Raw genomic sequence first — 72,089 nt, forward strand, 5'->3', positions numbered from 1 at the left:
CTAGATTAATCTTTTATAATCAATATAATAGGATTAAATTGGTTGGTATAAAAGATTAAACTTGTTGTAAACCTATCTATAAGGGACCTTGTGTCTAAGATGGGTTTTGGCTAGGCTAGAGTTCTTAAGTTAACAGAAACATAACACTCCTACCTGGAAACCTACCTGGAAAGGTGAATTAGATAGATTTTCAACAAGCATGCGACGATTTGGTCAAAGACTCCGTTAAAGAGTTTAATGGACGATGATCAAAAGTTGTTTCACTATCCAAGGTAAAAGTTACTCTTGGGCAAACCTTAAAGTCACTTAGTTAAAATTCTTAGCCGTGTTTTTTCTAAGTAAGCTAAACCCTAGGTTATAAAATACTCAGTGGGAGAAAGAGGTGTATCAGATATGTCTATGATTCCACTCACGTTTCTCCCTGTATGTTAACACCGTGAGATTCATGCTTGGCCTTGTGATGCACAGGATGCATCCCCCTTTGGATAATGTTTGCATGAGTCAATATAAAGGTGAACAGAGAGAGTGTTCATAGTAAGTGGGTGAAGGGTGTGTATCAACACGTCCTATGGTCTCTGTCATTGGTTCACACCGTGAGATCATTATGTACTCCCTCATATCGCCTTTATGCATCCCCCTTCGAATGAGTTTTGTGTAGTTGGTCAAGATCAAGGTGAATTCCAGAAATGGATAGGGCCGCTTTAGGTTTTTCCCTAATCATATTTTTTCCCTTCAGATTGGCTTTTTGGGGCGGACCTCTAGGGCTTAAAATGGCAGGTCACACTTACGGGAGATTGTTAAGTAAGTTAATGATCTCTTGGCCAAATCAATGATGGCTAGTCATTATAGGAACAAAAGTTGTTCTGGTATTAATGACTGGTTGAGATATTCTTAATTCAGAGGAGGGACAATTGACCTTCTTTCGGCGGCTTTTGTCCTAAACCTTTGAAGCGTCATTACGAAACTAGATGTCACACGGGGTTCCTGTTATTTTTGCTAAAACCTTATTGGATGTTGTTTTGTTTTACAATGGGTATTTGCTTAAAACCTAAGGTAGGTCAATGTGTTTTTCTTTTCAGCCACTCGTTAGTATTTCCGTTTAAAGTTTTTACTATGACCGACTACTTACAGTGGAAAGAATCATGTGAAACGAATTTCGTGGTAGACGACCTCGATCCCACTACTCTCCAAAAGAGGAGACATGACAGTAAATATGATTTATTGGTCTTGGAGATGTGCCTTATAGAGAATGATGATTCTACCTGGATCCTTGATTTAGGTGCTACCAATCATGTCAGTTCCTCTTACCAAGGATTCAGTTCTTGGCAAATGTTGCCACGGAGAGATGACTCTTCGAATCGACACTGGTGAGGTTGTTTCAGTTGTTGCTGTAGGCAGGCTGAAGTCATTTGTTGACAAGAAACATTATCTGTTATTGGATAATGTTTTTGTAGTTTCTCATATTAAGAGGAACTTAATCTCGGTTTCTTGTCTCATTGAACAAGGTTATAACGTCTCCTTTTCTGAGAATAAATTGTTTATTTTCAAGAATGGAATGGAGATTGATTATGGTTCAATGGAAAATAACTTATATGTACTAAGGCCGTTAGTCATAAAAGCCTTGTTTAACACTAAAATGTTCAGTACGACAACAACAGCTAAAAGACCAAAGGTTTCTCCTAAGGAAAACGCCCAACTTTGGCATCTTAGGTTAGGTCACATCAACCTCAATAGGATTGAGAAGTTGGTGCAAAATGGACTTCTAAAGAGTTTAGAAGAAAACTCCTTGTCGGTATGTGAATCATGCCTCGAAGGCAAGATGACCAAATGACCTTTTACTGGAAAAGGTTACAGAGCCAAGGAAGCCTTGGAACTTGTACATTCAGACCTCTATGGTTCGATGAATGTTAGAGCTCGAGGTGGATATGAATATGTCATCTCTTTCAAAGATGATTATTCAAGGTTTGGGTATCTCTTCTTATTGTAACGTAAGTCTAAAGCCCTTGACAAGTTCAAGGAGAATAAGGCTGAAGTTGAAAACTTGTTAAATAAGAAGATAAAAACACTACAATCTGATCGTGGTAGAGAGTATATGGACATCCAATTCCAGAACTATATGATAGAACATGGGATTGCGTCCCAACTTTCGGCCCCTGGTACACCTCAGCAGAATGGTGTATTAGAAAGGAGAAACAGAACCTTAATGGATATGATTCGGTCTATGATGAGTTATGCTCATCTTTCAGACTCATTTTTGGGCTTATGCAGTACTGACTGCATATTATATCTTGAATAACGTTCCTCGAAAAGTGTTTCTGAAACACCTTTTGAGTTATGAAGAGACCGTAAAGGTAGTTTATGCCACTTCAAGATTTGTGGCTGTCTGACACATGTGCTAGCGACTAACCCAAAGAAATTGGAGTCGTGTTCGAAGGTTTGCCTCTTTGTAAGCTACCTCGAGGAAACGAGAGGTGGATACTTCTATGATCCAAGTAAGAACAAAGTGTTTTTTTCCACTAATACTATCTTCTGGGAAGAAGACCACATGAGGGATCATAAACCACGAAGTAAGCTCGTTTTATGTGAGATCTTTAGTGAGACTGAGACTACTGAGGGTTCAAAAAAAGTTGTTGAACAGGCCAATAGATCAATAAAAGTTATTGAGGTCAGTACATCTAGTCCACTAGCTCAAGAGTTGACTGTTTTGATGTAGTGGGAGGGTTATGAACCCATGGGTTTAACTGAAGCCTAAAACGTCATTACGAATGATGGGGTCGAGGATCCATTGTCTTTTAAGAAAGCAATGGAGGATGTTGACAAAGATGAATGAGTTAAAGCCATGAACCAGGAGATGGAGTCTATGTACTTCAAGAATGTCTGGGAGCTTGTTGATCCACCTGATGGGTTAAGACCTATTGGGTATAAATGGATCTATAAGCGAAAGAGAGGTAGATGGAAAGGTGCAAACCTTTAAGGCTAGACTCGTGGCAAAGGGCTATACCCAGGTTGAGGGAGTTGACTATGAAGAAACTTTCTCACTTGTTGTCATGCTGAAGTCTATCAGGATTCTCCTGTCCATAACCACATTTTATGATTATGAAATATGACGAATGGACATCAAGACTGCCTTTCTTAATGTTAGTCTTGAGGAGACCATCTATATGACTCAACCAGAGGGGTTCATACTTCCAGATCAAGAGCAAAGAGTTTGCAAGCTTAATAGGTCCATTTATGGGCTGAAACAAGCATCTAGATCTTGGAACATTAGATTTGATGGTGGTTGATGCAATATTTTATGTAGTGAAAATATGGATGAAGTGTGTTGATGGATTTGCGTTGTGCACTCAAGTTTCCCCAGCGGAATTCAAGTGTAAATTCCTCTGAGTTTCCTGGTAAGTCCAGGGTCAAATACAGGGACTTGTGAAAATAGATTGCGTTGGTAATTTTGATGAAAACTTTGCAGTAATCGAGTAAATAAATAAAATGTTTGGTTTGTTGATTGCGTTGATTAAAGATAAATAACAAATACGGCGGAGCTTGAAAAGAGTTAGTAGACGGGAAATGCGATGAATATGCGGTAAACGGGTTGAGAAGGGTTTCGGCTAACACTCCCTAGAATGCGTTCATGCTTGCAATAATGCAACATGCATACAATAGTAAACCAACTTTCGGTGCGAATACCATGGCTTCTAAGGCTAGAACGCATGCGATTATGCAATAAGTCTACAGGGCCTACACATAAACCTCTATTTCTATTTATGCGATGACAACATGACATTCACAAAAATATGCGACCACATAATATCATTCCCATTCCTAGGATGCATGCGATTGAAGTTGACAAACATAGCTTATCTCTAAGTCCTTATCTCTTATTTATGAAAGTCTAATCTTGCTCTTTCGAGTCTAGATTCTAACCTAGCTCTCTCGATACATTAGGTTCTTTCTTTAGACTCTCTCTCGAGTAACTCTAAAGGGTATTTTGCACAGCATAAAACAAGACAATTGCAAGTAGTAAACTTCCTAGGTCATGTTAGCTTAGTTCTTCTCAACCCATTTGACTAGTTTAGTTACTCATGTGTATTAAGAGAGTGAGCAGATGTAGAAATAGAACTTCCATTGAATAGATATGAAGATGAAGTACAAAATAACAATGCAAGTATAATAAAGAGCTTGGTAGCAATTTCTTGCTGCCAGGCGTTTACACTGATTCTACTCGTCCTTAAAATATAATCTCGTACTCGCGAGAGTCGGCCCGCTTTCTGCTCTTACGCCCCAAGATTTTCTCTCGAGTTGCCCTGGGAGATCTCCGGCGCCACCACTCTTCTCTTGCTCCGCCTTAAAGTGGAAAGGAAATTATGAACAGAAGCAACTGGTTAACTCGTCAACCCCTTCTCTGAAGAATGCCCTTGGTATTTATAGAGCATCCATGGTGAAAGACGGCTTCTCACTCTTGGTTGTACAGATGGGACAACTTTAATTCCTGACTGATGCGCCGGATAATTGTTACCGATAAAGCTGAATGTTTTTTATGACCGTTATCGGCTGTCAACTTAATTTGGATTCGACTGTCATCAGTTTTCTGTCCCATCGCTCTTAATTATCCTTTCACCCAGATGTGCCCACCATGTTGCGCTGACCAAGTTGCGGCGATTCTTCTTGGGTGAATGTTTGCGAGCACGATCAATGCAAAGTCTTGCGGTAAAGTTGCACTCGAATAGTGGATTCCTATGATCGCAATCTCTGCATTGCGTTAACGCATATTTTGCACAAAAATATAAAGATCAACTGCTCTAATGCGTTGGACGCATACGACCGCAATATTATAGAATTTATGCTTAATGGACGCAATTTAACATATTTCATCAATGCAATCCAATATTGTTTAAGAACTTAGTACTATGATAATATGCATTTCTGCCCGTTTTCATCCACCTCCAATCCATCCCAGGAGACTTCATGTCCCAACACTATACCTTCCTTGACCATGAAATGACATTTTTCCTAGTTGAGCACCAAATTCGTCTCTTCACATCTTTTCAGAAACTTCTTCAAGTTGGCTAAGTAGACTTCATAAGTGTTCCCATAAACGGAGAAGTCATCCATAAATATTTCCACAGAATCTTCGAGATAATCTAAAAAGATCGTCATCATGCACCTTTGGAACGTGCTTGGCGTATTGCAGAGGCCAAACAACATGCGGCGAAAAGCAAACGTCCCATATGAGCAGGTGAATGTGGTCTTATCTTGATCTTCAGGAGCTATAATGATTTGATTGTATCCGGCATACCCATCCAAGAAGCAGTAAAAATCATTCCCTGCTAGTTTATCTAACATTTGATCAATAAAAGGCAGAGGGAAGTGATCTTTCTTTGTGGCCGCATTCAGTTTGCGGTAGTTCATGCATATGCGCCATCTAGTGATGGTTCTTTGCGGTATTAATTCATTGTTCTCATTTGGGACTCCCGTCATTCCGCCCTTCTTCGGCACACATTGCACGGGGCTGACCCACGTGCTATCTGCTATGGGGTAGATAATGCCCGCATCTAGCCATTTGATAATCTTCTTTTTTACGACCTCCTTCATCGCAGGGTTGAGTCTGCATTGATGTTCAATTGTTGCTTTATGGTCATCTTCAAGACGTGTGGTGCATGCAGTACGAGGGGCTAATTCCTCTGATGTCAACGAGCGTCCAGCCAATTGCTCGCACATGTTTCTTGAGAATACTCATCAACACATTCTCCTGCTCTTTATTGGGCGCAGAGGAAATTATCACTGGCAGCTTTTCATTCTGCCCTAGAAATGCGTACTTCAAATGGGTTGGTAGGGTCTTCAATTCAAGTGTTGGTGGTTCTACTAGGGAAGATTGCGTTGTTTTTCGTTCTTCTTTTGGCTCTACTTCTTTGAGATCATTTCTTCTTCTTTGTTTGTTTTTGCTACGATCGCATTACAGGCAGCAACGGGTGCGTTGGCATCCTCTTCTTCACACTCTTCATCAGACTTTTCTTCGTCAATCAAATTCAGGTCATCATCAGAATCTTACAGGTCTTCTTCATCCGGGATTTTCATGGCACAAATTATATTAAATTTGAACTTCTGTCCATTTATATTTAAAGTGATTTCTCCCTTGTACGCATCAATTTGAGCACGACCCGTTGATAGAAAAGGTTGCCCCAAAATGATGGGCACATTTTTGTCGGCCTCATAGTCTAAAATGATGAAGTCAACTGGCAAAATAAATTTATCAATCATGATCAACACATCCTTCACCTTACCTTCTGGATGAACAAGAGATCTGTCAGCCAATTGGAGAGTCACTGATGTGGGCACAAATTACCCCACATTTAACTGTCTAAAAATTGACAGCGACATCAAATTTATGCTGGCTCCCCAAGTCACACAGGGCTTGCCCAATATAGAGTCCTCCTATGGAGCAAGGAATAGTGAAGCTCCCAGGATCGCTCATCTTCGGTGGGATAATTGATTTGAAACTTTGCGTTAATGCTACCAAGGCAAATTTCCCAACAACCCTTTTCTTAGTTACCATGTCCTTCAGAAACTTGACATAGGCAGACATTTCCTCAATTGCTTCACTGAAAGGAATGTTAACATGTAATTTCTTTAACAGAGATAAGAAGTGTTGGTACTGTACCTCTTCATTTTTCTACTTCCTTAGTCTCTGTGGGAAGGGTGGTAACTGGACTTTCACGGTTCCCGTTTCATTTTCTCTTTCTTCTTTTTGCGTTACCGCAATCTCAGGTTCAGTTGCAATGGAAGTTGTTCTACTATGCTCCTTCTTTTCTCCCTCCACAGTCTTCTCACTGCACAATGTCACAACCTGACATTGCTCCTTACCTAATCCCCCCGAGTTGCGTGGAAGTTCGGTTGAACTTGGCAACGCCCCTTGCGGTTGACTTTTCAGCTCACTCGCAATCTGGCTCATTTGCAATTCGAGATTGCGGATGGACGTGGCCTAACTTTAAAGCACTGTCTCGTTTTTCTCTATATATTGCTTCCATAGGCTCTCCAAAGAAGAGGATTGCGGTGATTGTTGTGAGTTACTTCTTTGACTACTCGGTTGACCATTGTTGCGTTGAAAGAATCCTGGTGGCCCTTTTTTTGCCGCCACATGTTGAAAATTTTGTTGTTGATTCCTCCAAGAAAAATTGGGGTGGTTTCTCCACTCAAGGTTGTAAGTGTTTGAAAAGGGATTATTTTTCACAAAGTAGACAGATTGTAGGTTTTGTAGGCAATCTTCCATCGCATGCTCATCACTGCAAGTCGCACACCTTGCGGTGTTCTGACTGATTACGTTGATTTGCCTCCCTTGCGATGTTGGGCTGCTGATCGCCATTCCTTGGATCAAATTCATCATTGCGGTCATTTGGTTTTGTAATGAAGTAATAGCACTGTTGTTTGCATCAGAATCTTTAAGTCTCAATCTCTGGTCACTCTCTCTCCAGTCTTCATGGTTCTTGGAGATGCGATCCAGGATATTCTTCGCCTCATCATAAGTTTTGTCGAGCAGACCACCAGCGATTGCTGCATTGGCAGCAATCTACGAAGCGGGATTCAAACCATGATAGAAAATCTCCATTGAAGGCAGTCTGGTAACCCATTATGCGGACAATCTCGAACTAACCTTTTAAACCTCGTCCAAGCATCACTGAGCGATTCGTCCAAGTCTTGTTCAAAATTAGTAATAAGCTTCCTTCGTCTTGCATTCTCGGTAGGTGGAAAATACTTCTTCATAAATTTCTCCACTACCTGCTCGCAAGAAGTGATCTCTCCTGGTTCGAGCGAATATGTCGATTTCCTGGCCTGATCACAGAGAGAAAATGGAAACAACGTTAGTCGAACTTCTTCAGCAGAGATGTTCGGGAACACAAAAGTATTGCAGATTTCAATAAAACTTCGGAGGTGGGTGATAACGGGCAGAAATGCACGTTATCATAGTGCTAAATTCTTAAACAATGTTGGATTGCATTGATGAAATATTTTAAATTACGTCCATTAAGCAAAATTCGATAATATTACGGTCGCATGCTTCCAACACATTAGAGTAGTTGATCTTTACATTTTTGTGCAAAATATGCGTTAACAAAATGCAGAGATTGTGATCATAGGAATACTTTGATCGAGCGCAACTTCACTGCAAGACTTTGCGTTGATCATGTTCGCAAACATTTGTCCAAGAAGAATCACTGCAACTTGGTCAGCGCAACATGGTGGGCGCATCCGGGTGATAGGATAATTAAAAGCGATGGGATAGAAAGCTAATGACAGTCAGATCTAAATTAAGTTAACAACCGATAACGATCACAAAGTACATTCAGCTTTATCGATAACAATCATCTGACGCGTCAATCAGGAATTAAAGTTGTCCCATCTGTACAACCGAGGAGAGAAGCCGCCTTTCACCTTTGATGCCTATAAATACCAAGTGCAATCTTCAGAAAAAGGGTTGATCAGTTAACAAATTCATCAGTGCTTTGTTCATAGTTTTCTTTTCCATTTTACGGCGGAGCAAGAGAAGAGTGGTGATGCTGGAGATTGCCCAAGGCAGCTCAAGAGAGAACCTTAGGGTGTAAGAGTAGAGAGCAGGCCGACTCTCGCGAGAGCGAGATATCTTTAGAGCACGAGTAGAAATAGTGTAAACGCCTGGCAGCAAGAAATTGCTACCAGGCTCTTTACTATACTTACATTGTTATTTGTACTTCATCTCATATCTATTCAATGGAAGTTCTAGTTCTACATCTGCCCACTCTCTTAATACGCATGAGTACCCAAACTAGTTGAATGGGTTAAGAAGATCTAAGCTAACATGACCTAGGAAGTTCATTGCTTGCGATTGTCCTGTTTTATGACATACCCTTTAGAATTACTCGAGAGAGAATCTAAAGAAAGAACCTAATGTCTCGAGAGAGCTAGGTTAGAAACCCGAAAGATACCATTCAAGTAAATTTATTGGTTTCCCTCCTATATCCATATACTACAGACCATTTTGGTTATCACTTAAGACATGTTCCATTTGTATGTCTCCACATACATGTTTAAGTTATAGATGACAACTAGCGATATTAGTTTATTGGTTTGTAGTAAAGAAATTAAAACATCCAATGTTCCATAGACAAAATTAAAGAAAATATCATATATCGTTACATCACAAGCGTTTGTTCAAAACTGTGTTTACGAACTATAGGATCCAACTAGGGTTTAGGGCATCAACCGCAACATTCTGAAGCTGCCAAGAAGGCTGAATGGCTCAGAAAATTATTAACTGATCTGGAAGTTATTCCAGACATGTCAAAACGCATCACCCTTTATTGTGATAATAACTCTCTACTGTGGTTAATTCTAAAGAGCTCGGGAGCCACAAGCGTGGAAAGAATATTGAGCGCAAGTATCACCTGATATGAGAGATTGTGCATTGCAGGAAGGTGATCGTCACGAAGATCACTTTGGAGTACAATGTTGCTCATCCATTTACAAAGGCCCTCACGACAAAGGTGTTTGAGGGTTACCTGGAGAGTCTCGGTCTAAGAGATAGGCCCTATCTAGTCTAGGGCAAGTGGGAGATTATACTGAGCGCTTATTGTATGCCTTAGTTTCTTGTTTTTGTGTACTGTTATCCTCGTTTGTACTTTTATGATGTACACCCCACTAACTTTAGGACAAGTGGGAGATTGTTGGGTTTGATGCCCTAAATCTCATTGTCTTGTAGTTTGTTATTGTATATGTACAAACAATTTATCTATCTAATAAAATAAGAGGTATTTTATTTGACATTTAGTTGCATTAACCCAAAAACAAATAAACTAAGATCAAAGGTTATCTGGTATAACTTCAACATGTATGTGGAGACATATAGGGGATCATGTTTAAGTGATAACCTAAACGGTCTGTAGTAGATAGATAAGAATGGGTACCTTATCCTAGTGACACTATGAATACGACCCGCTTTATAGTTGTTACATTTTTTGTAAACTGCTATAAATGATCTATTTCTAATCATTCATGTGGAGACATGTGAGCGAGGGTATTTTGTAGAAAGAGTTTGTATAAAACCAGATCACAAAATGAATAGTCTCTCTGTATATAATATCATTGTTAGAAGAGACTTACATTTCACTAGGATGACCATAAGTGACTTGACCTGAATCCTATGTGAGTTGTGAACTCCTACCTACGAAGGTGGTCCTTTGATCTACATGGGTGAGAGTGGCTAGTTTCATTGACTCAATATGCCTACCATTTTGGGGACTCGTCTTATTGGGAGTTGTGGACACAACTACACAAGAAGGAATCCACTCATTCCTTAGTGTTAAGGTAAGTAGAGAGATTTCTCCCTTAAGGCTGATTTTGGGGTTTGAACAATGTGGCGCCATACTCTCTCTTAGCCTGAAAAGCTTTGGTCGTAGTTGGACTATACCTAATTGTTCGTTAGAGGGACCAGTGATACTTACAGAGTTAGATGTAACTATAGAGACAAAATGGTAATTTTGGCCCAGCTATACTTACGAGCAATTTGTGAAGGGCGAATTCGCTGTTGATTGGTTACATTCAATGGACATAGAAACATATCTATACTATGAAGAGTGCGACTATTAGTCTTTAGTGGAGTGACCGGTAGTTAATGAAAGTTGATTAATTTAATTAACGAGTTTAATGGATTAATCAAGTACCATTGGAGCTTCAATCTATAGGCCTATAAGGTCCCATCGTTAGCTTAACTGGGGTTAATGAGAATCTAATTAATTTTGCATTAATTTGAATTGTTCAAATTAATTGAAGGGAACTAATTGATATAATGTATGTGATACATTATAATATAAAATTTATTATATGAGATATAATTAATATAACGTACATGATGTTTGTTTTTTGGCCCTATGTCTCAAATTAATTAATTTTAATTAATTAATCAATTAATATTTTGATGATAAAAAATCTGCTTTTATTAACAATTTGAGTGTTTTGAAGTTTCTATTGCGTAGAGCTCGGAATAACGGTTCCAACACAATTTGAATCGTTCAAATCGAAGTTCAACGAAGAAGATATAGTTAAAACACGCTTCAGGGAAAAATTCCAAGCTGATGACGTGGCATAATTTTTCTCATCAAAGTGGATCAATTGAAATGTGCAACTTGGAGCAATGGAGAAGTGACACAGAGTTGGCTTTTGATTTTTGGATTGATTTTAAAGCAAATAAATGTAATATTATTTTATGCTTGTGTCCAACAACTAGTTTTGGACATATCGTAGACATTTGCTTTTTGATGGGTTTGAAAAGAAATAATTTTAAAAGATATATATTATTATATTATAGTTTGTTTGTGTTTAAGGACTAGTTGAATTTAAATATCTACCATTCAATTAACTTTTTGAACAATTTGCCCAAATTAAAATCCATTTTTTACCCCAATTCCCTCTCTTTTTATACTTCATCTTCTCCAAAATTATTTCAACTTTTTCACATTTTACAATTATCAAAATTAGCAAAAAATCCACCATTGTTACTCTCTACAAGCTTCCAATGTTCTTTCTTTTCATCTTATTCTTAAGAGAAATTTCTATTGTATTGTGAGAACTAAAGTGTATGAGCTCAAACTTGTATACCCACTCTTTTTAGAGAGTTTTCTTGTGTGATTTAAAGCTTAAAGAAAACATTATAATGGTTGGATCCTAGCCGATGGAAAGGATCAGATTTGCTCTTGAACCTGAAAAATGAGCAAGGTAGCGGTTTGACATAATGTCTTCTTCTCTAACTCTTTCCTAATTATTTTTACACTTAATTTTAATTGATTGCTCTTGTTGGTTGATATTGATTGAATAAATTATTACATAATTTTTTTTTTATCATTATGGTTATTTAGTATCAATTAGGATTTTGTTAATTTAATTTAAAAAATATCTAATTAGTTTAAATTGAGCATATTTAGGAAAATTTTAATTAAACCCTATTCACCCCCTTTAAGGTTGTCATACTAGTCCAACATATGATACATTATAATACAAAGTTTTATTTGAGAGAAATAAATATTTTAATATGATTCAAATATTAATTATATGAATAAGTTTCATATTTAAAACTATAGGTTAAAATTAATATCAATATGATTCATATTAATATTAGGTTAAGTGAGAGAATAATAAACTATAGATTATATTATGTGTGACTATAAACTATAGGTTATGTATTATATTAGATATAACATATGATTTAGTATATGATATGTATTTATTAAAATTAGTCATATATATATATATATATATAATTAAAAAGTCGGTTTTTAATTAAATCAGTTATTAGGAGGGAGTTATTTGATCGTTTAACGTAGATTGAGGCAGAGAGATTTAATGGGTCTTCTTCTTCCAGCAGTTTTTACACACAAAAAAATATCTCTCTCAAGAAGAAAGACTCTGTATTTTTCTGTCAAGAAATCCAAAACTCTCCTTTCTCTTAAGATTAATCCATATTGAAGCCCAAACTCTCAATCGATTCTCAACCTTGAGAGTATCGAAGACTTGCTTGTGGTGGTGTCCAATTTTTAGAGCATCTCTTGTTGTGTTCGTGAATTCTGGCATTTGATGGAGAAGGAAACTGTTCGAGTATTAGATCGGAGAGGATTCACGAAGAAATCGGTCTTCAAGGGTAAATCTGCTAATCCATTATTCATTTCCAATTTTCTATGAAGACATGCTTAATTAGAGTAAATGTTTATTAGTTTTCGTCCTTTGTTGATTATTGTTCTGTAAAATTTAAAATTGGGACATGATCTTTCCACTATGGTATTCACACTCTTTCAATATTTGAATCAGATAAATTTATTCTGAAAAAAGGCATGTACGAGGAAAAAGACTAAGTGATGACATGTTCAAACTAAATGTAATGGCAGAAAAGTCAAAGAATGATAATAATATCAACTCTTTTGCTTATATTGTTGAGTTGTGTGATGTTTCACATTCTAGATTGGGGCATATCAATTTTTTCTTTAAATAGAATGGTAAGCTTAGGAATATTGTCAAATATATATGTATATGTATATATCTGTATATGTATGTATGTATATATATTGTGCATGTATGTATATGTATATGTATGCATATACATATATATATTACGTCCATATCTCTCTTTAGACTCCTAATCCCATTTGATTTCTCCGTCTCTCCCTCACGTGAGTGCCTCCACCTCGTGTCAATCTCTTCCCCCCGAGTCTACCGTCAAGCTCTTTCCCTTTGGTCTGCCATCATTCTCTCCTCCTCCGGTCTACCGTCGATCTCTCCCCCTTCCATCAATTTTAATTGTTTGCACCGTTTATCATTGAGTTCTCCGTTGATCTCTTTGTCGATCTCTCCCTCCACCATCAATCTCTAAGTTCTCCACTCCCCTCGGTCTGCCATTGTGGTATTTTTTTTTCCTAAATTTTCTATTTGCTCTAGTTTTTTTTTCAATTTATTATTCAATGAAATCAAGTCAATTGGTTGTTGTTACAGGCCAAAGGCCCAAAAATTACTAGAAGTTGAAAATACCACAACGAAAATTACCGTTCTTACTCTCATTGAAAAAAACTATTAAAAAAAACTGGTGACCCAACCCGACCCAACCCAAAAATATAGGGTTGGGTTGGGTTGGGTTGACCCTTCGAAATTGAACCTATAGGGTTCAGTTAAAACCAACCCGGATTTTGGTCCATAAACTGCCTCTAACCCAGTCCAACTCGACCTATGTACACCCTTGATTGTGTTGCTCGTTAAGAAAGGGAAAAAAAATTCTGCGTCCCAAACAACCCCATAATATCATTAATAAGAAATGTTAAACTCATCGAAGGGTTGTTTGGTTGGGTCCAATATCACGTGGATTAGCTGTTGCTCCCAACTATTATAAGTTACTATAATACCAATGATAATAGTTGGTGTTTATCACTATAATAACCAACCATTAACTATAATATTATTGTTTTAAATCCCTCATTGTTATAGTATTTAATATTTGTCACCTACTATTTTTTGCACATTCTCTCAAACTAGCCACTACAAACTATTATAATCACAATATAATAACCAATTCCCTTCAAATGGTCTAAATATTTAAATACATTTTGTGAATCTTATATTTTTGAAAAATTTTCTATAAAGACATAAAAAGATCCATAAATGTGGAAATTTGAAGCTTTGGTCTTTGGCTACAGTACAGCACAGTGAGAATTTTCGAGGTTGAATGAACCTATTGGTTCAGCTTCTTCACCAAAATCGTCGATGTTGAGTAAGAACACGATTAGGAATGCTTCGGCGTCGCTCAAATTTTTTCCTCTTCATTTTTATGGCTTCTCTTCACACTTTTTCAGCACTTCAACGAACACAAAGCACATTGCCATAGCTCCAAGAGCTCTTGCAAGGAGACCCACTTCGCGAACTGCCCCAATCCCTCGGGCTTCGGACACCCTCGGCTCTTCCGATGTCGTCAATTCAGTATGTTCTTTACTTTCAAACAAAAATCACCAAACACCTAATCTCGATCTTGATCATTTATTGAAAAGGTTCAAAGACACCTTAAGTTCGGATCTCGTACTTCAAATTCTGATGAATTATAGGCTGTTGGGTCGGGCTAAAACGCTAGAATTCTTCTCTTGGTCTGGATTGCAAATGGGGTATCGGTTTGATGAGACTGTGGTTGAGTACATGGCTGATTTCTTAGGTAGGAGGAAATTGTTTGATGATATGAAGTGTCTTTTGGTGACTGTGTCGTCTCATAAGGGTCGGCTTTCTTGTCGAACCTTTTCAATTTGTATCAGATTTTTGGGTAGGCAGGGGAGGGTTAGAGAAGCACTTTGCTTGTTCGAAGAAATGGAACCAAAATTTGGGTGTAAACCTGATAATCTGGTCTTTAACAACATGCTTTATGCACTTTGTAAGAAGGAACCAACTGGGGAATTGATTGATACTGCTCTATCCATTTTCAGAAGAATTGAATTGCCCGATAAATATTCATACAGTAATGTTATTATTGGACTGTGTAAATTTGGTAGGTTTGGTACAGCTATTGAAGTGTTTGATGAAATGAATAGGGCAGGCTTGGTACCTACACGATCTGCTGTGAACATTCTCATTGGGGATTTGTGTTCGTTGAGTGCCAAAGAAGGGGCTGTAGAACAAGTTAGGGTCAGAAGTACTCGTAGACCTTTTACCGTTCTAGTTCCAAATGTGAATCCAAAGAGCGGAGCCATTGAACCTGCAGTTGGAATATTTTGGGCAGCTAATAAGCTGGCTTTAGTTCCCAGTGCTTTTGTAATAGTTCAGCTCATCTCAGAGCTTTGTCGATTAGGTCAAATGCAAGAAGCAATTAAAGTATTGAAGGTTGTTGAGGGTGATAAGCTAAGATGTGCTGAAGAGTGTTATTCTGTTGTGATGCGAGCATTGTGTGAACATCGTCACGTAGAAGAAGCTAGTGATCTGTTTGGGAGGATACTTTCTCAGGGCATGAAGCCAAAGTTGGCTATTTACAATTCTATTATTTGCATGCTATGCAAAATAGGAAATTTGAATGATGCTGAAAGGGTCTTCAAGATTATGAACAGGAAAAGATGTGCACCTGATCATGTTACTTATTCGTCGTTAATCCATGCCTACGGTGAAACTAGGAATTGGTCGGCAGCCTACAGTTTATTGAAGGAAATGCTGAGTTTAGGCATGTCTCCTCATTTTCATTTGTATAGTTTAGTGGATAAACTTATGAGGGAACATGGCCAAATTGATCTGTGCTTGAAGCTGGAAATGAAATGGGAAGCCCAAATTTTGCAGAAGCTTTGTAAACACGGACAACTGGACGCTGCGTATGAAAAGATGAAGTCAATGCTTGAAAAGGGTTTTTATCCTCCTATCTATGTTAGAGATTCATTTGAGAGTGCATTTCAAAAGAAGGGTAAGTTCAAGATTGCACGGGAGTTGCTGCAGAAGATAGACGGAGTTCACCAACATGAGTCAGGAACCAGAAATTCATCATAAGGAAATTCTCTCCTTCCATTCTCGAAGAAATTGTGAGTAGTAGATTTCTCATGCTTGATATATATTTGATTGGCTGCAATAGTGACTCTGGCATTAATGCATGCTTCCTTGTGTTTAGAAGCTTCTTGATTGACCGACAACTCCTACATGCTGTATGCACGTTTAGTTTACTTCCACCGACTCTAATTCTTTCTCAAAACAGACTGTTCCTGGATTGAGCAATCCAAAATGTGATTATGAAAATAAAAGGCCAAAAATATTTGATGATATTGCCTAGCCTACTAAGAAAAAGTGTCTGAGGTCAGAGATAAGGCTGTGTTTGCTAAAGTAACCCATAGGGTTTTTTTCATCTCCTTTAATCAGTCAGTATGTGGAATCAATCTATATGATTGTATCTTAACTGGGCTACTAATTCTTTTATCTAATAAATGCTAAATGATCAATTGAAATTCGAAACTTCAATATATTCTCATAAACTTTCTTTTTGTAGATTGTGCAGTTTCATTTTAATGTGGCAAAATTGCATAGGGTTTGATCTGTCCTGATATCTTAAAAGAAACGTACAAAAGTTTATTGTTGATCCTGATATCCTAAAAGAAACGTACAAAAGTTTATTGTTGGTGCTAACATATTTTGAGCTTTGTCAAATCTCTGAAGCTTGAGCTTCTCTTGAAGGGCCCTTCCAGTGAAAGTTTGCCCAGCCAACCAAGATCTGCATTCAATTCTAAAATGTTGTACTTGAAGCACTTGTACTAGCTTTGAGGAGGCTCGTGTTGGTTAGAATCACCTGCTTACAGAACTTCATTTTTCCTTATAAAATCGTATGTTGTTATCTTTTTCAGTTGAATCAAAATAACCTTTAGTTCTTTCTTCAGAATACACCCCAAGAAAGTAGCAATGGCGACAAAGAGAGCAAGAAGGCAAAGAATTCCAAGTAGTTCTATATTTTCATGAAAATGAAGGACAAATAAGAAAGGAAAAGGTAAGGGTAGTGGCTGAGTTTAGGTCTCTTGGAAAGGAAAAACTTATACAAAAGTTGACCTTCAACCATCAGATCAACAAGAATTACATCAAAGCTTGGTCCTCAGTCAGGTATGTGATCAGTTTTAATCTTTATTTAAAAACTCTCTTTGACTTGAATGTTGTAACTATTCCCCAGCATCCTGATAGCAAAAATGTTGTCATAGGAAAGATTGCAGAATCTGGAAGCTTGATAGTAGTGGATGTTTTACTGTGAACTTTTTCTTCTCTTGTCTTACACCACTGCCTGCACCGACACGGTGCTTTACCCCTAGATGTGCAGTCAATGTGATTCAGGTCCTCCTAGCTTTTCCTTTGTAAATATCTTTTGGAGTCTTTAAGATCTCGAAGAAGTGCAAAGTCTCCAATTGGTATGTATCTCTTGCTGGCCTCGTAACTAACAATAGAATTCAAAGTAGAAATCCTTATGATCTCAATTGGAATAGTTACTGTTTTTGTTGGGGCAGTTTGGGAAATGGCCGACGCACCTCTTCAGCGTTATGCATATGCAGTGGCCTTGTGGTTCAAGATTTTAGAGATTTTCATCCCTCAGTGGGCTTGTCCTAAATATTTTTTTGACGATATGGCAATCAAAGTTCACTGGTCCAATATTTAAAAAGTGAAAGGTTTTATGATCACATACTATTTGGATTGGAAAGCACAAAAAAGAACTTTTCAAGACAAAGAGGAGCGAGGGAAAAACGACCTTACTTGAACAAATATGTTTGATAGGTTGTACAATTGTGTCCTTGAGTTCTAAGAAGATTAGATGAAAAAAAAATTCAGATGTTGTTGACATCTTCATGGTATATTAATTCTATCCATCCTGTTTCTCTTGTTTTTGAGCAAGTTTACGAATATTTTAGCTCATTTTATGAGACTATTCATATGATATTGAAAGATTTCCGTGATATTTTAAGAATGACTTTAGAAAGTAGTTTTATTTTTTAAGTCAACTACTCAGATGACTGCATTTAGAAAACATGAAAGTATCAATGAACTATTTTAATCTATTAAAACTTAAATGTTTTAAAATTTTATGACCATGAAATTAAATATCAAGATGATAATTATGCAAACTACTTTGAATTTTATAGTAAACTTTAATTGTCACATGGTTGTCAAAAAAAATCTCAATTCTACCATTTATATTCAAATTTGTTCTAAAAACAACTTTAATTGTCACATGGTTGTCAAAAAAAGTCTCAATTCTACCATCTATATTTAAATTTGTTCAAAAAACACCCTTTTGTCAAATTTTCTGTTAAAAGAAAATTATAAATATGATGGAATAAATTGGGTAAATAGAGGTACACATAGGCACAAATAGTTTTAATTATGCGTTTGAACTTCGGTCATTTTAACCCTTAAAATATTAAAATCGTTCAAAACAACTTGTTCATTGGCTTTCCTCTAATGCGGCTGATTTATTTATAGCTAACTAAAATATAATTACTACAAATTAATTAATATTAAAAAATAACATCTAATTTCCATGGATCAAGATCACCATTTATCCTGAAAGCATTTTGATGAGATGTTTCAATAATTAAACTCAAGTATCACAAAGAGTTGGAAACCATATAACCCACAAGAGAATTTTTCATAGTTTGACTGTATTAACACAAAATCTGCTCCATCCCATTATGCAGAAATATAGTTGATGCTCAATTCCTTTTTTTATCTACCATAAAGTTCAAACTACAACACAGTGAGATAGTTGAGTCACCAAATTGTACCAACGTCCCTTTTCTTTTTAACTAGTAACCCTACATTACTAAGAAATTGAAAACATTCAGCACAGTTTCATCAGATACACTATTCATAAGTTATTGCAATCAGAAGGCCGAGACAACATCGTGGTGTAAGTTATTGCAATCATAGGTCTTTTTTAGTTCAAAAAATGTGGGGATGGAAGCAAACCCCTAACGTCTCTAAACTCAAGCTGGCATAAGATTTTACAAAGGATGGAGGATTCAAACCCCTAGCCTATTAGTCTAGTCTACCTGTTGAGAGTTGGGAAGACGTGATTGAGTTTCATTAACACTTGAGAAAAGAGATATCTTATGTGTATCAAAAACACTAGTTGGTGCTGCGGGGGAAAAAGAGTTTACTGTAATCACACAATTCACTTTTACATATGACCAAATGGACAACATGTTTCAATGAAAGCCTTTTAAATCAAATCCAAATTTCACCACATAACTATATATAAATGAAAGAAAGGTCTAGAAAGAACACGCGATCACGTTCGAACAAACATTTATAAGTGCATTCACATAACTAATGAATCATACAAGTAAGCACTGCTGGAGTTCATTGTGTATGGTTCCTGACCTTGTTTTCAAGCAGATTGCAATAGATTCTCGATATCTTTCTGCAGAACGAGGGGAAAAAATATAACATAAGCCTCTTCATGTAGTCTTATATGAAGTTGATCCAAGGAAAACGTACTAACCTCAATCTTGAAAGGCGAGGTGGTTGGAGCATATCTATCAACCACCGTCCCTTCTTTGTTCACCAAGAACTTTGTGAAGTTCCATTTGATGCCATCGCCAAATAGTCCACGTCCACCCTTTTGGGACTTCAGGAATTTATAAATCGGTGCTGCATCTTTCCCGTTAACATCAACCTACAAACCACATTAAGAGCAAGTTTGGAAGAATTTTCGAGAAAAGTTTTTTTTTGTTAAGTGGAACAAAAATAATGAAAAATCTTCAAAGGTACTTTGAAATTTAAATTTTCTAAAAGCGCTTGTCTCGGATTCTGAAGTTAAACTAAATCCATCCTAAATGTTCTCATAATTGGGCTAACAAATGTCTAGTAACCGATGTTATGTGATGAAATTACTTGTCCTATTACGCAAATATAATCAAAATCATATGCTTAGTGTGTATAATCTCATAGCAGACCAGCCGAGATATAGGTAGAGACTAACAAGAAACGCCGCTCTTTTGCAAAACAAAAGCTATTGCCACCGCTGGTTAAATAACTTGTACGTTGTTTATTTATTTAACAACCATGAAGATTTGGACTGCTTAAATTAATTTCACGAGACAAATGCCTAATTCTACAATATTTGATATCAAAATAACTCCAGGATATTTAATATTCAAATAGATGGTCAATATGGTTTAAACCCAAAATACCTCAAAAGACATCTTGGTTTGTTTAAGACTGCATCACATTATGATTACCTTATCAAAGATGGGGAATTCAGCTTTGAACCTTGTGCATACAGTTTCCTGAATCTGCTCATTGTTTCCTGGCTCTTGTGCTGCAAACTGATTGCAAGGAAATGCCAATATCTCAAAACCTGCCCAAATATATATTGTTTAAACTAACCCCAGTCTCGAACTATAGAACTTCACGAGTTTTTATATTTCCATGGTATAATATCTGACCTTGATTCTTGTATTTTTCATACAATACATTCAACTCGTTGTAGTTTGACTTGGTTAAACCACTGCAAAACAACAAAGATCTTGAGGAAAAAGAACAATACAGCACACACAGCCAGGTTTTCTTGACATTTTCCCTTTCACTCTTCGACCCATTTGCATTTTTTATTTTCTTTAACTTTCCTATTATAATGGTGATTCTCTTTAATTCACTTTAACCATGATCTCGTCTTCGTCTATGTGGGTGTGTACCATTATAAACGAAGTGAATTGGAAGAGACTTGAAGTAGTCAATCTTTCAACACATAGAGATCGCAACCGTCAAGACAACATTCAAAAAGTACGAAGAGAATACAAATTACCACTCAGAAGCAACATTCACTATCAGAAGAACTTTCCCCCTGTATTGACTAAGGCTCACATCATTCCCACGAATATCCTGCAAACAAAGCCATTCTACAAATTAGATATTCCCAAAGCCATCAATGCCCAACTAATCAAAGATTTGCCAAAGTAAAAACGAAGTAAACAGAAAACCACTTCAATAAAGAAGCCAAATAAAACGAAATGAAGAACGAGCGGTTATACAAAACGGATCCCAAATATTTCGACAGTCAGACATTTCAGATATTTAGATCTGATATAACTGATATATCCAAAACAAATGCCGAAATGATCAAAACATTGCCGAACTAAAAACTAATTGAACAGGAAATCCCTTCAATAAAGAAGCCAAAGCCCACGAAGTGAAGAACTAACTAAGGATCTCAAATATTTTGAAGTCAATGTCCAACTAATCCAAGATTTTCCCGAAGTAAAAAAACGAATTAAAATGAAAACTGACAATTCAGATACTTCGATCTTATGGAGATATTTCCAAAATCAAGCCGAATTAATCAAAGATGTGCAGTAAGTAAAAACGAAACAAACAAACAAATCGTTTCAACAAATCAAAACCTAAGTCAGCAAAATGAAAAACAACAACAACAACAACACAGAGGAGTATGCAACTCAAACTAGAAACAGAGTAAACTGAGAAGGCATAGAGTTGAATACCTTGACAGTGAAATCATAAATGGAATTGGAGGATTCTTCAGCCATATTGAGAAGGAAATAGGGAGAAATTTGGCCTGTGCGGTAGTAATAAAATGCTGATAAACAGAGAAACGAGAGAGAGATCCAATTTACAAATTTAAAAATATGCATTTCGATGAGATTTCAACGTTCAAATTTCAACGCAGCCCTACGTTCTTCGATCAGCGTTTCGTCAAAGCAATATAAATATATTTCCATGTTTAGATAAGCAATATTTTAAATCGTCCGTCAGCATTTATTTCGGATTTATATGTTTATTAAAAAAAAATACAAAAACTAATAAATATTGATAAACTTCTATCAACATGTAATAGAAATATTTATCATTGATAGAAACGAATAGAAACTAATAGAAATCTAGAGTGGTTAAATTTTGCTTGTGTAAATAATTTTCTTTATTTTTCTATTTTTAAAAATCTTAGAATATATATATATATATGTGGCTTGGTAGATAAGTTAGTTTGACTTTGATAAACATATAGAATAACATGAAAAGTGTTTGTCATTGACGAATCAGCAAGTGCCACATCGTATTGAGTATCTGAAAATTTGGACAAGGATCTTTTTTACCATGTGATCTCTCTTATATTAAATTCGAAGTCGTATTAAAATAAAAATATTTTCAATTTTTAAAATTTTAATTTTATAGATATATGGATTAGTATGATGTTTGTTTTAAGTAAACAAAATTTTGACGGATATTTTCATAAGGTAAACAAAAAAGAAATCCGCCTTGAATTAAAACTCTTTCTCCTCACACAAATGCCACCATATTATTAGTTGTCATTGGTTTTTGTCTACCATTGTAAGTAATCGCAATTTATTTGTTGATTTTCTATTTCTTTCATCTAATTTGATGTCGATTTGTTTACTAATCTTTTTTCTGACTGATTAAGCTGACATTGGCTGTGGTCTTAAACGTACAAAGAAGGATGAAAAATCAAAACTAAAGAAAAGGAAAACTACATTAAAAAAGACAACAGATAAATTAAAACAAATTGATACGTTGATTTTTCCTTGTTTGAGTCGTAGATTTAAAAGAAATGAACAGGTTTTTGGGTTGAATTGTCTGTGATTTATTAAGTTGTTTTACATTCTCAAGTTTCAATCTCTCACCATCCACTCTCTTAATCGCTTCTCAATAACACTTAGGACCTGTTTGAGAGGTTAAAATGTAATCAGAATTACGATGAAATGTCAAAACCGATGTTGAAATGAGATTGTGAAGCATGAAAATGTTGGAAAAAAGGATTGGATTGAATACTATGGGAAGGGAATGTAAAAGGGATTAAAAACCGGACCCAAAGCTCTCTCCAAACGTTGACTTGGGATTACAACCTTTACAAATCCATTACATTACAAGCTCTTGAACAATCCCTTAGAACCGTTGGCTTTTGTATCTCATATATCATTCTGTTTTTTCCATTTCTAAGAAATGTGTATGAAGGAATTGGCTTTCAAGCTATGCTTATATTCTTAATTTGAGAGAAATCTGAAAGATGGAGGAACAAACAAATTTGTAACTTATTCAAGAGAGAAAAAGTTTGAAACTGATCTATTATTTCTCCTTTCAATGGATATTAATATTAAGGCCACGTTTACATCAGAGAAATGGGTATAAATCAATCTCAATTCGGTTTATGGGCTCCAATATGATTATTTTAGCTTTTGTTTACATATCCATACGTAATCGTAATTAAAAGTGGGGTCCACTGTACCATCTATAATGAAATCTTATAATCTAATTGATTGAGAAAGTCCTCAATCCAATTGCATTTGAATATACGGTGGAATCCACATATTTAGTACGAATATTGTGTCTCAATTTCCATCATTTACCCTTTGAAATAAGGAGATGCTGGTTTAGAAATGGAATTATTGATATCAATTTCAACCATTTTAACAATATCCTTTCTTCGTCTTACCGATCTATCGATTACTACGATGAAGTCGATAGCAATTAAGATATCGATACTTTTATCAATTTTATTTTGTTTGATCAGTCTGAACGCTGAATTTTTCCTGAAAGTGATGTTCAGGTCAATATACGATCCAAATACTATTTTTCTTAAAGCATCAAGCTGCGCGTGAGTCAACTTTTGCTTAATAACAACATTTGCATTCTTCATATGGGATAGGCTGGTATACTGTATTGGAAACCATTCTTCCCGGAGAATCTTGTAACGAAGTTATGCCATTACTTATCTAAATTTTTTATTTCCATGGAAATTCAATTAGCAAACAACACATTTCACTAACTTTACTACATTTACCGATACTGATTATATTAAATTTTTACTGATACTGATCAACCATTATCCATTTATTGATATATCCTTCTTCATACCGACTTACTACTATATGACCTAATCACATGATTGTCAACGAAGCACACAACCATACCAATAGACGATAAGGAAGTCGATTTTTACGTAGATAAGTATAAATCGAAGATATCAAAAATCAAATAGAGTTGATATGACTACCGATGAATGAAATACTGAATAAAACAGCGTGACCAGATTAATGACAACTTTGTACTACTTGAAAAGTAATGACACCAAACATGCAAGTTTCAGTTTTGAACAACATTGGAAATTTGGGTGTATATATTCCTTGAAGCCCTAGTTGTATGTGTTATGAACAGTTAATTGAAGATGATGGCTAGTTTATACGAAGTAAAAATCAAAGTCAAAGGCAGCATATGTTACACTTACATGAGGACACAAATGATTGATAAAAACTTGAAAATGAAAATCGGAAGATGAATCGTAAGGAAGCAAAGAATAGTGGATTACAATGGTCGACAGATTGTTTGAAATAGGGGTGAATGACCGTGTTCGATGTTGTCAATTAGAAATTGCGTGATAAGGGTAGTTTTGTCATTTTTGTTCCATCTTTAAATTAATGATTTGAAATAAATAGGTTGAATCACAATAATATTGCTTTAAAAAAAGGGTTGACCAGATAAATAATAAATTTAGAGGTTTCATTTGGATAAATAGCAAAAAACTTTCAAAGTTGTGAAAATGGCAAAATTGAATTAAATAATAAAAAATAATAATGATAAATTGTCAAAACTGCCCTCATAAATAAATACTTAATGTTCATAAGTTAAGCAAAAAACTCCAATACACTATAACTAAACAATTACCATGATAACCAATGTAGCCTACCAAAAGTCCAATCATCACCTATATGATTACTACAATTCTCTAAGCATTCATAGAAAATAAAAAATAATTAAAACAAAAACCACCAACAACTCAAATAAAAAAAAAATTAGGGATTTGAAAAACTTCTCCTCTTCCTTCAATTTTCCTCTAAAAAAGAAATTAGAGATTTGAGAATTTCTTCACGCAATCACAACACCTCTTCCTTCGATTTTATGAGGCAATCACAATACACACGGTCACATAGAATAAAAAACGTTTGAAGGAAATAAAAATCATATATTGGAGTTATATGGCTACCAATTACAAGTTCATGAACGACAACAAAATTAGGAAAAGAAAAAGAAGTTGTAGCCCGTAAGGTTATATATTTTTATTTTTTTTTTATTTTATTCATTTTTTCTTTTTATTGATTTGAATTATATTAAAATTGAATTCTAAAACAAAATCTAAACATTTCAAACTCAACTAAAATTTATTGGGTTGTTAAAAAAATGAAATATATATATATATAAAATTCCAAGTAGGATTGACTCTTATACTTTTCTCTCCTAAATTTAAAATTTACAAATTTCAATATCAACTTAAATACAAAATTTTCAAATCTCGTATTAAATAAATTTAAATGGATTATCTTCTTAATTACATTAGTTTTGACACTAAAATACAAAATTAAAAAGAAAAAACTCCAATAATTTTAGATAATTAATTTAAATTCATAAGATCTTGGAATATTACAGTTTATATACCAATGATATATTATTATATTATTATATTATATTTTTTAAAAAATAAATTATATAAATAGTAATAATATAAAAGAAAAATGTATGAAATAGAAAAAATAGTTAAACCGTGAGAATACAAATCCCTAGATATATTAAAAATTTTGAAAAAAGAATTAGATAATTTGAAAAAAGAAGGTAACAAAAAATTGAATTTGATAACAAAATGTATAAATAAATTAAAAAGGAATAAGGTAAAACTAATTTTGATAAGAAAATATATAAATAAATTGACAATGAATGAGATAAAATCAAATCTGATGACAAAAGATAGATTTGGATGGATCAATAATCATGGAGAAAAATCAGGAAGATACAAAATTTTGTTATAATAACGGATCACAAAAAAAAATTATAGTTAAAATCTCATTAGTTTACATTACAACTACGTTATATGTGTAAAAAAATGGTCATTCAAGGATATGAGAAATATACTGCTAATTTATTAAGAATATCTGTATAAAATTATGAAAATCATTAAAATAATAGAAAAAATAGTATATAAAACAATTTAATCCTTCAAAAATATGAAAAATATACCACTAATTTATTAAGAATATATGTACAAAAGTATGAAAAAAAATTCAAAGATTTGAATAAAATTGAATATATAAAAAGTAATGAAAAACCATTCAAAGATTTAAATAAATTTGAATTTTGATTAGATAAAATAAAATTTGATAATATATGGATATTTAAAATATTAATTTAGTACAAAATCTAAATTAATAATAAAATATGGAGATTATGATAACTACATGACCAAAATGGGGTAGTTGTTCTTGAGGAAAATCAACAATTACACTTATATATAACTCAACCTTGTGTTTTATTTTACAATTTGTAGTTTCATCAATAACAATAACTATGAACTAGACAAGGATAAATCAGAGATTTAGAAATTTATGGAAATGTGCATGTCACGTGACTTACCATAAATCTTATTCTTGGGTGGTTTTACCATTTTCAGAATGAAACCTTAAATTTTGCCATACACTCCAATTTTCCTTTAAAAAAGTAGATGAGTAAATACCAACAATCACAATCACACTAGTTTACAATTGAGGCCCATTTCGATTGATGGTCCAATTGGAATCAACCCAAATTACACCATTTTTCATTTTCCATGTAAATGTGACCTAATTGAAAATCATGCGATTAATTGAATCATTTTAAATTTAATAAAGTTACGCATACCGTATTTTACTGTAACCTCAAATATAAGGGGGTGTTTGACAACCAAAGAGAGTTGGGTTGAGTTGGTATTTTTTACCAACTCAATATTTGATAACCAACTTAAATGTTGGTGGGGTTTAGTTGGTTATTTTACCAACTCACCACAACTTTCTCCAATTATCTCTCCCTCCAATGTTTTTAATGGCTCCAGCCATCGGCCTTTGTTGGCAATTATCGCTACCACACTCTGGCAACATACTCCGATGACCACCTTCAGGTGGCCAACTTCGACAATCAATTCCGAGCTTCGACAACCACCCCCGATGACACTTTGGCAACCAATTTTGACAACCACCTTGGTAAAAAAAAAACTCTACTTCCATATTCGCACGACCAATTTCGACAAAGAACTCCGAGCTCCATCAACCACCTCTGACGACAACTCTAGTGACTAACTCCAACAACTACCTTCACACAAGCAACTTCGGTGACATACTTTGCCTACCACCTTCGTATGCCCAACTTCGACGACCACTAATAAAAATAAAACGGTAGTTTTAATTACCCACCATTTTATCACTCCCACTCTAACTCGTTTTCCCACGTGTTTACATTACTTTCCCAACTCCCTCAATCACTTTATCATTTCTCTCTCCTGCTCTCTTCACATTTACTCTCCTTTTTCATCTTCTCTCTTCTTTCACCCTCTGGTTTGTTTTTCACATTCTCTCTCTTTTTTCTCTATTTGGCTCGTATGAGTTTTATTTTCCATTTTCTTTCTCAATCCTTCTTTCTCTTTTTTATTTTCTTTCTATTACTGTTCTTTTAGATCTAATTGTTCTTCTTCTGTTTCATTTTTTTGTCAAATCTTAAATATATTACATACAACGTCATATTATTGTTTCACTAAACAAAAGTTCAACTATATATTTTAAACAACCTATCCCTTGATGTTTGCAAATATTATGTAATTCTAATGAAATAGTGGAATTTAAAATTATGACTCAAGTGTTTTTTTTTTAAAGACAGTTTCTACACTGATGCAACATAATAATAGAAAAAATAGACATCAATATTTCTAAAATTATTTCACTGGTTATAGAAAAAGGTAAATTCATATTCAACAAATTGGTAAAAAAAAGACTATCTAATAGTTGGTTTATGATTTAAATTGTAAGATTTTGTTTTTTTTTTTAAGATTAATATTTAAGTGTCATCCTTTCTATCTAAAACAATGTCAATAGTTTTATTTGATGGCACTAATCCTTTCTTTCTTTCTTTTTTTTTTTTATGGTAATTAATGATTAAGTTGGGTTTTTGAATGGAAGAATCACTTCTATTTGAGTATTTAAAAAATTGACTTCAAAATTTTTTATTCTGTATATGAATACTTTGTAGAGAATTTATTATATTTTGAAAATGGAAAAGAATTGGAAGTTTTTTTTTTTTTTTTAATCTGAGAAAAGTTAGAAAAATATGTGTATAATTGAAAATTAAAATCAATAATAGCAAAAAAATAAAAAAAGACAAAATCAATTTCATTTACAAAAACAACACCAGATACCTCAACTCAACTCAACTCTACATCCAAACACAGATAATAATTACTAATTCAACTCTGCACACCAAAACATACAATGTATCTCTCAAGATAATAATTATCAACTCAACTCAACTCTTTGTTTTTATCGTGCATCAAATACCATCTAAACCTTCTTTTATAAGATTTAAAGATTCTTGATTTTATGAAAACAACACTTTGAATGGTTGCTTTCTCTTTCTCATCTCCCCTAACATTTTATTTCGAAGAAATACGTATGAAGGAATTGGCTTTCAAGCGATATTTATAATTTTAATTTGAGAGGACTTTGAAAGATGTAGGAACAAATAAATTTGTAAATTCCTCCGGAGAGAAAAAGTTACAACTCTTCCATTATGTTCCATTATTTCTCCTTTCAATGTTCCATTATGTTTCGTTATTTCTCCTTTCAATGGATATTAATTGAAGATAATGTCATTAATTGATTATTTTTTAATTTAATAAAATTATGCATACTCTATTTTATCAAAACCTCATACATAAGCTTTCTTTTATAAGATTCCAACACTCTTGAATTTTTAAATTTTTTATTAAATTACATATGATAAAACTTATGGGGTATTTAATTCATCAATATGAGTTGAATTAGATGGGTAAAAATTACCAAATCAATGTTTGACCCAACAATTTTAAATGTTGGTAGAGTTGAGTTGATTATTTTTACCAACTTACCTCAATTCTCCTCCTCCATCCATTTTTGCCAATGGTTCCACCTATCCCCATCGTTGGCGACTACCGTTGCCATAGTGTGCCATATTTCGATGACCAACTTCAACAACCACTTTTGCATGCAACTCCGGGCTCCAACAACTACCTCTGATGAAAAACTCCAACGAAGACCACCTCTAATAATCGACTTCACGCAACAACTACCTTTGACGGCCAACTCCGACAATCACCTCCAACAACCAACTTTGTCATTTAGACCTACTTGTCACATATATCCAAAGAAGACTGATTGTTTCTTAACAATTCCACCATAGCCTAAGAAAGAGGCATTGTTTAATTCTACATGGTAGGATTGACTAATTTAACTATATTATTTTATATATATATATATACATGAGATATAATCCCTAATAGCAACCCTATTTACTTTCCATGACCGCTAAAGTATAGCTAAAGTATGTTGTAGGGTTGTTGATTATATAAATAATAATATTTTCTCTACATTAAGATAAATATTTTATATGTTGAAAATTTTAAAATATATTTTTATTTAATTAAGTTCACATCTCAAATGAGCGTTAAGAATTTGGGAAAGTATGTGTATAATCGAATGATGGAACAAAAAGTTAAGAAAAAAAATAACAAAAAAATCCATAAAAATGCATGTTTTTCTAGGTTATGAAAAACTGCAGTAGATATATATCCATAATGCAACCCAACTCACCTCAACACTCCAAATATAGACAATTATTATCAACTCAACTCAACTCAACTTTGTATCTCAAACACAGATAATTATTATCAACTCAACTCAACCTAACTTTACACACCAGATAAAGGGAAAATTTCATATTCCAACATTCTAAATGCTCTTTTATTAACTATATAACTATATAATTTAATAATTGTCAATAATTAATTATGAGTTAGTATTTAACAAATAGATAAACAATTATGGGTGCTAAATTTTAGCATTTGTTGATGCCAAAATTCGAACAAGAAAAACACACCTAACCTTCAGGTGATACCAATAGTGAATTTGTTTGAAAAGGAGAAAAATGTGGTCTGCAAAAGAGAAAACATGCACTAGTGTAGTGTTTGCCACACGCACTCCAATGCTTAAGTCATAGAGTGAAAGAGTGTGGAAGTTAGAGAGTACGATTAAAGTTACCTATTATGGAGCTATAATATATTTATAAAACTTGTTTACTTAGGTTGTTCCATTAGGGGTCTTAGAGTTGCTTTAGGATAGTCATATAAATTATTGGACTGAGGGGTGAGCTCTGTTTCGTGTTTGACTAGGATTTACCTTGACCTTGACCGAGGTCAAGCATCTTTCCCTAAGCCCTTTTTGGTCATAGGGTATTAGCTTTTGGCTGGGGTATACATGGGACATGCTCTATTAGCTATTTTGCTAGGCTTGATGTCACACCCCATTCCAAACTTTCCTTTTTCACCCGAAAGGAGACGTGAGGACAACAAACACTTCCCTTTTGGAATGCTTACTGCCCGCCTTAATTAGACTTTACTCGTGATAGAAGTACAATTAACTTACCCATAGATAATTGTATTAATTACAACTTCTAATGTCTTTACAACTTATGTTTACAACCTCTTAGCTTAACATATAAATATTTTTATCAAATTCTCTCAAAAATAACAAGACTCAAAATTAACCCTATTGATGTGGCAGACCTTGATCTTGAATGTGATGGGGTTGATGCCCTAAATCTCATGGGTCCTGTAGTTGTAATTGTATTGTACAAACAGTTTACTTATTTAATAAAATACGAGGTATTTTATTTGACATTTAGTAGCATTAACCCACAAAACCAATAAACATTCAAGGTTATCTTCTGTAGCCTAAACATGTATGTGGAAACATACAAGTAGATCGTGTTTAAGTGATAACCCGAACGGTCTATAGTAGATGGATAAGGTTGAGTAACTTATCCTTGTGACACTACGAATACGACCCGCTTTGTAGATATTACAATTGTTGTAAAGTTCTACAAATGATCTGATCCTAATCATTCATGTAGAGACATGTGAGTGAGGGTGTTCTATACAAAAAGATTTGTATAAGACCCGACCATGAAATAAATAGTCTCATTATATAACACCTTTAATAGTAGAGACTTATATTTCATCAGGATGACCATAGGTGACATGACCTAAATCCTGAGTTAGTTATGAACTACTACCTAGGAAGGCAATCCTTTAATCTGCATATGTGAGAGTGGTCAGTTTTCCGACTCAATATGCCTACCATTTTAGGGATTTGTCTGATTGGAGAGCTGGGAACACAACTACACAAGACAGAATTCACTCCTTCCCTAATGTCGGATAGATAAATAAATTGCTCTTTTAAAGGCTGGTTTTTTTTTAGGCTTAAACAATGTGGCACCACACTCTCTCTTGGCTCGAGAGGGGTTTGTTCATAGTTAGACCATGACTTATTGTTTATTAGAGGGATCAGTGGTACTTAAGGAGTTAGATATAACTACATGGGCAAAACGGTAATTTTGGTCCAACTGTACTTATGAGCAATTTGTGAAGGGTCATCGCACCATTGATTGGTTATATCCAATGGACACATAAATATATGTATAGTGCGAAGAGTGCATCTGTCGATCTTTAGTGGAATGACCAATAGTTAATAGAAGTTGAGTAATTTAATTAGAATAGTTTAATTACCTTCACAGAGCCCCACACATTCCTATGATTCTCAACCTCTAAAGAGAATCAGAGGTCTCACTTTTGGTGGCGTTCCAATTTGGAATTGAATTTCTGCTCGTGTTTGTGATCCAAAGGAGAGAATAAGAGTGTTCATGACCGGATCGAGAAGGAAATACGTGAAGAATTATTGGGCTTCAAAGGTAACTGTGACTAACCTTAACTTTTTTTCTTCACTGCATATTGAAAAAAGCATGTTGTAAATTCTTTCTGCTTCTGCATCGAACCTCACACTCCTTCAGAGTGGCTCTCTGGAACATCCCTCTTCCAGATACCTGCAGGGGAGACAAAACATTTGGAAAACATCAGTAAAACATGATAAACAATGATTTGGCATAATCATAATTTTCTCATACAAGTTTTAGAGAAAACTCATCCCATACAAATCCAAGTTTTGAGGAAACAATACCTGTACCCAATACAACTTGTCTAATGTGCACATGTTGACAACAACCAGTTAGACGTGTTCGAGACAAGCTAAAATTTCTCGGGAACAATTCCAATTTCTCGTGGTTGAAATCCCATTCCATCAACCACAATTAAAATATGAGTTTCCAACAAAGCCAAACAACAAAAACAATATAAAACATGTTTTTTAAGAAAATATAGATAAACTAAGTTATTCCACAGAAAACCAGTGATTTCTAATTAAATCCCAAGAAACTGCATTTAAAGATCATGCCAGATTTCTAAACCATACATATATGTATATAAATTCAACCAAAGAATTTTGGAAATAAGGCACTCATAATTCCTGATGAGGATTTCCTTTCCTCCAACTTTCCCGGTCTTTTCCTAGTTCCTAGCTTCTTCAAACTCTAATCCCTTCCAAGAAAAACCCCAAATTATCTTAAATTTCACCTAATAACATTGAGGGCTAAATACAATCTTAAATTACCTCATTAGTCCAAAATCTCCCTTACCAACCCTAACTTGTCACAAATAAGTTTTCAACGATCGGTGGGCGGTGTTTGGAGGTTAGACATGCAGCTGGGTGAGTAAGCTGGCGTACGTGTGCGGTAGATAATGCACAAGGTGGGCAAGACACTCAGGCGCGACAACCGTTGTGCTGAGGGTATGGGCAGGCGTTGGGTGTTATGGGCGTCAAGTGATGCCACATAGACGCGTATGGATGGGCACCTCTTGCATGTGAGGTGTCAGACAAAGCGTGCGACATGGGCGCCTCTCTGCAGGTGTCGCCAAATAGAAAAACGTGAGGCAGAGTGCTACATACAGGCGCTAGGTGTCGAGATGGGCGCGCGAGGTGTGTAGCACTAGGCACTAAAGGCTGGCACTGCTTGGCTAGGCAACCAGCCCGACCTTTCCCCTCTTTCTTCCAAGTTTTCCAAATCTCTTCAACTTGGATCTCTCCGACAGCCTAAAGATAATTTCTACACTCAATTTACTTTAATTTAGCATAAGTTTAACTTCAGTTTGCATGGGTGGAATGGGAGAACTAAGCTCCCAAAGTTCCCTATTTATAGAGGTCTCCAAGCCACCATGTTGTGCCACATTTTACTTTTTGCATGTGTAAGTGTCTTTACCATGCAAATCTCAGCACATACTTCCTTTTGAGGTGTCTTCCTTAGACTTTGCATGGTCTCTCTTAGCCTCTTATGTTATCTTCTCCTACTAAGACTTAGTAAATACTTCTTCTAAGCTAGCCATTTACCCCTTTTTGCTGTTTTACTTAACCTTGCACCCCAAGGAACCTTAATTCTAACGCCTATCCTTCATGTTGGATGCATGGTTTCAACCAAGCACCCAACTTTCTATTCTTTTCCTTTATTTGGTGCTTTATTCTCCTTCTTATTCTCTTCCAAAGGTGTCCAAGTATGCCTATCTTCTTTTCCCCTTAAATATGAGCCCAAGGTGGGTTTTCTATGCGTCCAAGAGTTCTCTCTAGTGTTGTTTGGCACATAAATTCATGGTTTGCCCTCTAAGTCTGCTCAACTTCAAAGTATGTGTCTAAAATGAGTCTTATATGTCCAAAGGGTCTTCTTTATCTAGTATGCATTAAGAGTATCCTTTCTTGGTCCAAGTATGCATTCAAATCTTCCAACAACTTCAACTATGCTCCCAACCTTAGAGTGACTTATCCAAGCCTCCAACCAAGGTTAAGTCCGTACTTCCTACATTTTTAATGCCTAGTTCATTTTCCAGTTTCTTCATGGACTATGCGTCCAAAACCATGCTTTAATATGCATTCAATCCATGAGAGATTAGTTTGAATTTGTCTAACCATGCTTTAAGAATTATATGCATGTTATAGACTTTAATTTCTTTGATATAAAAGTTATATAACATAGAAATTAAAATATATAATAAAGAGTTGCATGCAAACATAGGGTTTTAATTAATGTTTTTAAAAAGTTTAAAAATTAGAAATTAAAATTTTATGTTAAAAATGTTTCTAATAAGGTCGGAAATAGGATAATCTTTTACTTGTTTAAATAGGATTAAAATATGATAATAAAATATTAAATTTATAAAGCATTGACTATAAAGGACTTTTGACTAGGAACGTTTTGTCTTGAATTGAGGTATTTAAGTTAACCTTAAAGGAATGTCCTTACCTGGGAAACAATCTAGAAGGTGAATCAGTCAACATTATATAAGCATGCAAAGTTTACTAAAATGTTTAATAAATGATAATCATACGTTGTTTAAAGTATCCAATATAAGTGTTATATTTGGCCAATTAACATCACTTAGATAAATGACTTAGCCTAAGTTTACTTAAGTAATGAACTCTAATTTATAAAATACTTAGTGGGAGGAAAAAATATATATATATGATATATCTTCTCTCAAGTCTCCGTTAAAGTTCATACTTTGAGATCCATACTTGGGCTTGTGGTGCCCTGGGTGCATCCCCCCTTCGGAAGGTGTTTGTATTAGTCAATATCAAGGTGAAATGAGAGAGTATTTACAGTAAGTGGGAGAAGGATATATGTCAACATTCTTACAATCTCCTTCATCAGTTTACAAAGTGAGATTTCATACTAAATCTCATGGTGCCCTGGGATCTAAATGAAGAGTTACATTTACAAGAATTCATTAAATAAGTTAATGTTTTATTGACAAAAAATAATGGTAACTAAACATTATTGGAATAAGAGTTATTATTATGTATTGTTTATTGGTTGATAATGTCTCAATTCAGTAAAGAAATAATTGACTACCCTTGAGTAGTTTTTAGTTTTAAATTACTAAAGTATCATTGTAATATAATATGAGTTTAAAGGTTTTCATTGTTATGCTTACTAAAATTAGATTGGTTTTTTGAAGAATTATGCAGTTTTCTAATTTAGATTAAAATTTGTTTGTTTCAGCAAAAACAATGGCTAGTGCTATTAATATCCTGCTTTCTACTACAAACTTATTGGTGATAATTATACAACATGGAAAGACACTATTAACTCTGTATTAGTAATTGATGTCCTAAAATTCATCGTAATTAAGGAATTTCTTCAACTACCTGCACCTAATGCCGCACGAAACATTCGAGATGCATATGAAAGATAAGGCCAACAAAAAGGCTTGTGCATATATCTTGGTTAGCTTGTTTGAAGTTCTAGCCAAGAAGCATGAGAACATAGTCTCTATTAGAGAGATCAAGGAATTGTTGCATGATATGTTTGAATAGTCATCCACGCAGATCAAGCACGATGCTCTCAAGTTCATCTTTAATGCTCGGATGCAAAAGGGGACCTTTGTTAGAGAACATGTTCTCAACATAATGGTCCACTTCGATGTGACCAAGATGAATAGGTTGGTTATTAACGAAGCTAGCCAGATCAACTTTCTTCTAGAGACTTTTCCGAAGATTTTCCTCCAATTACATAGTAACGTCGTTATGAATAAGCTAGACTACAACCTAACTACCCTTCTTAATAAGTTTTAAACCTACGAGTCCTTGATTAAAGTCAAAGGACAACATGGGGAGGCAAATGTTGCCAGCATTTCTAGAAACTTTCATAGATGTTCAACCTCTGGGACTAAATCTAGACTTTCCTCCTTTGGATATAAGAAGTGGAAGAAAAAGAAAGGTGGAAAGGGGAATAAAGTTGCCCCTCTTGGTGCTGCCCAAAAGGGCAAGAAAGCCAAGGCTGCAAAGGGAATATGTTTCCATTGCAACCAAGACGAGCACTGGAAGAGGAATTACATGAAATACTTCACTAAGAAGAAGAAAACCAAATAAGGTAAATATGATTTGCTTGTTTTAGAAACTTGTTTAGTAGAGAATGGAAATTCCACTTGGATAATTAATTCAGGAGCCACTAATCATGTTTATTCTTCTTTATAGGAAATTAGTTCCTGGGGGCAATTGGACGCTGGTGAGATGACCATAAAGATCAGAACATGAGAGATCGTCTCTTTTTTTTTTAAAAAAAAAAAATTGTTATTAGACAATGTTTATTTAGTTCCTAATATAAAAAGGAACCTAATCTCAATTGCATGTCTACTTGAAAAAATGTCTCAATCTTTTAATGTAAATAAATCGTTTATTTTCAAGAATGGAGTTGAAATATGTACAGCATCTTTAGAAGATAACTTATATGTGGTAAGACCATTAGCCTCGAAAATGCTCCTTAATACTGAGTTATTCAAAACAACAACGACTAAAATTAAAAGACAAAGAGTTTCTCCTAAAGAAAATGCCTACCTTTGGCACCTAAGACTAGGTCACATAAATCTCGACAGGATTGAGAAATTGGTAAAGAATGGACTTTTAAATGGGTTCGAATAAAATTCATTACCAGTATATGAGTCATGCTTTGAATGCTAGATGACTAAAAGGCCTTTTACTGGAAAAGGTTATAGAGCCAAAGAACCCTTATAACTTGTACATTCAGAGCTCTATAGTCCGTGAATGTTAAGACAAGGGGAGGTTTTTTAATATTTCATCTCTTTATAGATAATTATTCGAGATTTGGATATCTTTACCTAATGCAATATAAGTCTGAAGCTCTTGAAAAGTTCGAAGAGTATAAGACTGAAGTTGAAAATTTATTAGGAAAAACAATAAAAACACTTTGATCTGATTGAGGTGGAGAGTATATGGATTTAAGATTCAAGGACTATATGATAGAACATGAAATCACATCCCAACTCTCTACACCTGGTACACCTCAATATAATGTTGTATTTGAAAGGAAAAATATAACCTTGTTGGACATAGTTTGGTCTATGATGAGCTATGCTCAATTACCTGATTCTCTTTTAAGTTATGGAGTAAAGACTATAGTTTACATCTTGAACAACGTTCCATCAAAAAGTGTTTCTGAAACACCTTTTGAATTGTGGAAAGGTCGTAGAGGTAGTTTACGACATTTCAGAATTTAGGTAGTCTAGCACATGTGCTGACAACATACCCAAACAAACTACAACCTCATTCAAAAGCATGCCTATTTGTAGGCTATCTCAAGGAGACTAGGGGTGGCCTCTTTTATGATCCTAAGGACAACAAGGTGTTTGTATAAAAAAAAAAATGCTACATTTTTAGAAGAAGATCATATAAGAGATCATAAACCATGTAGTAAATGATTTTAACTAAAATTTCCAATGAAAACGACAATCTGTCAACAATAATTGTTGACAATACTAGTACATCAACAACACTTGATGGTGCTAGCACATCTAGCCAAAATTCTTCTCAAGAGTTAAGAGAGCCTCGTTATAGTGCGAGGGTTATATCCCGTCCTACGCGATATATGGGATTAACAATGAAGGAAATCACAAAAAGAGATCTCCATGAGCAGCAGAAGTGAATCGTTTTAAATCTCATTCCGAATGAACACAACAATCACAGTCTAACCGGAAACAAATAGATTATGCATATACATAAATTACAGCATGCTACAATAGGATTCAAGGGATAGAGTATGCGTACCTTTGAAGAACCATTCTTCAAGAATCCCTAGATCAGTGTCCAAAGCATCCAAAAATGCACTCGAATGCAACGACTAGAATAGCCAACAGCACGAACATGAACACAACCTCCATGAATGTTTGAATGCTCCTCAAACCCAATCGAGTCCAACTCGATTCATAAATGGATATAGAACACCATCACATATGATCTTGGCTTGAGGAAGAAAGAAGGTATATGATCGAGTAAGTGGGAGATAAAAACACTGTCTATCGCATAGACGATGTACTCAATCGTTTAGAAAACACAAGTCTATCACATAGGCTTTGCTACCCAATCGTGTAACAACGATCAACGGTCAACGATCGTATAGTTAACTCTTAAATGATCGTTTAGACTCTCAACGGCTATCGCTTAGTAAAAACTCTTTTTACTTGATAACCTTCTCCGTGAGAATTATCCGAATGGAATCAACTTTTAATTTTGGAAAACAATTTTTCTTTTATCTCACGGTTATCATAAAACTTCCAATAACCTCCCACTCAAACGGTTATTAGAGAAAAAAATAATTATCATATAATTAATATATTATAAATAAGTATGATAACCAACTTATCATATTATATTAATAACCTATAGTTTTAATATTTCATCATATGAAACATCTAAACCATAGTTCTTTTTCTATGTTATGGTACTTAATATAAATCACATTTATATTAATTCCTCCAAATAACGTATCTAATACATCCCACCAATTATATCACATATAATTGAATTTCCTCTTGTTAATTTGAACACTTCAAACTAACCCAAAATCTCAACTTGAACCCATTGAGCTACCAAGAGGACCTTATGGACCTGTAGCTTGAAGCTTCAACAGTACGTGAATAACTGACTAAACTCTTTAGTCACGAGATCCACCACCTATTAACCGTCGGGCACTCCACTAAAGACCGACAACTGCACTCTTCACACTACAGATATATTTCTGTGTCCATATTAACCACTCAACAGTGCAATAACCCTTCACATCCCCTATAGTTATATCTAACTCCTTAAGTATCACCGATTCCTTTAATGAACAATAAGTCATAGTCCTACTATGACTGAGTCCTCTCTTTCAAAGAGAGGGTGTGGTCACTATGTTCAAGACCCAGAATCAACCCTTAAGGAAGCAATTTATCTACTTACCCCTGTTTCGGGGAAGGAGCAGATTCCATCTTGTGTAACTGAGTTCCCAGCTCCCCAATCAGATGAATCTCCAAAAAGGTAGGCTTATTGAGTTGGCAATCTGGCCACTCTCACCCATACTAATGAAAGGACTGCCCTCATAGGCAAGCACTCCCAAAACACTCAGGATTAAGGTCATGTCACCTATGGTCATTTTAGTGAAATGTAAGTCTCAATTATCAACGGCGTTATATAAAGAGACTAATCATCTCGTGGTCCGATCTTATACAAACCCTTTGTATAGGACACCCCCGCTCGCATGTCTCCACATGAATGGTCAGGATCAGACCATTTGTAGCACTTTACAACACTTATAAATATCTACAAGGTGGGTCGTATCCGTAGTATCACCAAGATAAGGTATCCCTCCTTTATCCTTATACTACAGACCATTTAGGTTATTACTTAAGGCATGATCCACTTGTATGTCTCACAAACATGATTAAGTTACATGAAATAACCACGGATCTTAGTTTATTGGATATGAGTAAATGCAAATAAAATAACATTTATTTTATTAATAACAATATGTACAAACTGTTTACAAACTACGAGACTTCAGGAGAATTAGGACACCAATCCTAACAATCTCCCACTTGTCCTAATGCCTTGGGAGACTAATGTACAAAACAAAAAACAGTACAATATACAATGAACTAGGGCATACTCTATACCCTAGTATCATCTCCCACTAGCCCTAGAAAGGTGTCGCATGTCCCGTCGACCCAGAATCTCGAGATGACCCTTGAACACTTTAGCCATGAGAGCCTTTGTAAACGGATCAGCAACGTTGCATTCCGATGCAATCTTCGTGACTATCACATCACCACGATGCACAATCTCCCTGATCAAATGATACTTCTGTTCAATATGCTTGCCTCTATGATGACTCTGAGGTTCCTTCAAATTTTCAATAGCCCCACTGTTATCATAATAAAGAGTGATCGGCAAAGACATATTTGGAACAACTTTCCAACCTGTAAGGAACTTCCTAAGCCAAACAACCTCTTTAGCAGCTTCACAAGTGGCTACGTATTCGGCTTCCATAGTGGAGTCCACGATGCATCCCTGCTTGATGTTTTGCCAAACTACAGCCCCTCCATTCAGAGTGAAAACTGACCCTGATGTCGATTTCCAAGAATCTTTATCAGTCTGAAAGTCAGAGTCTGTGTATCCTGTAAGGATCAAATCCTTAACTTCATACACGAATATATAGTCCCTCATTCTCCAAAGATACTTAAGGATCGTTTTGACCACCGTCCAGTGATCTAATCCTGGATTGGATTGATATCGACTGACAATCCCTATTGCATAGCAAATGTCAGGTCTAGTACATAACATTGCATACATAAGGCTTCCAACAGCTGAAGCATAGGGAAACCATCTCATTTCCTCAACCTCTTGAGGTGTCTTAGGACACTGCTCCTTAGACAAAACAATTTCATGCCTGAAGGGTAATAAACTCCTCTTAGGATTATGCATCGAGTACCTGATCAACATGTTGTCAATGTACGATGCCTGAAACAAGGCTAACCTCTTGTTCTTACGATCCCGAATGATCTGGATCCTAGAACATACTGTGTCTCTCCCAAATCTTTCATTTGGAATTGGGCAGCTAGTCATTTCTTAATGTCAGTCAAAAAGCCTACATCATTCCTAATGAGTAGGATATCATCCACATACAGCACCAGGAAAGTTACTGAGTTGTTGTTGATTTTCTTGTAAACACAAGGCTCATCAACCTTTTGATCAAAGCCAAACGATTTGATCGCTCTATCAAATCTAATGTTCCATGATCTAGATGCTTGTTTCAGCCATAAATGGACCTATTAAGCTTGTAAACTCTTTCCTCTTGATCTGGAACAATGAACACCTCTGGTTGAGTCATGTAGATGGTCTTCTCAAGATTACCATTCAGAAAGGCAGTTTTGACGTCGATTTTCCATATCTCCTAATCATAAAATGTAGCTATGGACAGGAGTATCCTGATAGACTTCAACATGACAACAGGTGAGAAAGTTTCCTCATAGTCCACTCCCTCGACCTGGGTATAACCCTTTGCCACGAGTCCAGCCTTAAAGGTCTGCACCTTTCCATCTACACCTCATTTTCTTTTGTAGATCCACTTGCACCTTATAGGTTTTATCCCATCAGGCTAATCCACAAGTTCCTAGACAGAATTGAAGTACATAGACTCCATTTCCTGATTCATGGCTTTAATCCACTTATCTTTATCAACATCCTCCATTGCTTTCTTATAAGACAATGGATCCTCAACTCTATCATCAGACATGATATTTTGGGCTTCAGTCAAACCCATGTAGCATTCTGGTGGGTTCGCAACACTTCCAATACGTCAAGGCAGTCTCAACTCTTGAGATGGTTGACTAGATGAACTGACATCAACAACTCTTGTCAATTTATCAGTTTGTTTAACAACTCTTGTTGAACTCTCAATAGTCTCACCAGAAATCTCATGTAAAACAAGCTTGCTTCCTGGTTTATGATCCCTGATGTGGTCTTTTCCAAGAAGATATCATTTTTCGACATATACACCTTATTCTCACTCGGATCATAGAAGTATCCACCCCTCGTTTCCTTGGGATAGCCTACAAAAAGGCAAACTTTCAAACGTAATTCCAACATTTAGGGTTAGCCACAAGCACGTGGGCTGGACATCCCCAAATCCTGAAGTGACATAAACTACCTTTACGGCCTCTTCACAACTCAAAAGGTATTTCAGAAACACTCTTCGAGGGAACGTTGTTCAAAATGTAACATGCATTATCAACTGCAAATCCCCAGGTGGTATACAATCGGTTTACGTACTAATGGGCATCTTTATACTGGAGCTCTTTTTCTATTATTTCTTTCTGCCATATCTTTAATAGCGGGTTGGTTACACCTACAACCGAAATGGAAACCGAGCGTTTCGTGGTTTAAAAATGCCGAATCTCGTCTCATGTCAGGACTATTCGGAGTAAGTTCCTTGGCTTGGACAGGACATTTAGTCCATGTCGTTATTCCTGCATCCAGGGGAGAATATGCTCGATGGAATAATTTCTTAGATCTAATCTTTCTGACAACTGCTCAGCTTCCTAGGTGTCGTGTGAAGCTGCTACTCGGAAAGACCAATCAATGGTTGACTCTGAAATGACACGTTGAAAGTCTTGTAAAGGAAGAAAAAGCGCTGCTATTCTCTAAAAAGAACCTTCCTTCTATTCCTTACGTCAAGACTCTTCCTAGTTCGTGCTACTTTAGAATACATCTACACCGAAGTCGGGGAATTTCCCATCTCAGTAGGAGCTTTCTAAAGAAATAGCTTAGTAGCCACATTAGCCGCGCTTGGGATGATTTTAGGCGCGGCGTATTCCCTTTGGCTATATAATCGTGTGGTTTCTGGAAATTTAAAACTAATGTGATCAATGTGATCATGACATTGATCACATTAGTTTTAAATTTGATCATGACATTGTAGGTGCTTGCGATGGGACGGATGCGACTTCCCTCAGTTGGTTTGGGTGGTATAGCCCGTTGCAGAAGTCCCCCATTGCAGTCATTTACCAATTCTCTGTAAGCGAAATCGAAATAGTAGTTACCCTTGCTGTGGATCCTTTACCAGAAGAGGTAATCCGTGTCTAGTCGAAGGTAACATCATCTTTCTAGTACGAGTTACTATCTGTAAACCCTCCTCCTCTGCCTCCGAGTCTCAAACTCAACTTAGTCTCAATACGCAATGGCGTGATTCTTGGGAAAAGCATCTGTAGCTATCTGTAGCAGCATCGAACTCAATTGATGATTTCTAACCTTCGTCCCCGTCAACCTCTATTTCATCAACTGAGCATTGATTATCGGGCGCTCAACAAGGTAACCTACCCATCAAGAACAAGTATCCACTTTGATTGCGGACTTCTTCGCCCTAATCAATAAACGCGAGAGACTTCGAGAAGTTGGATCTACGGTCGGGCAACTACCAAGTGCGTATCGCGGAAGGAGACGAGCCAAAGACGACCTGTGTGACAAGCAAGCAACCTTACTAATCTAATCTAATAAAGGGGCGATTTGGTTATGCCTTTTGGACTCACCAATGTGTCTCAGCGGATGAAACAACATATTTAGATGCAGCAGATGGGGATGCGCCTTATTCTTATCCTCTTTCTTCGGCTGCTTCAGTGAATGCACCAACGCATAAGTAAGAAGAGAGATAAGGGTTGTTAGGGACAGGGCTCACCCTTCCGTAGGTTCCATGCTTGACGGTCAGGTAGTAGAAGTTAAGTCAATAGAACCACAACAAGCCTCTCAGCGAGACGAGACGAGGAGTTTGAAGACACTAATCTAATACCGGGTGAAGAAGAAGAAAGGTCAGCCATTTCTCTCCCATTAGACTTGTAAATCCTTTGCTCTTTTTCCTTCTCTCTTCCAGTTTCTCCCCTAGACTAGATTTGACAGAGGCGGAGAATACCACTCTCTCAATAACAAGAAGAAAGTTGCAATTCCTATTTCCAATGGTTTGAGCTTGGAAGCAACCTACTATCTATCGATAGGCGAGAACAGACAGCTATTTATTGGCAGCTTCGCCTATCTATTCTATTATGGCCGGCTTGGAGGACAGAAGAGGAAGACCATCATCCCTATTCCGGGTATGATCATAGCTTATTCATTCGTTGATACCTTGAGGATAACAGCATTGAGGTCAATCACCAACACACCTCTATCATACATACGACATTCCATTCCGCAATAGTGCATGGTCAACACACACCTAAAGCGCCTACATTCCGCTTGCAGCCTCGCCGCTACTAACGGGGTTCTCGGTTGATTTCCCTTCCTTTAGCTACTCAGATTTTCAGTTCGCTAAGTTTGAAAAGTCCAAAGAGCGCCAGACTAGCCACGGAGCTGGATACGGTTTCCCGATCGGAAATCCAATCTCAGTATTTGATACTATAGGTTCAATTTAGTCAAAAAAATTCTTTATTTATCCTTCTAAGTGACTTGGTCATATCTAACTTATAAACCCTTGAGATAGGCCCTTCTATCGAACGAAATATGTTACATTGAATAATCAGTTGGTCTTAATTTGAAGCCAAAGGAAGACGAATTAAGAAGATTCAAATTGATAATTCTAGTATTTAACATTCCGCCAAGCGCAATAAGAACAAGTTTATCTTCCTGAATTGGAGTGAAAATACCGTAGAAAATTGAATCATTTATCCGCATATGCAAAATATGATGAAAACCTTTTAGAGGATCTTTTTGATTATTTACAACAATAAGTTGAAGTGGGGAAAGAGTATATTTTCCTGTCCTTATTTGATTTTGAATCTCCTTCATTCTTGAGACTGTAAGCATCTTCGTGCTGAGCCGTCAAAGCAAAAAAGTGGATGTTAAACTAAAGGTGCATCAATGGATACCTTCTGCCTCAAACACTTCCCCAACGGCTTTACTGGTCGCTGGTCTGCCATTCTCAGTGTGACGAACTAGAAAAGTCAGAACATCGGCTTACCAATCGCCTACCATGTCTCCTCTGTTTTTGGATTTCACTTTCTCTTGCTTCGACACCGTGTTTTGGCTTGACTTCTTTTGAGAAAGATTTTCAAATATGAATGTTTTGTTGTAAGATGTTCGTTTTTCTTTTCTTTACTGATTCCTCTCAATGAAATTTGCCATGTTGCACTAAGTTACTTACGGATGTATGCATGTGGTCCGGGAACACTTTGGGGTGAACACCCATCCAAACAAGTAGGGTCAATAGTTTAGCATTTAGGCCGTAACATTTAGCAACAAAAAAATCTTTAACCCAACAAGTGCTCTCCGAACCAAGCTAGATAGTTTCCTATCACTAGGCTCACCAACCAACCTGGACTTTGATTTTGATTATTCCTACCGGATATCAAAACCATAAGGATTGTTTCCAGCCATGAGTTCCCATATGACATAAGCGCTCTTGGGGCCATTCCATCAAATCTTTAAGAAGGTCGTATTTGATGGTCGACGTGGCGATAGGCTTCGCTTCTACGACTGCCTCCCCAGCCGTTGCAAACACTGAGCGAGAACGGTAAGGGGCGCACAAACAATGTCGTTGCGCGGGGATGCGATTCGCCAAGCTGGGGCAAACAAAGCCATCCGGCCTCCCACCGGATTAACCAAGTGGGCTGTGGTGATGTCAGAATTTGCACCTATTTGTATCTATTTAGTGATCAGTCCGCTAGTTTCTTTGATCCCACTCGGTGTTCCTTTTCCATTTGCTTCCAATAGTTCAACCTATCCAGAAAAATTTTCGGCCTATGAATGTGGTTTCGATCCTTTCGGTGATGCCAGAAGTCGTTTCGATATACGATTTTATCTTGTTTCCATTTTATTTATTATCCTTGATCCAGAAGTAACCTTTTCCTTTCCTTGGGCAGTACCTCTCAACAAGATTGATCTGTTTGGATCTTGGTCCATGATGGCCTTTTATTGATTTTGACGATTGGATTTCTCTATGAATGGAAAAGGGGTGCTGATTCCATTCCTGAAAACAATTCTATCACACACGGCGAATCGAGTTCAAAGAACTCTCCCCACAGCTTATTCGTGCAAAGATCCAGCATTCCTTCACTTATCATATAGAATAACGATCGACAAATCCAGAGTGTGCACCAACGAGAGATTGAAGTACGCTTGCAAGATTCTCAGAATCGCAGCATTCTTCTCTACTATGTGATTATGTGAGAAGTCAGTCTCAAGACTGTCCCGGCACAGAAGGCATTGAATACGGCTGTTTTCAGGCTAGCAACTGATTCTCCGGTAAGATAGATTCAGTCAGTTCCGGCCGGCATTCAATCAAGAAAGAAAAGAAATGGGCTGAGCTAAGTCAAGCTTTTTTTCCAAGTGTTGTAAAGACGGGCTACAACGAAAGTCAACAAAACAAGAAAAATGAAAACTTTCGTCACTGCGCACCACTTTTCTTTGGGCTCTGGTGTTCGCTCCGTTTACGCGAATCGGTTGTATCTGCCCGCTAGGAACGCTGGCATCAGGATTGTTGACAACAGTTCCGCTAAAGGCCGCAGTCTCTTCCACATTCGGCAAGGTAAGTCAAGTAGTTCATGAGGAATCATCATTAGCATTAGCAGTTGGTGAAGCTTTTTCTAATGTTGTTCTTGATCATGGCACAGATGTATTTGGTTGGGCGCAGCTGCTCAAGAAGGAAAAAGTGCTAAAGCTTTAGCTGCTTGTAGAAACGAGTTTGGAAGATGAGCATCACTCATCATAGACCGAACCATGTCCAACAAGGTTCTGTTTCTCCTTTCTGATACACCATTCTGTTGAGGTGTACCTGGGGTCGAGAGTTAGGACGTGATTCCATGTTCTATCATATAGTTCCGGAATTCTAAGTCCATATACTCTCCACCACGATCAGATCGTAGTGTTTTTATCTTCTTACCTAACAAGTTTTCAACTTCAACCTTATACTTCTTAAACTTGTCAAGAGCGTCAGACTTACGTTGCATTAGGTATAGATACCCATATTTGGAATAATCATCTATAAAAGAGATGAAATATTCGTACCCACCTCGAGCTCGAACACTCAACGGACCACAGAGGTCTGAATGTATAAGCTCCAAGGTTTCCTTGGCTCTATAACCTTTTCCGGTAAAAGGTCGTTTGGTCATCTTGCCTTCAAGGCATGATTCACATACCGATAAGGAGTTTTCTTCTGAACTCTTTAAAAGTCCACATTTAACCAACGTCTCAATCCTATTGATGTGACCTAACCTTAGATGCCAAAGATTGGCGTTTTCCTTAGGAGAAACCTTTGGTCTTTTTGCAGTTGTCGCTGTTTTGAACATTTTAGTTTTAAGCAAAGCTTTTATGACTAACGACCTTAATACATATAAGTTATTTTCCATTGAACCAAAACCAATCTCCATACCATTCTTGAAAATAAACATTTTACTCTCAGAAAAAAAGACGGTATAACCTTGTTCAATCAGACAAGAAACCGAGACTAAGTCCCTCTTGATAAGAGAAACTACAAAAACATTATCCAGTAACAAATAACATTTCTTGTCCAAAAATAACTTCAGCCTGCCTACAGCAACAGCTGAAATAACCTCACCAATACCGACTCGAAGAGTCAACTCTCCTTCTTCCAACATTTTTAAGGAACTAAATCCTTGATAGGAAGAACTAACGTGATTAGTAGCACCTGAATCAAGTATTTAGGTAGAATCATCATTCTCTACCAAACACGTCGGCGAGACAAATAAATCACATTTACTATCTTTACATTTCTTCCTCTTCTGGAGAGTTGTGTGATCAGTATCAGAACCTAAATAAGCTCCAAGTTCTATTTCAGAGAAAATTTCTCGTCGATGAACTTCGTTAGAGTCAACAACACTTGCTTTATCTTTTAGTCCCTTGAAATTCAAGAAAGACTGGAGGTTATCTTGGGAACTGATACTACTGGTTTCTTTGTCATCCATTCCTTTTTGCTTAAAAAGTGAGAACTGACGTTCAAATAATTCTTGCAACAAGTCCATGATCTTACGTGCAATGACCATGTTCTCAACCCTTTTGGCCAATGCATCAGGTATGCTAGTCAAAATGTGAAGTCAGGCCATCGAATTAGCCTTCATCCATACCTCATATTGTGAAACCCTAAACCTAATCTAGGTAACTTGAGTTAAAGCTTGAGTGGTTAAGTAACTTAGAAGGAAAGTTAAAAGAGAATAACACCTTAAGAATTTTAAAATTAAATCTTAAGGACTGAACTTGAAGCTTGGGTTAAGTAAAATGGTAAGTAATAAAATTTGATTGAGTATTGGAGTATGCGGCCAACCATTGAGACTAACCAAAGTTATGAGGGACGCATGAGAAATGGCTAGGCGGACATAGGGGTATGTTGTACGCTTGATGTACTTGGCCAAGTTTGTAGAGGTTATAAGGGATTAGGTGTTGAAGCCAAGGACAACCATGCGTTAAGCTTGTGAGGACGCATACGTGGGGAAGGCAATAAGTGTGTGAGCAAGCAACAAGGAAGACCATCGAGGGATGGGACAGACACAAGCAAGAATGCACGCAGTCGTGGGCGCCGTGTGTTGAAGTGTTGTGCGTATGCAGACGATCTTGTAGCTACATGTGGCGCTAAACGATGCGCTAGACGATAACATTACATGAAAGGCGATGGTGCTACACGTCAGCATAAGCGCTAGACAATAGCACTGGACGATAACACTAAACGATGAGCTCAGGCGCTAGACAATCAACGGACGCACTAGACGATGGGCGTTGTGCTAGGCGATAGACAAAGGCACTACATGATAGACATGAGCACTAGATGATGGGCGTGATGCGTTAGATGATAGGCGTCAGTGCTACACGTTGAGTTACAATGAGAGATACCTGATGAACGATAGCGAGATCGTTAGCAGCGAGAGATCACTAGATGATGAGGCTTAAGCATTATATGATTGGGTTATGCATTAGATGATGAGTGACAGTGAGAGGGCTAGATGATGAACGGTAGTGAGAAATTACTAGGCGATGAGCGTAAGAGTTACACGATGAGTTAGGGGATGAGCGCAAGAGTTACACGATGAGCTAGAGGATGAGCGCAAGAGCTACACAATGAGCTAGATAATGAGCCGAGCCATGGTGGTCGCATAGTGAAGTGTTCATGCATTGATGGGGCTGGCGATACATAAGACTTGCAAGGTCAGATTGCGTTGGTCTTAAGTAAGAGACTAAGGGTGTTGGCAAGCAATAAGGGCATATGGGCATTAGCCATGAAGTAAGTATTAGCAAGAGGCTAGACAATGTTAAGATAAAACATGAGGTGTTGAGTTGAGACCTAGCTTGACCCAAGGGTTGGTATGCATTGGTGTTATGCTATGTGCCAAGGATATTCGAGGGCATGTAGGCGCATAAAACAAAGCTAAAGCAAGTAGTATGCGTTGGAAGATTATGATGGTCATAAGCCTAGTTGAGTGCATGTGCTAAGGGTAAGCCATACAAGAGAAGAAAGGTATGTGGCCAAGAAAGGACGCGATGCCTTGAGGGTTAGTATGGCATAAGTGATGCATTGATAAGAAAGCTATAGGCTGATAAATGGTTAAAGTCGTGCGGCCAAGCAAGCACGCGACCAAGTTAAAAGGTGTATGCATTGATGAAGTAGAACTTGGAGGACAAGTCGAAAGTACCAGCTCGTCTAGACATGTGGTGAACTAAGAAAGTCGGAGATCTCATGCAATTGAGGTGGATGGCCGAGGAGGCATGCAAGGAGGGACTTGTACGTTTGCTAAGGGAAAGGAAGACACTAAGGAGTTATGTTGGCAACAGGAAGAGAGAACGACTAGTCATGTAGCAAAGCAAGAGGTGTTGAGCTGGGGGAGACTTTGGACGCCTATAAATAGGAGGCTTGGAACGAAGAACTCTCACAACTCACTCGAGCCATTTAAGTGAAATTAGAGCAAAAATACTCAGAGAGGAATGTAGTGAGGGTTACCAGGCTGCCACTATGTTTGGGGAGCTGAAGAAGAGGGAACTTGTATTAGAGGTAAAGTGTTCCAGTTGAACATATAGTTTGTCGCCCAGCAGCTTTGTCACACGTTCCCACTAACCCAGCACACGTGCTCTGCTAGACGCATCACCGGGTTGACGTACACCAACACGAGCACACGTCGCATCGCCCACGCGATTAGCCAGACGCACGCCCAGGCATTCACTACTGCCTGTGCAAGAACGATTGCCCAGCGTGTCTTTCAGCCCACCTGTACACACAAACGCGTCCACATGTTACCCAGCGCCTCCCAACTTGTCAAAATAACCTCTAAAAAGCTATTTTAGAATAGCTCAGCTTATTTTTAGGTTATTTTAAGTTGGTAAACTGGATATTATGATTTTTTTAAGGTTATCTGTGAATAAATTAAGATTATTGAAGAAATAATAGATTAACTTGAAATTCTTGGAAAAAGGAAGAATCCAGGGAACGGGGCAAGGAGCTGCCTAAAAGAATTCTTAAAGAACAGGACAGAAGGAACTGTGATTGGTTATTTTATTGCTCGTCTGATTGATTTATATATATATATATATACATATATATGTATGTATGTATGTGATATATTATTATACTTAATATAATATATATATATATAGTCATATTGAAATGTTGACATGATCGGAAAATGTGATGTCTGGATTTGATTATTGTTGTATTGTTGTCATAATGCATGTGTATTTGTATTGGGAACTGGATTTGTACCCAGGATATTGTTAGCATGCTTTGTGGACGCTTGGCTGGGATTGTCAGCATACCCAACATGTCTAATAGGAAATGTCGACATGTGCACATTCGACGGGTTATAGGGTGCTGAGATTGATTCCACATCGGTCATTGCGGGTTATTTGCAAAGAATACCCGAGATTGGGATTACATGATAATGCCAGGAATATCCAGCTGACAGGCTGGGGAGGTTACATTTTACATTATGTGATTCATGTTTGTTTCTAGAATTATATTTCCCAAAAATGAATGTCTTAAGTCAAAGTTTGATGCCTTATAAAGGCACCACTCACTGGGCTTATAGCTCATGTTTTCCATATATTGTTTACTTTCCCTTCCCTAAGTTGTGGAAGCGGATCGTTTAGGAAGCCACCAGAGGTCTGAATAAATTTTATGTCATAGGGTGGGACTCAGATCATGTTAATTGGAAGTCATTAGAATAGTTAGGTTAAAGCATGCAAAACAGTATATTTAATTATTTACAATCATTGATGAGTTATGATAACCTAGCTTTTAAACTGATAAGGACGGGCAGTTGATATCACAAAAAGGTGGTGTTGGTTGTCTTCACATCCTCTTCCAGTTTGGGTGATAAGGCTCGGGAGGGGGTGTGGCACATATACATTACGAACATTTCACGGTGCATCAAGGGTTGGGACTTGAGGACACTCCTTAACCATGAAAAACTCGAGGTCGTTTACCACGAAATATGTTTTAAGAGACTTTTTCCATTGTATGTAATTGGTCAAATTAAAAGAGGTAACTAACGAAAAATCATACATGTTGCTAAAAAACAAGCACATTGATCTACATTAGATTTTAGCAAATACTCTTTAAAACAAAATCCAATATGATTTAGTAAAATATAAATGAACTCTGTGTGGCATCTAGTTTTGCAATGTCGCTTCAATAGTTTAGGACAAAAGCCACCGAAGGATAGTGAATTTATCCCTCCAGTGAATTGAGACACTCTCAACCAGTCATTGATACCAGAACAACTCCTATAACGACTAGCCATCATTGATTTGGTCAAGAAATCATTAACTTTCTTAACAATTTCCCGTAAGTGTGACCCTTCATTTTAGATCCTAGAGTTCCACCCCAAGCAGCCAATTCGAAGGAAAAAAAATCCGATTGGAGCAAAAACTAAAGCTACCCTATCCATTTCTGGAGTTCATCTTGATATTAACCAATCGAACAAAACCATCCAAAGGGGGACGCTCCCAGGGCACCACGAGGTCTAGAAGATCTCACGGTGCAAACTAATGAAGGAGACCGCAGGACATGTTGACACGCATCTTTCACCCACTTACTATAAACACTCTCTCCGTCCACCTTGATATTGACTCATGCAAACACCATCCAAAGGGGGATGCTCCCAGCGCACCACGAGGCCAAGCACGAATCTCACGGCGTGAACATTCAGGGAGAAACGTGAGTAGAATTAACATATCATATATATATATTCCTCCCACTGAGTATTTTATAACCTAGGGTTTAGTTTACTTAGAAAAAACACGGCTAAGGATTGTAACTAAGTGACTTTTTAGGTTTGCCCAAAAGTAACTCTTACTTTGGAAAATTAAACAACTTTTAATCATCATACATTAAACTCTTTAACAAAGTCTTTGATCACTTGTTGTATGCTTGCAACAAATCTATCTAATTCACCTTTCCAGGTAGGTTCCCAGGTAGGGGTGTTCCGTTTACGTCAACTTAAATACCCCAGCCTAGCCAAAACCAGCCTTATACAAAAGGTTCCTTATAGATAGATTCAATACAAATTTAATCTTTTATGGAAATCAATTTAATCCCACTAAACCAATTCAAAAGATTAAACTGTATGTAATCTCATTAGAACTAGGAACTTAGGTCTATCTCAATCCAATTTTAAAACCTTTTTAAAACATGAGTTCACCTAAGTTCGCATGCAACTCTTTCTTATTAATTTTAGTTCTAATTTCCAATATAACGCTTATAGACGGAAACAACCAAAACCATCCACAATTCGAAGTAACACATACAAGGCATTCATAACTTTTATAAATTAGCCTAAGTGTCATGCTCCAATCATTTTTCATTCATTACTACTAGTATATAACACTTATATAACAAAGCAATGAACCAAGCATACATGCTCTCATACACCCTTATACTATAACTTTTATAATATAAAGATGATGCATGAATATGCTTAATGCATGCATAAATATAACTCTTATATTTCATGATGCATGAGCATACTTTCTTGTAATTTCATCATGCCAATTACTATATTATAACACTTATAATATATGATGCATGAATAAAATGCATAACTTAAGGTGGGTTTTAAATCTATGTGTCATACATTATGGCATATAAACAAACATACATCTCATGTGCATTGAGAAAAATTTGATGAATCGGGATAATTAGCCTCAAATCCTTAAAAAAACAAAGCTAACTATTACAAAAGGCAATAAGTCACCAGTTCAAACTGGCGAACTGAGTCTTGAACCATCTGAGCGAAGATCACGTCTCCTTGATCGTGTAACAACTCCTTGTGATCGCTTAACAACGTTGTATGAGCATAAACGATCGTTTAGCAATGATCGTGTACCTTTGACTATGCGATGAAGCATGAAGGCCACGCGATCGTGCAACGCGCATCGTGCAATGAAAGCCTTAAATGATCAATTAAAGGATAATGATGTGATGAAGCATAATTGTCTAAACGATCGCGAAGCAAGCATGAGGTATCATATACCAGGTGATCGTGTAGTCAGTGACTATGCGATGAAGCATGCTGAACTACACGATCGTTTAGTACGCACGACTTTTATTAAACGACGAGCATCAAATACTCTATGCGATCGTTTACCCCAAGCGTCCACGTGATCGAGCAACCAACACTACAAATAGAGTAAACTCTTTACACTATTGTTTAGTATTAGCTATGCGATCGTTTAGTAAATACTACACAATCAGGTAGAACTTTTCTACACGACTGTTTAGCCAAATCTCAACGATCATTTAGCTTGGGCTACATGATGTGACCAACCTTTGGTCTTCTTTCTCGATGAGAACTGCATCTTCATGCTTCAAAACTTCATCACGAACGACTCAAACAGCTTCAAATACTTTGAATAAAAACTTGATTGCTTGTTAATTATGCCCAAAAATGCAAAAGCCCTTACAAATTCACTTTGTAAACTTAAAGAAAGCTTTAAACAGAGGCAACCATCTCGTAAACATCCATCAACACATCTACAACCACGTTTAACTCTTAAATGCATTGTAGAAAACTTAAAACCCACCACGACTAGAAAAGAAGTTCAATACAACAATGGAATTTGGAATATCAGAATAACCTATCTCTGATACCAAATGAAGGAAATCACAAACATCGATCTTCATGAGCAGCAGAAGTGGATCGTTCCAAATCCCATTCCGAATGAACACAACAATCACAATTAATGACGGGAAATTAGAAGTCAATTTTACTCGATAACCAAAATCCCGTGGACGCAGTATGCGATGCATGTTCCTAAGATATGCGTTGATAGTCATGCGTCGATGGTCATGCGTTGGACTGATAATGCGTTAATGAATGTATGCAATGACCATGCGTTCTATCACAAGTTTTCTTGCACTAGAACCAAGTATAATTCCAACACAAATTTCTCGGATAATCCGAGGTCGAACACAGGGACTTGTAGCTATATGTATGCGGTAATGTGCATGCGACGGTTTAAATAAAAGAATGGAAGGGAGGTTGCTAAGTTAACCCTACTCCTACTTCTATCTAACAGACAACGCAATGAGAATATGCATGAGAGGTAGAGACACGACAACACTTGACATGAAATAAATGTATGGAAAAATAGATAAAATGCGGAGATGATATCATTGCAACCCTTAAGAGTGACCGCAAGGGCAACCTTAGTCAACGCAAGCCATGTAATCATGCTACACACACGTGAACCTAACTCTAGAATGTATGCGGTGTATCTGCAATATTGCTGAGAAGCCTATGCCTACCTAAACCTCCATAACCAGCTCACTAGCTCTCGCCGCATGAGCGTGGCTAGCGCATAACCCCTTATCCTACTTCCTGGACGCATGCAAATCCAGTCCGTAGGGTGCATACAGAGCTTATTCCTAAGTTCCCCATTCTTGCCTATGCATTCCAATCCGCTCTCTCGAGTCTTAGATTTGTGTTTTAGACTACTCTCCTAAGTATGCCTAAATGATGAATGATGTGCTCATAGGACAAGGAAACCGCATGAACTTTGCTGACCTAAGATTGTTACTATCCCTAGTGAACAATGCATACATTGCTTAATGCGACCAACCTCTTACCCTCCCGGGCAGTTGATTGTTGCTGACTTTACTCATAGACAAGCAATGCGTTAGCTTATAGACAGGCATTGCCACAGCTTCACACTAAGCAAATAAGATTACTCACACGCTTGTGCAACGCACACCTCTCGGTAGGTTGTTACATGCTTTATATCCTATTCCACAGGACTAAGTATGCATACCCAAGCAATCCACTAAGTGTTATAATGAAAGTAAAGATGCTAAGCAAATAAGATGGAGGTGAGTCTAAGGGAACAAAGAAGTGCATTGAAAACAAATGTATTAATTCCTTAAGCACAAAATGTCATACAATACAATATAAGAAAAGGAAGGAAAATGGAATGAGTGGCTGGAAGCAAAGACTTGCTTCCAACGGATGTGCATCAAGGCTGCCGGTGGTGCCATGGATGGGCGGAGGAGTTGACTCTCTCGAGATCTAGCTTTGGTCGAAGGCTCCGGTTGTCAATCGGAATGGATGAAGAAGGTGAAGAACTCCCAGCCATCTTCTCACGCAGTCTGTCTGTATCACGGGGAAAATCCCTGGATCACAAGGATCATCCCTAAATAACTTGAATTTCTGCTCATCGACTTCTATTTATAGAGCTTGGGTTGCCGACAGCATTAATTGGACTGCTCTGAGTCTGACATTCGGTGCGTTAGTCCTTTCTGAACCTCTGCCACTAACGGGTGGTAGGTGAAATGTTCAACAAACATCTTTTGGTTTTTCTCGGAGTAGATGCATTGATGCATTCAAGGTATATGCATTGATGCCTTCATTCCACAACCTTGCGTTGATCTTATTAGCATGCGTTGTCGTGTAGCCGCAATCATTCAATGACCGCATTCACTCAATACCGCAATTCTACATGATGACCGCAATCGCTTGATGAGCGCAACTCCCATCGATGGACGCATACGACTGATTACCACAACATCCATGCGTTGATCGATGTGTTTGCCTTTGTGATGGAGTGTTTCTTCGCATGCGGTGGTCCGGTTTCCGTGTTTGCATCCCCAATTTCCTGTTTTGGCTACAAAAATAGAACATTGAACGCATAATAACGCAAAATAACGGGATAGCTGAGATTCAACATGCTGATCGATGGAAGCTCACTTTCTCGTGAATTCCTATCATGATTGTCGCATATTCTACCTAACAACCTTCATAATTCTAAGTAAAAGGCCTAAGATGACATGCATTTCTGCATGTCATCAACAGTCTAACCGAAAACAATAGATTATGCATATACAGATATTACAGCATGCTACAATAGGATTCAAGGGATAAAGTATGCATACCTTTGAAGAACCATTCTTTTTAGAATCCCTCGATCAGTTCCAAAGCGTCCAACAATGCACTCGAATGCAACGACTGGAACAACCAACAACACAAACACGAACACAGCCTCCACGAACGTCTGAATGCTCCTCAAACCCAATTGAGTCTACTAACGGATGTAGAACACCACCACAAGTGTAACCTTGGTATTCTTGGTGTAAGAATCTAGGAGCTGTGGGTTGTATATGATCTTAGCTTGAGGAAGAAAGGAAGTATACGATCAAGTAAGTAGGAGATAAGAACATTGTCTATCGCATAGACGATGTACTCGATCGTTTAGAAAACACAAGCCTATCGCATAGACTTTGCTACTCGATCATGTAGCAATAATCAATGGTCAACAATCATATAGTTAACTCTTAAACGATCGTTTAGACTCTCAATGGCTATCACTTAGTAAAAATTCTTTTTACTTGATAGCCTTCTCCGTGAGAATTATCCGAATGGAATCAACTTCTAATTTTGGAAAACAATTTTCCTATTATTTCACGGTTATCATAAAACTTCCAATAACCTCCCACTCAAACGATTATTAGAGAAAAAGAAATAATTATCATATAATTAATATATTATAAATAAATATGATAACCAACTTATTATATTATATTTATAACCTATAGTTTTAATATTTCATCATATGAAACATATAAACCATAGTTCTTTTCTATTTTATGGTACTTAGTATAAATCACATTTATATTAATTCTTCCAAATAATGTATCTAATACATCACACCAATTATATCACATATAATTGAATTTCCTCTTGTTAATTTGAATACTACAAACTAACCCAAAACCTTATTCTCAACTTGAACCCATTGAGGTACCAAGGGGACCTTATGGACCTGTAGCTTGAAGCTCCAACGGTACATGAATAACTGACTAAAGTCTTTAGTCACGAGATCCACCATCCGTTAACTGTCAGGCACTCCACTAAAAATTGACAGTTGTATTCTTCACACTACAGATATATTTTTGTGTCTATATTAACCAATCAACAGTGGGATAACCCTTCACAAATTGCTTGTAAGTACAGCTTGGCCAATTTACCCTTTTTTCCCTTGTAGTTACATCTAACTTCTTAAGTACCACTGATTCCTCTAATGAACAATAAGTCATAGTCCTACTATGACTGATCCTCTCTTCCAAATAGAGGGTGTGGTCACTATGTTCAAGACCCGAAATCAGCCCTTATGGGAGCAATTTATCTACTTACCCCTGCTTCAGGAAAGGAGTGGATTCCATCTTGTGTAAGTGAGTTCCCAGCTTCCCAATCAGACTAATCCCAAAAAGGTAGGCTTGTTGAGTTAGCAGTTTGGCCACTCTCACCCATACTAATCAAAAGACTGGCCTCATAGGCAGGAGTTCCCAAAACACTTAGGATTAAGGTCATGACACCTATGGTCATTTTAGTTAAATGTAAATCTCAATTATCAATGGCATTATATAAGGAGATTAATCATCTCGTGGTCCAGTCTTATACAAACTCTTTGTATAGGACACTCTCGCTCGCATGTCTCCACATGAATGGTCAGGATCAGACCATTTGTAGCACTTTACAACACTTGTAAATATCTACAAAGCGGGTTGTATCTGTAGTGTCACCAGAATAACGTATCCCTCCTTTATCCTTATACTACAGACCATTTAGGTTATTACTTAAGGCATGATCCACTTGTGTGTCTGACATACATGCTTAAGTTACATGAAATAACCACGAATCTTAGTTTATTGGATATGAGTAAATACAACTAAGATAACATTTATTTTATTAATAACAATGTGTACAAATTGTTTACAAACTACGAGACTATGGGAGAATTAGGACACCCATCCCAACAGACAGAAGCCCAAGTCATCATATCTGATGATGGTGTTGAGGATCCATTGTCATTTGAGCAGGCAATAGAAGATGTTGACAAAGATGAATAGGTCAAAGTCATGAATTTTGAAATGGAATCTATGTATTCCAATTCAGTCTGGGATCTTGTAGATTGACCTGAAGGGGTAAAACCTATAGGTTGTAAATGGATCTATAGGAGGAAAGAGGTGTAGATGGAAAGGTTCAAACCTTCAAAGCTAGGTGATAGCTGGTAGAAATGTAAGCTATTGTAGCCTTTTACTTAGAACTATGAGGGCTAACAAGCAGAATATGCATTGATAATACTAAGAATTTATGTGAAAAATGAGCTTGCGACGATCAGCACTAAAAATCCTTGCTAACCATATATCATGCGTTATACGGTGTCAAAATGTCTATTTTTGTAGCTACCACAAAAATCAATCGCATGCACTAAAGCCAGACCATCGCAAAGTTGATCACATGCCAAACCATCGCAAGGTTGATCGCATGAATGTTGCGGCTACAAAGTAATAACCATGATAGAAGAGTGATCGCAAGATGGGTGGAATGCGTTGGTACTTCGGAAAAACAAGCATGAATGCATACCTTGGGAGTATCAAAAGGATAAGATGATGTTGACATTTCACCTACCATGTTGAAAGTGGCAGTGATTCAAAGCGAGACCACCAATGTTGTTGGCGCTTGAGCTCAATAAATAAAGCTTTAGAGCCCAAATTCAAGGCATCTAAGCTTCTGCCTTAAGGCAGATCCTTGTGATCATAGATGAGAGCATAAGCAAGACAATCCTTGAGAGTTCTTCATTCCTTCAACCCATTCCGAGTGATGATTGGAGCTTTGCCAGAGATAGAGCTCGAGAGAAACTACTCCACCACCCATCCATGGCACCACCGGCAGCCTTGACATATATCTGATGGAAGCAAGAGATTGCCTACATCTAGCCCTCTACCTCTCTTCTTATCTCTGTATTGTATTACATTTTGGCTTAAGACATTAATACATTTTGTAATCAATGCATCTCTTTATTTCCTTCGACACCATCTTCATTATCTTCTTCTTTATCATCCCTTACTTTCATTACAACGAACTAAGTAAAGATTACAAGCATTATCGCATACTCAATCATGAGACATAGAGATATGAAGTATGTAGCAAACCACCGAGAGGTGTGTGTTGCGCAAGTATAGTGAGTTAATCCACTTTGCTTAGTGTGAGGCTGTAGCAACGCTTGTCTATGAGTTGTCGCAACGCTTGTCTATGAGCTGATAGCCGCGACTAACTGCCCGAGAGAGTAAATAGTAGAATTCATTAAGCAAAGTAAGCAGTGTTCCTAGAGATAGGAATATTCTTATGCTCAACGCAACCATGCGTTATAGAGATATAAGCATGTGGCTGACCACCGAGAAGTGTGTGACGCATTAGTGTGGCGAGTTGAGATTACCCTTACGACCAAGCTTAATGATGCGGTGAATTTATCCCCTCCACCATTTTATTTATTTTTACATGCATCTTATTACGCGTTAACAATTGCCTCGTCTCTACCAATTCTCATAGTCATACTTTCATTACTCAATCTGTTTAGTTAGGAGTAGAAGCAGCGCATAGTCTTTTAACTTCTTTTTTTCTTTTATTCATTGCCTCAAACGCATTGCTTTGCAATATTTAGTCTTGGATCATCCCGAGAAACTTGCGTTCTCGTTATACTTGGCGAGAAAGTAAGAAAACTTGTGGCAGGAACGCATGGTCATCGTATATATTCTTAAATGCATATTGCATATTTCTTAGTCCAATGCATGACCATCGACGCATGGAGATCAATGCATATCATAAGATGCACGCATATTTACTCTCCCTTTTCCACACATCAAATTTTTTACGTCGTTGCTGGGGACTTGGCAGCTAATAGTTTGTTAAGTTTTGTGATTTCGCAGGCACCCTTTTAGTCTTGGGCGTATTGTAGCTTGTGCGACCAAGTTGCAAAAAATATTTAAGTGAAGGCGATGCGCCAAAAATCAATATTGACCCCGAGATAGAAAGGTTATTTGTCACATGAGCTGGAAGCAGTCTTAGGAGTGTGTTAACCAACATGTGACCAACAATTGCTGGAAGCTCCAATGGTTAGGACGAGTCTCTTGACCTAAGCAGTTAAGATTAATCTCCTGCATGGAAGATGCCTTGTAGTGGTTTCACTCCAATTTCTCCAAGGACGTCTTCTATCCTATCTTTACTTTTCTTTCCTAGTTTAGTTTATTTATTTAATTATTTCCATTTTGGATTTGTGGCTGCTTTCTTGGATGCGGTGTGCGCTCGCTCCTTGTAGGTGTGATAATAATTCCTCTTGAAGCATGGTTTCAATGGAAGAGTCCTTCCCATTATTCAACGCATGGTTATGTACACATGAATTCTAAAAGTATGGTCGCAATTGTTATTCTACTCATAGGTCTTTTCTTGTAATCTTGTATGTGTTATCCTTCTGAAATTCTCTTTTATCTGTTTGCCTACCTTTGCATTGAAAGATTAGCACCCATGGCAATTCTATCATTCACTCCATCCACTAACTAAACGTCGCAAGGCTTACCTCACTTTAATATCTCCTTCAAGGTTTGACAGTCTAGGTTTTATTATGTGTAAACCTTTGTTCAAACATCTATTACCGCATTCTTGAACGAGTTTGTTTTTAGCTTTTCGACAAGAATACTGCCACTTTCTAAATTTGGGGGTGGGAGTGGTCCAGGCAAATGTGTCCATCACATTGCGATGATTAAAAAAAATCATAAAAAAACTCCACTGTCAGCGCAAAGGGGAAACCCAAGCTGATAAGAGTTAAAGTTATGAAAGGCACTTACATGTAGTTGGATACTTCGCATGACACCCGAGCAGGTAAGCCAAAATGAAAGTAAGTGGCCAAGATCAACAGATAAGAACAACTCTTCTGTCTGCCACAAGCCCAAACTAAGGCAAGAGTTGAGTTAAATATGGCACGCAACCAAAGTCGGATGTCCGCATGACACCCGTGGGGGCAAGCCAAAACGAAGAGTGTAACCAGGTTCAACGCCTCAATCTAATAATGTATCGCAAAACTTTGAATTGTTTTAAATGAATGCATTGTAAAAAGTTAAATGCAAAGTTGCTAGAAATGGGTAAAAAGGTTTTTTAGCAGAGGCTTACCAGATTTAAACTTAGAAAATAACTCTTTGAAGAAGTAGCCAAAGTAGAGGAGAGCGTTGCTACTAAGGTTGGAGGTATGAGTGAATTATACTTTGAAAAGTTGGTCATCGCAAAGGAAAAGCCAGAGGGTGAATTTTGAATTTCCTAAGTATAAGACATGCTTGAGGACAAGCATGATTCTGAGTTTGGGGGTGTGATAATTGGTAGAAATGCAAGCTATTGTAGCCTTTTACTTAGAATTACGAGAGCTAACAAGCAAAATATGCATTGATAATACTAAGAATTTATGTGAAAAATGAGCTTGTGACGATCAGCACTAAAAATCCTTGTTAACCCTATATCATGCGTTATATGGTGTCAAAATGTCTATTTTTGTAGCTATCGCAGGAATCAATCGCATGCGCTAAAGCCAAACCATCGCAAAGTTGATCGCATACCAGACCATCGCAAGGTCGATCGCATGCGTTCATCGCATGGATGTTGTGGCTACAGAGTAATAACCATGATAGTAGGGTGATCGCAAGGTGGGCGGAGTGCGTTGGTACTTCGGAAAAACAAGCATGAACCCATACCTTGAGAGTATCAAAAGGATAAGATGATGTTGACATTTCACCTACCTCGCTGAAAGTGGTAGTGATTCAGAGCGGGACCACCAATGTAACTACGAGCAACTTGTAAAGGGTTGACTTATGTGAAATGGTTAATTCAATGGACACATAAATATTCTACAATTAATGAAAGTTGATTAATATAATTAAAGAGTTTAATTAATTAATCTCGAATAATTTGAGCTTATAACCTTAGGTCCAAAAGGTTCCTTTGCTAGCTCACAACGGACTAAACAAGAAAATTAAGTGTTCAAAGAATTTGAAATGTTCAAATTGATTAAGAGAATCAATTGTAAATGATATATTATAATATAAAGTTAATTTTGAATTAGATTCAAAATTAGAACTTATAATATGAGAGTATTATATTTGAATAAGATTTATATATCAAATTAATATGAATTGGATTCATAATAAAACTGTAGGTTAAGAGAGAATATGTATATTAGAATATGATTTAGATATACATTAAATTAAATATATGATATTTAATAAATTAATTAATTAAAGGAAAATTCTTATAAATAAAAAAATCCCAAAAATATTTTCACTTTATACCAAAAAGTTCCAAAAGTGCATTGTACTTTTTGAACTTTTTGCTATAAAGTGTAAATATTTGTAAATATTTTTTTATATTTAAAAATGCCCCTTAATTAAAATGGTTTTCATTAATTAATATTTCATTAATAAATTAAACTAGTTATTTTTAATTAATAAATATATCATGATAGAGTAAACGAATATGTAGTGGAACAAATCAGAATCAATAAGCAATCTAATTACACTTAATTTGAGCTTAAAACCATGCATTGAAACAAAATTTCAGAGAAATGGTTTCAAGAACTACAACCTTTGATGATTCTCTTCAATTTCAGCTTTCTTCCACGAATTAGATCTTCAAATCAACATAGGTCTACTACAGAGACCTTTTCTACTATTTTCTAACTTGAATTGAGAGGTGGAATCTCTGAATTTGAGTTGAATTTGAATGAAAGTGAAGATTGTTTGGAGGGTTTGGATTTCTGCAGAGCTTCAGTACTTAATATGATTGCATGTGCTGATAATTGAAGTCAATACTTCAATTTATAGTTAAACCCCATGCATTAAGGATTAATACAGCTGATGTCACTTCAATTTCTTGAAATTGAAGTGGCATAAGGTGTTATTTGAGTGGGAAAATCCAATTTTTGGATTTTCCCACTTTCAAATATATTTAATCCAATTTAATTTGATTAATTAATTTTAATTAAAACTTAATTTTCAAAAATTAATTTTAATTTTAGTTTTATAATTTTTAATTTCAATAAATTCAAATTTTAATTAATCAAATTACCAATTTTGAACAATTTTGAAATTTGAATAAAATTGGATAATTAATTAAATTTAATACCAAGATCATGCTAACTTGACTAGTTTCATCTATAATAGCGTCGTGAGCTTCTACAATGTTAAAGTGGACCATCATGTCTAGGACATACTCCCTAACATTGGTCCCATCTTTCATGCGTGAGTTATAAACATATTTTATAGCCTCGTGTCATACTGAAGATGACGGTTGCTCAAACATCTCTTGCAACGAAGCCATGATTTCACGAGCAGTAGGCATGGGTTCATGTTTCTTCTTGAGCATATCAGATATGCTCGCCAAGATGTAGGTTCTTGCCTTCTCATTAGCCCGTACCCATCTATCATAAGCTTCCCAAATATTTCGGTTAGTATTTGAACTGGGAAAAAGAGGACATTCCTCTGTTAAAACAAACCTTAGATCATCAACCACTAATATTGTGTTTATGTTCGATTTCCAATTAGAGTAACCCTCTCCATTGAATTTATCAAAAGCAAGAAGTTGTATAATCGAATTTGACATTGCTAAAAACTAAACAAATTCTATTAAACTTATGCATTTAAATATGATTTTAGAAAAAGTAATAAAGTACTCATATATCTTTATTTATTTGCAACGATACTTTAGTGAGTTGGAATAGATGCTACTGAGGAGCAATCAAAAACTCCTTCACTGAAGCAAGACAATTTTGACCAAATACTATATCCAGAATAACTCGTATTCCTATAGTTGTTCAATTACCATTTTCGGTCAAGAACTTTACTAACATTTAGTAATTCTTGTAAGTGTGACCCGCCATTTTCAGATCTTATAGAACGGTGTGAACATGCCCTAATTTGGAAGACAATGTTCAAGACGGAACTATAAAACCCTATTCATTTATGAAGCTTGGGTTGTTTCGAATCCTATGTTACAACCATCTGAAAGGATCGTCGTAGTTAACGACTAGCTAGTGCCGCCTAAAAATGACAACAAGTGCAACATAGGAATCTCATGGTTCAAACTAATGGAGGAGACCGTAGAATATCTTGACACATTTTCTTCACCCACTTACTATGACACATTTCCTTCACACACTTACTATGAATTACTTCCCCCATTCACCTTGTTATTAACTCATGTAAACACTTTACAAATGGGGCAGTCGCGGTAAAAGCGACACGAAGCCAGCATGGATCTCACGATGTGAACTCTTGGGGACGTGAGAGCTAAAAATGATATATCGTATATGTAACAACCCACATTTGTACAAATACACTACAGGAAATTAAATGTCAAATGTTAAGCAGGACGAAATTTTATTTAAAGGGCTAGTAAATGTAAACAAATAAAATATATAATTAAGAATGAAAAATATATAAACTTAATAGGAAAATCGGGTGGAAATTTAGAATTGGAAAAAGAATAAGAAATTTATTAATTATCCAAAAATAATGAATAAGGGGGCAGAATCAGGGAGGATTAATTAGAAGTTGGACGCCAGCTAATTCAGGAGACAAAGGCAGTAGATAACTTTTTGTTTGGGCACTGCTCATTGGAAGAATTGGACGTGAGTTAATTGCCCATATACTCTTAAAATTTGAAAGAGTTAAAAAGCAGTGAAAAACTAGCGAGATTGGAGAGAGCGAGAGCGGAGAGATCGAGATTGGAGAGAGCGAGATTCTCAGCGAGACAGTGGGAGAGAGCGAGAGTGAGAGCGAGACCAGCGAGAGCGAGAGTCACGAGAGCCAAACCAGCGAGAAAGCTGGAGAGAGCGGATTCTGAGAACAGAAAGAGCGAGATTTGGACAAAAGCATGGATTATGCGTTGAATTTGGCCACGATCTTATAGATTATACATGGAGAACCCTAAAATGAATACAAACAAAGGTTGAAGACGTAAGGGCAAACGTTAGCCAAAATTAGGTGTCTTATTAAGAGAAATTCTTAAACCTAAGTAATTTTAAAGAAACCATTTGTATAATGAGTTGTTCACACAAAGAAGAGCTGGAAACGGCTATAAATAGGAGGTTTTGGGCTAGAAGTTAAACTCATTCTCAAACAAAACTCAGTAATAAAAATCGTTTGAAAAGGGTGAAGTAATTCTGTTAGATGAAGAGGAAACGCGAGGGAAGTGCTGCCCAAATTTTCTTCTGATTTAAGAGGAAAACTCTACTAATTACATAAGGAATAATAAGAAATAATAGGATCGCAATCAAGGTAAGTAGTTTATCTCACCTCTCTTTAAGTGTTTTATGGTAGTGTACCTTTAATATGTTGCATATTGTGTTATTGTTATGTTGCATTACATGTTTAAAAATACGTTTATCGACAAGGGGCCCCATGCATTATGTTTGTTCATAAGATTAAATTTTAATTAGATAAAGGTTATGCTTCTAGGGCTAGCAGGCATGTATGGTTGCACCCCTTTAGACCACTTCTATGTTAAGTTTATGCTATAGACTAACAGGGTATGTATGGTTGCACCCCTCTAGACCCACTTCTATGTCAAGTTTATGCTAGGGACTAACATGGTATGTATGGTTGCACCCCTCTAGTCCAAACTTACGTTATGATTGATGTTGGATGCAATTCTGGCCCTACTGACTGCATAACCACTAATCATCAGATGGGTTAGTTTCCGCCTAAGTCCTCATCTTCCTATCAGGGCGGAGAAATTTACATTAGAGGCATAACCGACCACCACATGTTATTATATGTTTTCGGTCGCCGATTATATGTTTTCAGAACATGTTGCATGTGATTGTGCATTTGGTCACTACCCTACGTGAGAACTACTTACTGGGTATATTACATACTCATCCTATTTTTACAGACTTTTTAGGTAAAGACACAGCGTAGGTGGCAGAACTGGGCGTCGCTCAAATGGCAAACCATCAAACTCACTATTATAGGCATATGCATTTTTGTATCACTACGCTAGTGTTTTATGGATCCTGGTGTTTTGTAAAATAAACTTTTTATATAGTTTTCTACCTAATTAATAAAATCTTAGATATGTTCTTTTAAGATTTTTACCAAAACTCATCTCATAATAGAAAAGTCTAAGCATGCATGTCGTAGCGGTCGGACCATAATATGTAAGAATCCGGTCGTTACAGTATATATTGTTAATCTCCCACTGTAGTGTTCTAAATGTTTGGATATTCTTATACTTAGGTATATTCTGGCTAATTTTAAAACAACCTAAGTTTATATGTTTTATCCAAGTATAACGTTTATATTTGGATTTAAACCTACGATGTCTAGGTGTTAAACCAATTTTAAACCTTATGCCACTTACGCAAGTTCATAAAACTGGTTAACAATGCTCAACATTTTGGTCATAGTCCTTAGGTAGTAGGTGTTACGTAAACCGTCAACTTAAATACCTTCAGCCTTAGACAAGATTATGAATCGATTGAGTTTGTAATCGAATTTTATAAGATAATGACCTATTTTAATTATTAAAATAAGTTGTTAACCTGAGTGAGCATGTTGTTTATCTTTGTTATGGATATTAATATCTAATCCAAATTTTATAACAACTTATAAAACAATAGACATTCTTTCAAACTATAATATACATCAAAGACATTCAAAATTAACATAACACTTGTATTAATTTTAAGAAATCCCAAACATGCATATTATATATTATAACTAACTTATAACATATTATGCATGCAACATGCTTTCCTATGGTGGGATTTTTGTTGGATTGTATTAGCAAGCAACGGAAGCGACAAGGATCAATAAGCACTCTAATTCATTAATTTTGGTAGAAACTAAAGCATGCTATTGCAGAAATAAGTGGGTTTCAAGTCATACCTTTGTAGAACTTCTTCACAACTCGATTTCCAGTTGCAAATTTCTCCAAATCTCGTTGTAGACCACCTCAAGATCTTCCCCACTATTCTCTTGGTGTTCTAGATTGAGTTTTGGAACTCAAAATAAGCTTGAATGAAAGGAACTTGGAGAAGAACTCGCAGCAGAAACCCACTTGAAGAACACCTTCTTCAACAAGAATTTTCAGCAAAAATTCTATTGATTGCATGCCTCAAATTTACTCCAATCTTCTCAATATATTGTAGACTATCATGCAAAGAAGATGGTTGCATGAGATGCTGCTCATGCTTGGAGTAATTAAAGCCAAAATTGAATGGGTTTAGTGTGAGCAACTTGAAGATGATAATGGAAAAAACCAAATTCCATTTTGTGTTAATTTAATCTTTTCCAAATTTTCAATTGATTTCATAAATCAATTTGTTTTCTAAAATTGAAAATATTATTAATTTTATAAAATTAATTTTTCTAATAAAATTAATAAATAATTATTTAAACAATTTAAATAATTCTAATTAATTTAATATCAAATATTAAATTAATTTTACACAAATCCACCTTCATATATTTAAATCATATTTAAATACTAATTCTCCAATTTCATTTAATTCTTAAAATTAACGTGTAATTATATCTCTTATAATTACTAATTCTTTTAATTCTAATTTGAACGTTTCAAATTAACTTATCACACTACTATAAAGCTAATCCATTTACGAGCTAGTAGGGGGACCTCGCGAACTTACAGATCATGGGCTCCAACGATCCGAGATTAATTGGCTAAACTCATTACACCGAATTAACCCTCATTCGTTAACTAATGGGTCACTCCACTAAAACCCATAGTTGACTAATTTCGTTATAAAGTAAGAGTGACTGATTTTGTGGTCCGATCTTGTACAAAACCCATTTGCATAGGACGCTCCCACTCCTCATGTCATAACATGTACGAATTAGGATCATTTTGTTTATAGTACTATACAACTCTTTGTAACAACTACAGAGTAGGTCGCATCTAATAGTGTTACCCGAATAAAGCACCCAATCTTATTCATATACTATAGATCATTTTGACTATTTACTCGAACCTGATCCACTTTTATGTTTCTACGTAAAGTTCAAGACTCATATAATAGTCAAGAGACTTTTTAGGTTTATTTGATTTCTAATAAGCAAACATCTATTCAATCATAACTTATTGAATTTTTAGAATAAGTTCTATTGTTTACAAACCATGAGTTTTAGGACATAAAACCCAGCAAACTCCCACTTGGACTAAAATTCTAGTGGTAACTCATAAATCCAATATATAAGACCGAGTTTCTAAGTTTTATAGAGAAATACAATAAACTAGGGCATCCCATACCCACGGTTTACCATTCAGTATCCAAACCTTCAAAAGAGTCTGAACCGGTACAAAGGTGGTTGAACTAGACCGGAATGGTTGAAAACCGGTCAAACCGGACCTCTCGTGTGAAATGGCTCCAATGCGCACGTTGCTGGTCTAGGATGAGCAACGTTGCAATGCTCATCTCAGCGTTGTGACTCTACAGGCTTAAATAAGAGCAGCGTTGCAATGCTCTGAGGCAGCGTTGACGCTGCCTGGACAGAAGTTGTTCTTCAGTTTTCTGCTATGAAACTTGCCTTCTTCAATCTTCAATTATAGCCTAATTTGGACACTATTGACTCTAATAAAATTACAGACTCTATAGCACACATATAAACTCATCAATCAAGAGCCAATTAAAAATTGAACTTCATAATTAATGAGAAATCAAATGCCAAAGTCAAAATTCAACCATATCAGTCACCGAAACATGCAACCTTAGAAATTCACCCGCTAAACTCAAATTAACGATAATTGAATGCTTAAATCATGCTCCAATACCAATTGATAGAGTAAACTAACATCCAAAGGAAGAAATCAAAATCAGTAAGCACTCTAATTACACTTTGAGTTTAAAATCATGCATTGAAACAAAATTTCAGAGAAAGGGTTTCAAGAACTACAACCTTTGATGATTCTCATCAATTTCAGCTTCCATCCAGGAATTAGATCTTCAAATCAACAGAGGACTACCACAAAGACCTTCTCTACTATTCTATAATTTCAATTTAGAGGTGGAATCTCTTAATTTGAGTTGAATTTGAATGAAAGTGAAGAGGGTTTGGAGGATTTGGATTTCTGCAGAGTTTTAGTACTTAATCTGATTACATAGGCTGATAATTGAAGTCAATACTTCAATTTATAGTTAAAAACCATGCATTAAGGATTAATACAGCTGATGCCACTTAATGAAGTGGCATGCAGTTTTATTTGAGTGGGATTCCCACTTTCATATTTATTTAATCTAATTTAATTTGATTAATTAATTTTAATTAAAACTTGATTTTCAAAAATCAATTTTAATTTCAGTTTTATAATTTTGAATTTCAAAATTTAATTAATCAAATTATCAATTTTGAACAATTTCAAAATTTGAATAAAATTTGATAATTAATTAAACTAATTTAATTAATTAAATTTAATACCAAATATTAAATATTATATTTCACCTCATCAAATATTTAAATCATTATTTAAATACTTTTTAACTCTCCAATTTTATTAAATTTCGACAAAAATTAAACGTTTCAATTGTATCAAATACAATTAATGGAAACCCTAATTGAATTTCAACACTTCAAATTCAAAACCCTAATTTCGAATTTCAACATTTTAAATTCACTTAATTCGCTAATCCAAGATAATTTTACGAGCTAGTAGAGGAACTTTATGGACCCACAGATCATGAGCTCCAACGATTTGAGATTAATTGACTAAACTCTTTACACCGAATTAATCAATATTCGTTAACTATTAAGACACACCATTATAGCTCGATAGTTGCACTCTCCTCACTATAGATATATTTATGTCCATTTTAATGATAATCAGTAAGTCGATCCTTCACAGGTCGTTTGTATTTATAGCTAGGACAAAATTACCGTTTTACCTCTATAAATACATCTTGCTCCGTTAAGCTCCCACTGATCCTCCATTGAACAATCAGTTTATAGTCCAACTTATAAACCATGACCCTCTCAATCATGAGAGGGAAATGCCCCATTGTTCAAGACTAGAAATCAGTGCTTAAGAGAACAACCTATATGCTAACCCTAAGTCAAGTAAAAGTGAATTCCATCTTGCAGAACTACGTCCTCAACTATCTATTTGGTCTTATCTCCAAAATGGAAGGCTTATTGAGCAGTGTTGTTGGACTACTCTCACCTATGTAGATCAAAGGATAATCCCGAATAAACAGGAGTTTATAGTTAGTTTAGGATTAAGATCGAGTTACCCTAGGTCATTGAATTTGAAATAGTCAGTTTTAACAGTAAACGGTCGTTATAAAGAAAAGTGACTATTTCAAGGTCTAGTCTTATGCAAACTCATTGCATAAGATGCCCTCAATCACATATCTCTACATGAATGATTTTGGGATCACATCATTTGTATCATTATACAAAAAGGGTCGCATTCAATAGTGTCACCAAGATGAGATACCCAATCTCATCCATATACTTATATACTATTTTGGCTATATGCTAAAACTTGATCTACTTTTATGTCGGCACATAAAGTTAAGTATTTATATTATAGTCATTGATTCGTTTATTGGATTTTTATAACAGAATACAATATCAATAATGAATAAAATACTCAATAATACTTTTATTGATAAATAGAATATGTTAACAATATTTACGAACTGCGAGTTTTAGGGCATTCCCAACATTTATTTATTAAATATTATTAATTAAAAGAAAAGAAAATAACTCCTTTGTGATGAGTGGGGGGAGTGGTAACTAAAGGGAACGAATACCGCAGCGGAAACGTCTTGTGAACGCCTTACATCCCGCAATTCGATTTTTACATAAACAAATTCAATATACTAAAACAGAATATAAACATGTAATATAAGATGCTTTAGTTAAAAAGATTAGAACCATTTTTACCTTTGCAGATTCCCAAGCTTCATGAACAATCCTCTTTAAGTTCCAACAAACGACTCATCCAACGATCTTCATCACGAACAATTTCTTGAATAATCTCGAACACTACCACGAGAGTAACCTTGCTATTCTCTAGGATTCCAATAGAGGGATAGGTGGTATCCAACTACTGGAATATAGAGAGGAGAAAAAGATTTTGGAGAGTAGAGAGGATTCTCTTTGTGGCTTAGAGAAAATTTTGAACAATAACACTTGTGTGTTGTATATTGTCAGTCTCAGTGTCCGTGTTTCCCAAAGGGGCCATAAGGAGGTCTTTATATAGAGAAGTGCCAAACTCTTTTCTTATTTCTCTTTTTTACAATTAATTAATTAAATAATACATAATTAATTAATTAGGCCAATTAATTAAATAACCCTTATTTAATATAATTTGTACATTAATTAAATAACTATTAGATCTAATTTAATGTATATATATTTAATTATCATAAACATCATATGTACATGTGCAATACCTTTCTATTAATTAATTCTTTGTAAATTGAATTAATTAATTGAATCTTATTCGAATATTACTTTCCAATATAATTTGAATTATATATCATATTCATAACCAATTATATATTAATCATATTAATATATGGTTTCCTCAAATTAATTTAAACAATTTAAATCATCCATCTTAAATATCCTCTCTAGTGAACTAACAAGGGGACCTGGTGGATCTGTAGATCAGAAGCTCCAACGATATGAGATTAATTGGCTAAACTCATTAACCAAGTTAATTAATATTTGTTAACTGTGAGTACACTCCACTAAAGACCCACAGTTACACTCTTTTCACTACATATATATTTTTGTGTCCACGGATATAGACCAATAACAGAAAATTAGTCCTTCACGAGTGTTCGTAATTCCAACTGGATCAAATTACCATTTTACCCTTGAGTTACCTCTGACTTCTTAAGTACCAGTGCTTCTCTAATAAACAACTTGTTTATGGTCCAACTAATAAACAGAAACCCTCTCAGGCCAATAAGAGGGTAAGGCCATTTCTTCAAGCCTCGAAGACACCACTTAAAGGAATACTCATCTACTTACCTTTAAGATGGAAAGGAATGAATTCTATCTCATATTATTATGTTCTCAACTCCCTACTCGGTCTTGTCCTCTAAATGGTAGGCATATTGGGTCGGCGAACTGGCCACCATCGCCCATATAAATCAAAGGACAATCCCTCGTGAACAGGAGTTTATAATATACCCAGGATTAAGATTAAGTTGCCTAGGTCATCCTATTAAAATAGGAACCTAACTAGTTAACGGTGTTACATCTAGTGGTTACTATTTTATGGTCCAGTCTTATGCAATGACTCATTGCATAAGATACCCCCACTCACATGTCAATTACGCGAACGTGTTGAATCATTACATTTGTAACAAATACAAAGTGGGTCGTATCCATAATGTTACCAGAATAAGGTACCTAACCTTATCCCTATACCATAGACCCTTTAGGCTATATCTTGAACATTGATCCAGTTCAAGACTCATAAGTCAGCCTTGGAT

General features: G+C 36.1%; 3 protein-coding genes across 7 annotated transcripts; 2 read left to right on the plus strand and 1 right to left on the minus strand.

The window, feature by feature from the left end:
• The first annotated feature begins 14,157 nt into the window (after positions 1-14,157).
• Positions 14,158-17,939, plus strand: LOC120067564 (pentatricopeptide repeat-containing protein At1g77360, mitochondrial-like). Of its 5 annotated transcripts, none has more exons than XM_039019119.1 (5): positions 14,158-16,040; positions 16,666-16,784; positions 16,884-17,100; positions 17,196-17,399; positions 17,496-17,939. In XM_039019119.1, exon 1 carries the CDS (start codon positions 14,263-14,265, stop codon positions 16,006-16,008), a length of 1,746 nt encoding a protein of 581 aa, XP_038875047.1. In that variant the 5' UTR covers positions 14,158-14,262; the 3' UTR covers positions 16,009-16,040; positions 16,666-16,784; positions 16,884-17,100; positions 17,196-17,399; positions 17,496-17,939. The 5 variants fall into 5 exon arrangements, with proteins under 5 accessions (XP_038875047.1, XP_038875044.1, XP_038875052.1 ...); XM_039019116.1 differs by having other exon boundaries at positions 17,201-17,399; XM_039019124.1 differs by having other exon boundaries at positions 16,884-17,399; positions 17,475-17,939.
• Positions 17,940-19,114: 1,175 nt separating this feature from the next.
• On the minus strand, positions 19,115-21,710 carry LOC120088031 (probable phospholipid hydroperoxide glutathione peroxidase). The gene is made up of 6 exons (XM_039045055.1): positions 21,486-21,710; positions 20,792-20,868; positions 20,433-20,494; positions 20,226-20,344; positions 19,487-19,660; positions 19,115-19,405 (listed from the first exon to the last, which is right to left on the minus strand). Exons 1-6 carry the CDS (start codon positions 21,633-21,635, stop codon positions 19,373-19,375), a joined length of 615 nt encoding a protein of 204 aa, XP_038900983.1. The 5' UTR covers positions 21,636-21,710; the 3' UTR covers positions 19,115-19,372.
• Positions 21,711-44,918: 23,208 nt separating this feature from the next.
• On the plus strand, positions 44,919-45,231 carry LOC120089847 (NADH-ubiquinone oxidoreductase chain 3-like). The gene has a single exon (XM_039047262.1). The coding sequence runs from the start codon at positions 44,932-44,934 to the stop codon at positions 45,229-45,231; it is 300 nt and encodes a 99-aa protein (XP_038903190.1). The 5' UTR covers positions 44,919-44,931.
• Positions 45,232-72,089: the final 26,858 nt, after the last annotated feature.

Source organism: Benincasa hispida, chromosome 1 (genome assembly GCF_009727055.1).
Source record: "Benincasa hispida cultivar B227 chromosome 1, ASM972705v1, whole genome shotgun sequence".
Classification (NCBI taxonomy): Eukaryota; Viridiplantae; Streptophyta; class Magnoliopsida; order Cucurbitales; family Cucurbitaceae; genus Benincasa; species Benincasa hispida.

Coding starts and splice junctions, on each gene's coding strand:
- LOC120088031 (XM_039045055.1), bottom strand. CDS start 21,635: ATGCATATTTTTAAATTTGTAAATTGGATCTCTCTCTCGTTTCTCTGT. Junction 20,495..20,791: donor GTGAATGTTGCTTCTGAGTG/GTAATTTGTATT, acceptor GTTGTTTTGCAG/TGGTTTAACCAAGTCAAACT. Junction 20,345..20,432: donor TGAAAAATACAAGAATCAAG/GTCAGATATTAT, acceptor ATATTTGGGCAG/GTTTTGAGATATTGGCATTT.
- LOC120089847 (XM_039047262.1), top strand. CDS start 44,932: ATGTCAGAATTTGCACCTATTTGTATCTATTTAGTGATCAGTCCGCTA.
- LOC120067564 (XM_039019124.1), top strand. CDS start 14,263: ATGTTGAGTAAGAACACGATTAGGAATGCTTCGGCGTCGCTCAAATTT.